At 51.7% G+C, this 69,742-nt stretch overlaps 2 protein-coding genes across 2 annotated transcripts; both read left to right on the top strand.

Annotated features, from left to right (window-relative positions):
- Positions 1 to 16,852: 16,852 nt before the first annotated feature.
- On the top strand, positions 16,853 to 20,805 carry PROK1 (prokineticin 1). Its single transcript, XM_032881262.1, has 3 exons — positions 16,853 to 16,924; positions 19,107 to 19,232; positions 20,681 to 20,805. The coding sequence occupies exons 1-3, from the start codon at positions 16,853 to 16,855 to the stop codon at positions 20,798 to 20,800; spliced, it is 318 nt and encodes a 105-aa protein (XP_032737153.1). The 3' UTR covers positions 20,801 to 20,805.
- A 20,430-nt stretch (positions 20,806 to 41,235) lies between these two features.
- Positions 41,236 to 52,518, top strand: LOC116881482 (chymosin-like). The gene is made up of 9 exons (XM_032881261.1): positions 41,236 to 41,297; positions 43,731 to 43,881; positions 44,756 to 44,873; positions 46,172 to 46,290; positions 48,372 to 48,571; positions 50,076 to 50,189; positions 50,889 to 51,033; positions 51,553 to 51,651; positions 52,381 to 52,518. Exons 1-9 carry the CDS (start codon positions 41,236 to 41,238, stop codon positions 52,516 to 52,518), a joined length of 1,146 nt encoding a protein of 381 aa, XP_032737152.1.
- Positions 52,519 to 69,742: the final 17,224 nt, after the last annotated feature.

The following is a 69,742-nucleotide window of genomic DNA, read 5'->3' as shown; positions in this document are numbered from 1 at the left end:
TGGGATGGAGCCTTGTGTCAGGCTCTGAGCTCAGGGGAAGAGTCTGCTCAAGGTTCTCTCTCCCTCCTCCTCCGCCCCTCCCCCCACTTCTGTGTACATGCACAGAAGTCAGAGCCGTGGGAAGTCAGACTGACTGAGAGAGAGCGATTTCTCTCTCTCTCTCTCTCTCAGATAAATAAACGAATAAAATCTTTAAAAAAAACCCATAACATAGGAGGTTATACCCATTTGTGTGGACATACATGATCTGACACAGACATAAAATCGCAGACATATTCTCTCTCTCCCTCTCTTTCTCTCTCTCTCTCACACACACATTCATTTTACTCAGCACTTGAAAGGATTGTGGAAATAAAGACCAAACGAGAGAAGCAAAAGCTATTTTCAGAGTTTGCTGCAGCAAGAGAGTCGGCCGTCAACAGTTTTGGCAGATACCCAAAGGCAGGCTGAGGAGTGGGCCAGCTCTCCAGTGGGGAGAACGGAGGCTTCGCTGTGCCCTGGCTGGGGGCTGTTGTGTGGGGAGACTGTGGGGGGCACTAACTAGAAGTGGGTGTCCCCTGTGATGGGCTAGGGGTGCGTCCTGAACTTCTTCTGGTTGGTCTTAGCTTTCTGTAGGGACAAAAAATGAGGGGAGCTGTCAGGTATTAGCCAAGTCCTAGCTCTCTGTTCCTGGTGGATTAGAGGAGCTACTGTCTGGCTTGCTGGGTTGTTGCTGGAGGCAGCAATCTGACTTCCCACGGCTCTGACTTCAAGCATGCTGGCTTCACCAGCTGCTCACCTAAGATAATGGGCTGGCTTCCTGGTCTGGTTGCTGCAGATCATGGGTCAGAATTGAATTCTTATATACGGTATGTTCATGGTCCATTTGTCTACTCGGTGTCATAGGGTCCTGAGAGTCGCCCGGGACAAGGATTTCCTCTGTGGCCTTGCAGCCTGAACTGCAAGCCTCGAAGAATCTAGCAACAAGCTTGTGGCTTCCCGGGCTGTCCCTTCCCTTCCCTGCTGGGGTAGTCTGTCCTGCCCTGGGGTAGGGATAGTCTTCCTTGCCCTGGGCAAAAGTCTCATTTCCTGTAAATTCCACACTTTAACCCTGCTTTTGTCTCTGAAGCAGCCCCAGAGCAAGCTTGTCCCACCTTCTTTCCAGCTGTCTTTCTCATATGTAAGTGGCAGTGCAGTGTGGTGGTTCCGAGGGGGTGCCGAAATCAGATTTGGGGTCAGATTCTAGCCGTGTCCTTCCCATCTGTTTGGTCTTGGCTGCTTATGGAGCCTCAGTAAGCTGGGGTGATGCTCTCTCGGGGGGACTGTTGTAAGAATGAAGCCAGAGGACGCACGAGGGCTGCTCAGTAATGAGTCATTACAACTGAAGATTGTCACCGTGCCTGCTTCTCCAGGCTGAGCCCCTCCAGCTCTCCTTCGCGTGCTAGGGGGCCATTTCAAGACCTGCTTGAAGACAGCCCACCTGCTCTCTGTTGCAAATGGGCCTGTGCTGAGGCAGGGGGACAGTGAGGGTTCTGGGACTCTACCATTGGGGACTGGAGAGTCTGGAAGCTGATGGGTGACAACGTGATGGGAGAGAGGATAGTTGGGGACTATCTGGGGAAGAAGGTAGTCAGATTAGCTGGCTGGCCCTCAGGGTGGGACCTGAGGAGGGGAAAGTCGAGGGGAGTGCAGGAAACTGGTCTGTTGATTTTCCAAACTGACCCCCAGACTCAACCTTGACCCTCCTCTTCCCCCCACCCCCCCAGCCCAGGTTGGTAACACAGATCAAGAGGGAAGGGAGCCCAGGCTTTCTCCAGGGCTGGGCAGTATTCAAAAAGCTCCACCAGGTCTGGACTATGGAGTATGCCTCTGGGCTCAAGGCCCTGTTTGCCCTTTCCCTCCTGTGCCCCAGATTCTGTCTGTGCAGTTCCCCACCCAGGAGCAGGGGGCTGGACTGGAGAGCAACAACAGTCTGGCTTTGGGGAGGGATGGGATATGCCCTGGAGTTGCGGGTGGGGGGGGTGGGGGGAATGATGTAGGGAGGAGGCAGTGGAGTTTATTAACATCCTCTTTTTTTCTTTTTTTAAAAGGTTTTATTTATTTATTTGTCAGAGAGAAAGCACACAAACAGGGGGAGCAACAGGCAGAGGGAGAAGCAGGCTCCCCACTGAGCAAGGAGCCCGATGCCAGACCTGATCCCAGGACCCTGGGATCATGACCTGAGCTGAAGGCAGATGCTTAACGAACTGAGCCACCCAGATGTTCCTACTAACATCCTCTTGGGGTCCCTCTTCTATCCTTATTGTCTGCTGAGCCAACCTGGTGGGTCTTGAGTGAGCCCCATCCCATGACTGTTGCCTGCCAGACCTTGAGGACGTACCAGCACGGCCCATGACGGGGTTTTGCCCGGCCATGTCTTCTTCCAGCGCTCTGCCAGATCACCACAAATTACCTTCCGCAAGAGTCCCACTCCCAAGACCTGAACAGATGATTCTGCTTTAGAGCTAAAGCATGAGGGCTTCCACAGGGCTGAGGATCCATGTCCCACTTCTGTGAAAGACATCCTAGCTCAGAGTATGTCGGCTCCTGCCTCTCCATGGGTCTTCCCCAGAACATGGGAGGGGAGGGGTAAGGGAAGCCAGCTGAGCCAGGATTAAATGTCAGCATTCTTCCTTCTATGCCTCGTTCTCTGCTTTCTCTACTACAGCTGGGTGGACTGTGGGCTCCCCCACTGTTGAGCTGTGTGACTCCAGGCAATTCCATAACCTTTCTGGGCTCAGCAACTTCTCTGAGGAGTGGGTGTATAGGGAGGGACTAACACCGGAGAGTGAAGATGGACAGTGGTCTCCTGGCAGTGGGCGCCTGGGGCAAGAAAGCCCGGTCCCACCGATGGCCGGCTTCCTGTAGACTCCCTTCGGCCAGCTCAGGCTCATCTCCCTGGGCAGTGACACAAATGTCCTTACAATGCCTGGGACTTTAAGTTCCCTAACGAGACCCTTAGGAAGCAGGATGGAGAAGCTCAGTCAAAATGACCAGATGTCGAGGCGTCTACGATGTCCACAGGGACAAGACTGTCCAAGCATTTCTTAGAAGAGGTTCAGAAGCAAACAAACAGGAGTGCCTGGTTGGCTCAGTCAGAAGAGAATGCCACTCTTGGTCTTGGGGGCATGAGTTCGAACCCCACATTGAATGTAGAGAATACTAACCACAACAAAAAATAAATGAACTTAAAAAAAGAGAAAGAAACAAATGAACATAAGTTATAAATTTCTGAGGAGTTTTCAGGAAGCAAAGATAAATAGGAGCTCATTCCCCTGCGTTGCCCTTGAGCAGTGAAGCTGGTCCCCTGGGCTGACTAGCCCTGTACCTGCTGGGGAGCCTATTCCCTTCCTGGAGTATGGGTGGTACAATGCCCCTAGTCCATCCCCACTCTTCACAGAGGTATCCTCTGTGGGGATTGTTTTTAAAGATTTTATTTATTTTTTAGAGAGAGAAAGAGAGCACGCACGCACGAGTGAGGGGAGGGGCAGGGGGAGGGGGAGAGAGAGAATCCCAAGCAGACTCTCCACTGAGCACAGAGCCCAACACGGAGCTCGATCCCACAACCTGAGATGGTGATCTGAGCTGAAACCAAGAGTCAGATGCTTAACAGACTGTGACACCCAGGTGCCCTGGTAGTGCTTGTTTTTAAAGGGGTTTGGATGTGCTGCTGGCTGGCCAGGGGCCTGGCCTCCATGGTCCCCAGGCCAGTAGCATCCCTGGTGCGGCCCCAGCTGGAAAGGATGAGGGTGGAGGGGGAGGAGGAGAGATGGCCTCGGTATGTCTGTGCTCATTCCTGTGGGTCCCCGTAAGCTGCCCCAAATTCAGTGGCTTGAAACAACAGAAATATATTCTCATAGATCTGGAAGCTGGAAGTCAGACATCAAGGTGTTGGCAGGGTTGTGCTCCCTCAAAGGCTCCAGGGAGATCTTTCCTTGCCTCTCTCTGCTCCTGGCAGCTCCTGGCATTCTGGTGGCCTCACTCCCATCTCAGTCTCCATCTTCCCACAGCCCTCCCCTCGTCTCTTCCTTTTAAGGCCATTCGCCACTGCTCATCCAGGCTGAGCTCAGGCCAAGACCCTTCCCTCCATCATGACTGCAAAGGTAATGTTCACAGGTTGGGATGGGAGGGAGACATATCTTTCGAGGGGTCACCTTCGAACCCACTGTGATGTTGAAACACTCTGCGGAGTTATGCTGTGTACTTTTCACAAAGCACCCAGGAAGAGGATTATTCTCTTCTTCCAGAAGAGAGCACCAAGGTTCAGAGAGATGCAGTAGCTTTCCAAGTTCGTACCAACAGTAAGTGGCTGGACGAGGATGGAGACCTGGGGCTTTAGCACTCGGGCCGGAGGGAAGAGGAGTGACATGTGGAAGCTGTGGGGGGATGACACAGACCGGCCCTGGGGAGGAACTGTGAGGGGTTCTGCGTGGCTGGGCAGGTGAGGGTGTGCGGCTGGGGGATGATGGCTGATGAAGCTGAAAATAGAGCAGGACGGGCCATTCCAGCCTTGGACAACAGGCTGATGGTTTGGGCTTGCTCTTGGTTGGTGAAGAGTCCTTGGGGAACTTTTGATCTCCAACAGGTGCAGAGCCGAGGTCTGGGTTGTGCGGAAGCTGGGTTGGAAAGGGGTGAGCCTGGAGGGAGCCATCAGGGAAGAGGTTCATGGACGGTGGTGGTGGAGATGGAAGTGGGGGGGTGCGTGTGTGTTCCAGGGAGGCACAAGTGATAGGAGGGGATGACTTAATGAAAGCTGAAACCTTCTGGAAACCAGGATACTCCCGGTGGGACTGCTGACTGTGTCGTGGTGCCATTAGAAGAAGGGCACACAGGAAGAAGAAGAATGGAGCAGCAGGAGACCGTGCTTTGTAGCTACCTGAGGGCTTTGAACACTTTCCGTGTCTTCAGGGACGAGTCAGCCACATCCCTGTCCCCGCTCCCATGGGGGGTGCAGGGGGAGACCGGGGCTCTGCAGTCAGAACTCAGGAACAAAATGACATGAAGAAAGAAGCTCCACATGAGGCCTGGAGGTCACCGCAGATCTGGCTTCGGGTGGCAGTCTCCTTTGTAAAGCAGCTCTGCCCTGTGGCTCTGCGACTTGTTCTTGGACGCCTGTTTCTCAGCACACCTGCGGACAGAGGCCGGTGAGTGTGGGGTGCCAGTGGGTATCACTGTGACAGCCTTGGGGCTATTGGCTGTATGGGCCTGAGGTGGGGGGGCCCAGGGTGGGGACACAGGCTGGGATCCTAAGCATTTCGGTGATGTGCATTTTGGGTGGGTGTGGAGGGATAGAAGACTATTGAGCGTGACCCCAGGGAACAGTTTCAGGGTTGGAAAGGGCAGGGGAACCTCTGAAGGTGGAGGGTGGGGATGACAGAGAAAATGATGTCAAGAAAAGTAAGAGAAGAATTTTAAAAAAGATTTTATTTATTTATTTGACAGAGAGAAAGAGATAGCATGAGTGGGGAGGAGGGGGAGAGGGAGAAGCAGGCTTCCCACTGAGCAGGGACCCCGATGCAGGGCTCACTCCTAGGACCCCAGGATCATGACCTGAGCCGAAGGCAGACGATTAACCAACTGAGCCACCCAGGCGCCCGCATGGTGTCTTCTTTTTAATGACACCTTCGACTTGTAGAACAGAGAAGTCTTGCCCTATTTGGAAACACAGCTGGACAGTTGGGATCAAAGGAACTTGAAAGTAGACTGAAGTTTGAAAGACTGATGGGAACATGGTCTTTGTTTTCATTTGTTTTGTTTTTTTGGTTTTTTGTTTGTTTAAATCCAAAGTGTTCTGAAACTAAGGTAGGTGGGGATATAAATCGTATATGGGTTTGGGAGACAGGGGAACCAGGGCTGGGGTCCACCTGGATCCCGATTAGGAGCCAGCTCAGCTCTTCTGGTGAGCCCTCAGTGTGGAGGCGGCCCCACTGTCTTGGTCCTGCTGCTCTGCCCCACCCCGGAGACCACACGGTCAGGCCAGTTTACACTCGCTGCTGTTTCTCCCCCACACCCCCACCCCGTGCCTCTCCTCCTCCTCGACAGCTTTTTTCTCAAAGGCGTCCAGTTTAAGGTTCTCTCTTTGGGCTATGACCTTCCACCTTGCTCAACCAGGTCTCCTCTCCTCTCCTCTCCTCCCCTCCCCTCCCCTCCCCTCCCCTCTTCTCTCCTTCCTTCCTTATTTATTAATTTATTTGACAGAGAAAGACACAGCGAAAGAAGGAACACAAGCGGGGGGCGTGGGAGAAGGAGAAACAGTCTCCCCACTGAGGAGGGAGCCCATTGCGGGGCTTGATCCCAGGACCCTGGGATCATGACCTGAGCTAAGGCAGATGCTTAATGACCGAGCCACACAGGCGCCCCATCTTCTCTCTTTTCTCTGTCTCCTCACTCTGTCTCAGAGGTTCTTAACTATTTTTCTACCATGGACCCCTTTGAAGTCCATAAGTCCTGCTCAGAGTGAAGTTTTATATTTTTTTCTCAAATTTTTATTTAAATTCTAGTTAGTTAACGCATAGTGTAGAGTTGGTTTCAGGGGTAGAATTTAGAGATTCATCCCTTACACGGAACACCCAGGGCTCATCATAACAAGTGCCTCCTTAATGCCCATCACCCACTTAGCCCATTCCCACCCACCTTCCTCCATCAACCCTCAGTTTGCTTTTTTCCCTTCCCCTATGTTCATATGTTTTGTTACTTAATTTCCACATATGAGTGAAATCCTGAGGTATTTCTATCTCAGACTTACTTTGTTCAGCATAATATACTCTAGCTCAAACACGTCATCGCAAACAGCAAGACTTCATTCATTTTTTCATAGATTCTTTGTAGATTTTTGGATACTAACCCCTTATCAGATATGTCATTTGCAAATATCTTCTCCCATTTCATAGGCTGCCCTTTAGTTTTGTTGATTGGTTCTTTCACTGTACAGAAGTTTGTTTTTTTTTTTAATCTTGCGGAAGTCCCAATAGTTCATTTTTGCTTTTGTTTCCCTTGACTCTGATGACACATCTAGTAAGAATTTGCTACTGTCAAAGTCAAAGAGGTTGCTGCCTGTGTTCTCCTCTAGGATTTTGATGGTTTCCTGTCTCACATTTATTATCTTTCATCTATTTTGAATTTACTTGTGTGTGTGATGTAAGAAAGGGGTCCATTTTCATTCTGCATGTGGCTGTCCAGTTTTCTCAACACGGTTTGTAGAAGAGACTGTTTCCCATCCCCCAATGGCTATTCTTCCATGCTTTGTTGAAGATTAGTCAACCATATGGCTGTGGGTTTTTCTGGGTTTTCTATTCTGTTCCATTGATCTATGTGTCTGCTTTTGTGCCAGTACCATACTGTCTAGATGACTGCAGATTTGTAATAGAGCTTGAAGTCCAGAATTGTGATACCTCCAGCTTTGTTTTTCTTTTTCAGGATTGCTTTGGTTATTTAAGGATTGCTTTTGTGGTTCCATAGAAATTTTAAGACTGTTTGTTCTAGCTCTGTGAAAAATGCTGGTGGTATTTTGATAGGGGTTGCATTAAATGTGTAGATTGCTTTGGGTAGTGTAGACATCTTAACAATGTTTGTTCTCCCAATCCATGAGCATGGAATGTCTTCCCATTTCTTTGTGTCCTCTTGGATTTCTTTTAAAAAAAAGTGTTCTATGATTTTCAGAGTACAGACCTGTTACCTCTTTGGTTAGGTTTATTCCTAGGAGCAATTGTAAATGGGATTTATTCCTTGATTTCTTTTTCTGCTGTTTCATTATTGGTGTATGGAAATGCAACAGTTTTCTGTATGTTGACTTTATATCCTGCGGGTTTGATGGCTTCATGTATTACTTCTAGCAATTTTTTTGGTGGAGTCTTTCATCTGCAAATAGTGAAAGTTTGACTTCTTCCTTGCTGATGTGGAGGCCTTTTATTTCTTTTTGTTGTCTGATTGCTGAGGTTCAGGCTTCCAGTACTACGTTAAATGGTAATGGTGAGAGTGGACATCTCTGTTTTGTTCCTGACAAAAGGAACCTGTAGAGGAACCTAGTCCTGTAGAGGAAAAGCTCTCAGCTTTTCCCCATTGAGGATGATATTAGCTGTTGGTCTTTCATATGTGGCCTTTATGATTTCGAGGTATGTTTCATCTATACCTACTTTGTTGACAGTTTTTATCAAGAACGGAAGCTGTGTTTTGTCAAATACTTTTTCTGCATCTATTGAGAGGATCATGTTGTTCTTATCCTTTCTTTTATTAATGTGGTGTATCACGTTGATTGATTTGCAAATATTGAACCACCCCTGAAGCTGAGGAATAAATTCCACTTGATCATGGTGAATAATTCTTTGAATGTGCTGTTGGCTTCGATTTGCTGGTATCATGCTGAGAATTTTAAATCCGTGTTCATCGGGGATATTGGCCTGGAATTCTCCTTTTTAGTGGGATCTCTGTCTGGTTTTAGAATCAAGGTAATGCTGGCCTTGTACAATGAGTCTGGAAGTTTTCCTTCCATTTCTATGTTTTGGAACAGTGTGAAAAGAATAAGTATTAATTCTTCTTTAAATGTCTGGTAGAATTCCCCTGGGAAGCCATCTGGCCCTGGACTTTTGTTTCTGTGGAGATTTTACTGATTCAATTTATTTGCTGGTTCAAATTTTCTATTGTTTCCTGTTTCGGTTTTGGTAGTTTGTATGTTTCTAGGAATTTGTCCATTTCTTCCAGATCGGCCCATTTGTTGACATATAATTTTTCGTAATATTCTCTTTGTTCATATTTCTGTGGTGTTGGTTGTGATCTCTCTCCTTTTATCATGATTTTATTTATTTGGGTCCTTTCTCTCTTTTTTTTTTTTTGATAAGTCTGGTTAGGTGTTTATCAATTTTATTAATTCTTTCAAAAAACCAACTCTCAGTTTTGTTGATCTCTTCTACTGAGGCTTTTTTGGGTTTGTTTCTATATCATTTATTTCTGCTTAATCTATTATTTCCTTTCTGCTGGCTTTATGCTTTATTTGGTGTTCCTTTTCTCGCTCCTTTAGGTGTAAGGTTAGGTTCTGTATTTGAGACTTTCCATGTTTCTTGAGGTAGACCTGTATTGCTATGTACTTCTTTCTTAGGACCATGTTCGCTGCATCCCAAAGGTTTTGGGTTTTTCCATGTACTTTTTTTGTTTCTTCTTTAAATTTCTGGTTAACCCATTTATTCTTTAGTAGGATGTTCTCTAACTTCCAAGTATTTGTGGTCTTTCCAAATTTTTTGTTGTGGTTGACTTCAAGTTTCATAACATTGTAGTCTGAAAATATTCATGGTATGATCTCAATTTTTTGTACTTGTGGAGGGCTGATTTGTGACCCAGTAAATAATCTATTCCAGAGAATGTTCCATGTGCCCTGGAGAAGAATGTGTATTCTGCTGCTTCAGGATGAAATGTTCTGAGTGTATCTGTTTAGTCCGTTTGGTCCAATGGGTCATTCAAAACCATTGTTTCCTTGATGATTTTCTGCTTAGATCAGTCCATGGCTGTAATGGGGTGTTAAAGTCCCCTACTATTCTTGTATAATTATCAGTGAGTTTCTTTGTTTGTTATCAATTGATTTACATTATGGGTGCTCCCAAGTTGGGGGCATCAATATTTGTAATTGTTAGATCTTGATGGATACAGGCCTTAATTATGACAGAATTCCCTTCGTCATTTCTTGTTACAGGCTTTGGTTTAGAATTTAGTTAGTCTGATGTAAGTATGGCTACTCCAGCTATTTTTTGCTGTCCATTAGTGTGACAGCTGGTTCTCCATCCCCTCACTTTCGGTCTAAACTAAGTCTCTTGTAGGCAGCATACGGATGGGTTTGTTTTCTTTATCCATTCTGATACCCTATGTCTTTTGATTGGAGCATTTACATTCAGAAAGGTTATTGTTAGATATGAATTTAATGCCATTCCTGTCTAGTTTCAGTCGCTTTTTGTCTTTCTTTCCTACTCAAAGAGTCCCCTTTAACATTTCTTGCAGGGTTGGTTTAGTAGTCACCAACTCTTAGTTTTTGTTTATCTGGGAAACTCTTTATCTCTCTTTCTATTCTGAATGACAGAATTACTGGAGAAGGTATTCTTGGCTGCATATTTTCCCCATTCAGCATATTGAATATACCATGCCATTTTCTTCTGACCTGCCAAGTTTCTGTGGACAGATCTGCTGCAAAACTGATTTGTCTTACCTTGTAAGTTAAGGACTTTTTCCCCCTTGCTGCTTTCAGGAGTCTTTCTTTGTGCATTTTGTGAATTTGACTATGATAAGTCTTGGTGTTGGTTTGTTGAAAGTTCCTTGTGCCTCCTGGATTTTGATGTCTGTTTCCTTCTCCCATATTAGGGAAGTTTTCAGCTATAATATGCTGAAATAAACCTTCTCCTCCCTTTTCTGTCTCTTCTTCTGTGACTCCTATGATATTATCTGTTATTATGCCTTAAGGAGTTGCTGAGTTCACTAAGCCTACATTCATGATCCAATGCCTTTCTTTTCCTCTTCTTTTTAACTTCATTATTTTCAATAATTTTATCTTCTATGTCATTGATTCATTCCTCTGCTTCATCCCTCCTCATTGTCATCACATTCTGTCAGTTTTGCATTCAGTTATAACATTTTTGTTTTGGCAGGACTGGTTTTTAGTTCTTCTATCTCTGCAGTAAGGAATTCTCTAATGTCTTCTATGCTTTTCTTGAGCCCAGCTAGTATCTTAATGATTGTTGTTTTAAATCTGGTTTTGGCATCTTACTTATATCTGTTTTGATTAAATCCCTGACTATGACTTCTTCCTGTTCTTTCTCTTGGGGTGAATTCCAACATTTTGTCATTTTGTCCAGGTTACTGTTTCTGTGTGTGTGTGTGTGTGTGTGTGTGTGTGTGTGTAAAGCCCGTTATATTCCTGATCCTGAGAGTAATGGCTATATTAAGAAGTTCTATGCTGTCTTGGGCTTGGTGCTTTGGGAAATGTTTCAGAGTGTACACTCTGCTGCTGTGTTTTGGCTGTTCTTTCCCTCAGGTCAGTCCTCTGCCGAGTTTCTCCTTGCCCATCAGTGGGGAGTGTCTGGACCTTGTCTACCGTGTGACAAGTTTTGACGAGGTATGTTCTGATCTGCTTGTTGAAAGATTCTAGATCCTGTTTCCCCTAGAGCTGAAGTTCTGCAGTGCTCTTATCATCAGTAGACTTGGTGTGGGCAAGGTGTTTGTGCTGGTCATCTGGAGGAGGTGCCTGCTGTGCTGGTTCTCAGGTGGACTTGCCCTAATAAAGATGCACTTTCAGGGCACAGGGGCATGGGGATTGGTGTAAGCAGCTCGTTTTGCTCACTGAAGTTGGTCTGTGCTTATGGGCGGGGGTCGGAGGGTAATGGCATCGCCCTGCTCTTTCATTCTTAGAGCAGGAAGTCTGCACCCACCACTCTTCAGGAAGCCCTCACAGAAGAGCAAACAATCTTGTGTCCCCAGCTTCCATCAGATCCCTGCCTTCACCCTGTCTGTGTCCAAGCTGTCTGCCTGCCAAGTGGCATGGCACTCCCATGTGGCTGGATTTATCTTGGGGTGTGGCTGGGTTTCAAAACTCCAAATTCTAGGGATCTGCATGGCACAATCTTGTGCTGATCTCTTGGGGGAGGATCTCGCCTCACTGTAGCTGGTGCTGGTTTGTCCCAGAAAAGCACTTGCACAACTGCACAGCAGCTCAGAGTTTATGGTGAAGTGCAGCAAAAATCAGCACCCAGGTTTGCTGTCCGCGGCAGGTGTCTCCCTCTTCCTATGCTAATAAACAGTGCAGGATAGTGGCTCCCAATAGCTTTTTTGTCCCCAGAGAGGCTGTGCCCCATCTCCCAAATGCATTCCAAGCAGGGGAATTGTTTCTCCCCATGTGATCCAGGGGATCTTTGGACCCCACTGTCTGCTCCCAGGCCTCCACCCTCCTTCCCCACAGAAGTAACCCTAAGTCCACCAGGCACAGCCTGTTGAGGACTTCAAAAACTTCAGACTTTGGTCTCTGCCACTTATAAAGACTTGCAATAGTCAGGCCCTCTCCTTTTCCTAGTCAATGATTTTTGGGGAAGAGTTTTTCTTGTGCAACCCCCTATGTGTTGTTTTCACTCTGTCTCTGCCTCTCTCTCTCTCTCTCTGTCTCATTCCTCTCTCCGTTATCAGAGCTCCCTCCCCTCTGCAGCACCCACGATTCTTTTCTCCCCCAAATCACCTCTCCGCAGCTCCTACTGCCATGGTGTGGCCATTTTTCTACCTCTAGGTGTGCAGTTGGTTCCTTAAATCCTCAGATGGATTTCCTGGGTGTTCACAATGATTTGTTATGTATTTAGCTGTGTTTGAAGGAGGCGGCAAGCCTGGGCCCCCTCCTCCTCCATCAACTTAACTCTTCTCCCAGAATAATGTTTTGAAATGTATAAAATAAAGTATGCAAGATTGCAAAGGAAATCGATTAAGTTAAAATATAATTATCAAACATATAAAAACACATTTGTGATATGGTGATAGTATGCTTTTTGTTTTGTTTAAAGACTTTATTTATTCATTTGTCAGAGAGGTAGAGAGAGAGGGAGCACAAGCAAAGAGTGTGGCAGGCAGAGGGAGAAGCAGGATCCTTGTTAAGCAAGGAGCCCAATGCAGGATTCGATCCCAGGACCCTGGGATCATGACCTGAGCTGAAGCCAGATGCTTAACTGACTGAGCCACACAGGCATCCCTAGATGTGCTTCTTTATTCACTCCTCAAGTAGCACAGTCCAGCAGTGTCCCAGTAACTCCCATGACTTCAATATCGTGATGAGCAGAAATCTTTTGAGCTGTTTGCAACAACAGTGATAGGATATGAAAACACCTGCAACTTCTCTTGGTGATCGTGAGCTAGGTTTCACGGATACTGTTGTGTTTGTGGCTATAGCTAGAATCGAAGAAAATGTTCAAACCTTGTTAGACCTTAGTGAGGATGAAGACACAATTCTTTTCTCTAGCCACGCTCATGGGTCCTCCGAATTCTGTTCACGAACTCCTTGGGAGGCTGTGACCCCAGGTTCAGAATCCCTGGTCCCTGCGCTTTGTTTTCCATCATTTGTCGATTTCTTTCTTCATTGTTCTTTTTTTTTTTTTTAAGATTTTATTTATTTACTTAGAGAGCATGAGCAGGAGGAGGGGCAGAGGGAGAGGGAGAAAAAGAACCTCAAGCAGACTCCGAGCTGAGTGTGGAGCCCTACGAAGGGCTTGATACCATGACCCCAAGATCATGACCTGAGCCCAAATCAAGAGTCAAATGCCCAACCGACTGAGTCACCCAGGCACCCCCTTCATATTGTTCCTAAATGAGCCAGAGTAATTCATGTTTAATCATTGGCAAGGAACCAATGGTAGTGACCCCATTCTGTCACACTCAAACAGGGGCAGGGAGACTCCCGATGTGCACTGTTTTGTAGCTTGTAGAACAAGGACCTCATGGTGGAGCTGGAAGGGAGCGCCAATGCCCTCACAGTCAAATTTATTCTGTGGATGAAGGTAAACCCTCTTGGAGAGGATGCCAGGCCAGTGCTGACCTGGGCCCAGAGAATGGCTCTTGTTTGCCACATGTGTGTGTGCATGAATACACACACACACACACACACACACAGCTGTATGGTCTGGAGAATGGTGACACCAAAATTAGCTAGAAGGAGAAGTAGGGCCAGGTCTCAGTCACAAGGTGTGTGGCACAGAGCCCTCTTGTATGATCACTCAGCAGTAGGCCATCTTTGTCCACATGCCTCATCCCCTTTGGCCCTGCACATCTCATTGGCTTTCGTGTCCCTGGGGGACGCAAGTTCACTGTTAGTACTTGTCATTGTGTTTTTCTTCTCACCACTCACTTCTCCTTTGTCTCCTGGGGCTCCTACCTAGGTCTAGTTCGGGGCCTCCCTACTCCTGCTTTCTCTTCTGTGCTACATCTGTCAGCCCAAAGTAACCCCTATTTGGTTAAAGTGTACCAAAAATATTGTTGAAATCCACGTGTTCACAGGAACAGGAGAGCTCCAAGTTCCAGAGAGAAATCAGACCCATAACCAGGAGCTCTCTGGCCTGACATGTAGAAGGCACCCAGCGAATATTTGCTTAGTCGAGTTATCGGGTAAAGAACCCCCAAAGCTCCCAAAAAACCTCTTTCGGGATTCCCACCAAAGTCACCAGCTATCCCTTACCTTCCTCTAATGAAGGTGGCTTTTCCTCAAATGCCAGCATTCCAGATGAATACAACGCTTTCAATCAATGTTATTAGCTTTGTTTGCAACAGTATTTCTTGCTACCATTCTTCACCAGTTGCGTGGGATAATTAGTTTTGTGTTGAAGGGAGGGGGTGAGAATGGGAGGCAGAGGGAGGACGGGGGTGGGGGGTGATCAGCCATCATTTACCACTTCTTAGGGAAGGCAGCCTGTGTGAGGTGGCATCTGTGGGGACACCCAGAGCTCAGGACTGCTTTGGTAGTTCCTCTAGCACCCAGCATGGCCCTGCTTTCTTCCTGCAGGTAAGTGTTTGACAGGCTGGATGGTCTCTCGTTTCTCTGGTTGTGTGCCTGACTCAGTGCACAGTGAAAAGTAGGCCATACATGGTCATTATTTCCATGCCCACCTCACAGGAGAATTTTATATTAAGGCAGATAGGTCCATCTTGTGTGTGTGTGTGTGTGTGTGTGTGTGTGTGATACAAATTGCTAATTATTAGCAAATCTCTGCTCTGTACCAGGCCTGGTGAAAAGCATGTCACACACATCATCTCATTTAATTCTCTGTATGCAGCCAGAGACATCCTCTCAAAGTATAAATGACATCTCCCTCTCCTTTCCCCTGCCCCAAACCATCCAAGAACTCTGGCACATTTGCCGCCAGGCCCAATATAGTGTCTTGCAACGCTGGTGGGGCATGGCTCCTGGCTCCTGCTCCAACTGTATCCCCTCCCTTCCCCTTCTCGCCAGCCTCCTTGCTGCTCCCGGAACTGGCCAAGAAGGCCCTGCCCCAGGGCCTTTACACTGGTTCTTCCCCCCAGGACTGCCCACATCATTCCTTCACCTTATCAGGCCTTCTCTAGTGTCTCTTCACAGAGAGCCTCACCCCATCCAAAGTATCACCTGTTGCTAGGCTCTATTTCTTCTGTTCCTGATAGAACTCAGCACACCTGGCTATTTTATTATAAATCTGTTTGGTTGTCTATTACTTATCTCCTCCCTAGAACCAAAGCTACCTGAGTGCAGGAACCTTGTTTTGTTCACTGATTGATTTCCAGCACCAAGAACGTTACCTCCAATGGAGTGGTCATAAATAAATAAATATGTGGCCAATGAAAACATAAATGGATGAATCCTCACAACCCCCATAATGTAAGAGGTACTCTCTCCCCCATGTTATAGATGAGAAGACTGAGGTTTAGAGAGTTTGACAGTATTCTCGGGGTCATAAAATGAATGAGCCACCTGGGACCAGAAGTTAAGATGTCTCGCCTCTGGGGTCTGGCTCTTAGCTACTGTGCCAGTTCACCTCTCTCTGCACTCGTAAACACCTGCCAGTGTTTCTGTGTAGGAACCCTATTTCCTTGAGACACTCTAAGGAAAAAGCTTCTGATGGATGGCTTGGTTTGGGAGAGCTACAAATTGCCTTTCCTGCTTGGTAGCCTAGGAAAGGCTCTGAAAAGTCCTGCAGTAAAAAACCTGGTTGAACTTGTATAATCAGTGTTTCCCAAAGTGTTGACGGTAGACACTTTTATTTATTCATCAGTGTGTGTAACATCTATTAACATATGGCAAAGCATACTTGGAAATAATAGCTTTTATTCTTGTGAAGGGAAGCAGATGTCTGGTACAGGATTCCGAGAGCTATCTCTGGGTTGGCTGGTGTGGGAGGTCTGGAACCGGGGCCTTCCTAGCCCAATGAGAGGACCCATGCCCAAATTCAAGTTCCTACCAAACTGGCACCGGGGTCCACCGTGTTTGTTCACCCCCTCTCATGCTCACCCCAAACCCAGGAAGGTAGCAGGGAGGCTCCTGGCTCCCTTTATCTGTACCCGGACCCAAGCGTGCTTCTCTGAAGAGACCTGGGCTCATCTTCTGCCCTCTGGTTCCTGTACCAAGTGACACTTGGTGTTCCTCTTGAGCCTCTTACGGAGCTATTGCTCATGTGGGCCTTTCAGAGATGTCAACCCTTTCCCCCCAAGCATGGCCTTATTCTCTCACTGTCTTATGTCTCCCTATCGGACTTTTAACCTTTTAGAGGACCAGGGACACTGCCTTCCCCATGCATGTCTTCTTGGCCACCAACTCTGGGCTGGACCAATGGTAAATGCCCAGGTAATTCTTGTTGGCTTGATGGTGAGGGGGCGGGTGATCCTACGTGTATGCTGCATGGTTTGGAGCAGAAAGGATAAACGGTGATGTTGTAAATCCCTTAATTCATTGCCAGAGCTGCCTTCCCCCCACCACCCCCCGCCCCAATCAGAATAGAAGGATGCCCCAGAGGCGCCGAAGACTATAGAGTGAAACGTATGTCACTGACTGCATCTCTGGGCTCCTTGGAGAGCTCGAGCCACTGTCAACGCCCCCGATGTGTTCATTTTTATTGGTTTTGATGATGATCTGATGTCATCAGAGATTCAGGTCTCATGTTCGTCCCTGAGATCATCTAAATAGCACTGGTGACGGGGAAGGGAAGAGCAGAGAGAGGCGCCCACGGGCAGCCGGGATCGGACTGCATAAATCTGGGAGGAGGGAGAGGGCTGGACAGCCTGGCCTTCCCAGCTGGCGCAGAAGGCTGAGTGGGACCAAGCGAGAGGCCGTGGAGCAGGCAGCATTGTACCTTCACCCCAAGTGACCATGAGAGGTGCCATGCGAGTCTCAGTCATGCTCCTTCTGCTGACTATGTCGGACTGTGCCGTGATCACTGGGGTAAGGCGTCCAACTCCCTCTATGCCTTGGGTTTTGGGCGGGTGTCAGGGTCTGCCTGGGATGGGAGCCAGCAACCATGCAGGAGGCAAACCAAACCAAACCAAAACAAAACAAAAACTAGGGAGTCAGTGGTCAGCCAGCATTTCAGAGGGACATTCCACATGATTTTCAGATTAGTCATACCTTACCCCCCTCCTAGATGGGGTCTACTTTGGAGAGGCTATGTGTACATCGAGTCTTATTTCCAAATTCATTAGAAGAACATCGAACATTTTGAAGTTTAGACCTTGGGGAAGAATAAGATTCCTAATTGTGTAGTAAGGAATTCTTTCATAAAGCTGATTAGCACCCCGTAATTTATCTTTTGTGTAAATTTGGGATTTCATATACAATCTGGTCCACATGTCAGTGTCATTTACACAGCATGTTGACTTAATTAAAGTCAGGGACCTTATTAGCTTTAATTGGGGATGTTTAACTTCTGCTTTTTTTACTCTTAAGGAAGATTGTCTTGAAATTCTTTCCTTTCTTTATTGTTTATGTATTTTAACTGTGCTCGGTTCTGATCAGAGCATTTGGCTGGGTGTACCCAAAAGCAAGCATCTGATAACAAGTAGAAATCTTGCCTCCCAGTGGAGGTTTCCCACACAGGGGCGCTGCGCTGCCTGTCTTAGAATTCGAAACCCTCAGACTGGGGCTTTCCCTGGGACCACCCTCAAATGTGTTACAGTGGTGGGACGACTCTTACTAAAAGGGAAAGTAATACCTAACAGTTTTCCAGATCAAAGCTGCTAAAAAAAAATAAAAAAAAAAAAAGAGGGAAATTAATTTTTCCCCAATGTCCTTTAACTTTTTACATAAAGAATGGAAATATAGAAAAATGCCAAACCATTCCTGAAATCTCATTAGTTTTCATGGTCACAGAAAGGAAAGGTCTTTCTTCTCCTTTTTAAAGGAAAAAGACTAAGTTTCAAAGACGAACACATATTAAAGTCAAGTCAATGCTTTTAAGACCCAGAGCATGAATAACATTGTTAGGGCAAAATTATACCTAATGAATCAGTCTCTGAATCTCCTATTGTGTAGCCTGAGACCGGGGAGGCCAAGAACAAAGGAGAGAAGCCACCAAGAGGGATGGGAGCTGCGGGTTGACCTTGACACCCAGGTGACCTCACTGGGCCTGCTCCAACATCTGGAGAGGGTGGGACCCAGTGCTGGGGAGGGGGTGTCAGGATCTCCCTCCCCACTCCATGCCCTGCTGCCACCCTGAGGCTGACTCCCAGGAAGAGGCTGGGCGGACATGGCCACACACCCCTGCTCCCTGGACTGTGACCTTCCTGGATTCAGGATGGGATATTCCCTCCTGCCAGACTGAGACCATGATGTTCCAGCTCTATGGCAGGACAGTAAGGGAGGGTCTGCTCGACCCTGACCCGGGCTTTCAGGGGCTGCTGGGTGTGTGAGATGTGCCCTCACTGGGCTGGAGACATGCACGGCCAGGTGACTGTCACTTGCACCTCCTCTGGGGAGGGGGCAAGCAGACCCCGCATCCCCACTTTCCCTCCCCGGGGCTGAGCAAGTTCACAGCTTCCAGAAACCAGGCAAAGCTGCCCAGCTCCTGTTCTGGAGCCCAGCCCAGAGGGGTCCACCCCTCTCTGGGGATTGAGGATGCCAGCAGAGAAGCACCAGGGAGACCCCTGTTCTCTGGGGTGCTGGCATCTCAGTGAGGCTGGGCTTCTGGTGAAGGCCAAGGGGAGGGCCAAGGTGGGGGCCAGGGGAAGAAAAGGCCAGGCCTTGGATCGTTAGTCCAAGGACTGACCCCCTCGGGACTAGGGCCATCAATGTCCCCACCCCACCCCCCACCTCTAGGAATTCAGATCAGTTCCATTTCCCCAGCATCCTTGGAGCATTTACTAGAGCCGAAGAGCCATGCTCCTGACTCTGGCTTGGTCCAAGGAGGAGCGTTGCCTCCCTACTGGATGGGCTCCGAGGAGCTTGGAGGGGTCCTCGGACAGAGTTGGACGCCCCGCTGAGCCCACGCATCCTGTTGTGAGTGGAGCAGAAGCATGGATGTGCTGCCTGGGGTGCCAGGCAACCGTGAGGGATTCGGATGTACCTTTCCCTTCTGGTTTCTCTTGGGTGGCACTAACGGGCTCCGAATGGCCTCTTTGTCTCCCTGCAGGCCTGTGAGAGGGATGTCCAGTGTGGGGCGGGCTCCTGCTGTGCAATCAGCCTGTGGCTGCGTGGGCTTCGGGTGTGCACCCCGCTGGGGCGGGAAGGAGAAGAGTGTCACCCCAGCAGCCATAAGGTACAGCACAGACCTGCTCAGCGCCCTGAGCCAGACAGCTGGGACTGGACCCTGATTTTCTGACTCTGACTCCAAGAGCAGCTCATGGGGGTTGGCCCGGCTCCTTGCTTCTTGGAGGCAGCCTGGGGTGGAGCAGGGGGTACTGATCACACAGCTTGTTAGATCTGCGGGCCGGAACCCCAGCTGCTCCTCAGCTGGGTGGTTTTGGGCAATTAGCATGACTGCTCTGGGCCTCAGTCACCTCATGAATATGAGGTAACCCATCTGATTACCTCAGAAGTCTCTTTCAGATCTGATGAACTCAGATTCTCAAGGGGACCTGAATGCCTTCTGTCCCTAGGAACCATCCCTCAAGAACCTGAAATAAGACTCACAAAATAGCTTCCCACCCAAGGGATGGGTCTGGTTAGGGTGCTGCAAGCCACGGGCCCAGGGCATATGCTTTAAGGAGGCACTTGTACCCTTTTGGGCCCTACGTGCCTAGTTCCCCTCCCCTGGCAGGCTGTTCCCAGACCCAGCAGCATAGAAGGGCCACTAGGCCTTTGCTTCTGAACAGCTGGGTACCGGAGCAACCCCAGGTGTGCATGGGGACCCCGGGGGCCTGCCCTTCCCCTGGGTTCCCTGCGGTTCTGGAGTACCCCCTGCTCCTCAGGGGAGCACGTCTGTACCCAGGAGCCCTGGGTTCTTCTGTCCTCCTGTGGTCATGCTCTGGATCGGGACCACTGGGGGGCTGGGGGCAGGGCCGAGTCCAGATGGGACAGTGGGACTGTCCTCGCTGCCTTGGGGTGTGTGATAGTTTGGCTGCAGATCTGCATTCCCCCAAGGGGACACCGAGGGCAATAAAAGCTAAAGCTGAATGCTTACTATGGGCCACTTTTCAGACTAAGAGCTTTTGCAATTATATAGCTTAAACCTCTTTCCAGTCGTGTGTGGGAAGTGCTATTTTTGACCCATTTTGCAGATAATCAAGTTGAGACCCACAGACTAAAGAACCTGCCAGTTGTCACGCAGCTGGGAAGTGGCAGACCTGGGAAGTGAACCCGGGCAGTCTGACCCTACCTATGATCATAACTGTTCCTGTTCACCCTCCCTGGAGGAAACCTTAATAGTTTAGTCTCTAGGTGAGTCACAGGGCAGAGATAGTGTCTGTCCGGTCCACTGCTGCATCGTCAGCACCCACTAGCGTTGAGCTAGGTTAGGCTGGTTACCTTGTCCCAGGAGACAGATTGCCTGGGTCTGTCTGAATCCCGGCTCCTCCACAAAGGAGCTGCGTGAGCTTGGCATGTGGCTCAGCTACCATGCCTCAGTTTCCCCCCTCTGTGATAACTGTTACTGTTGTGCTGGTTGGAGGGGAGACACCGGCCAGGGCTGGACCGGCCAGAAGCTCCTGCCAGAAGGCCCACCTCCCTCATGGTGAAGTTGTCCTCCTTCTTCTCCTCTTTCCCCAGGTCCCCTTCTTCAGGAAACGCCAGCACCACACCTGCCCCTGCCTGCCCAACCTGCTGTGCTCCAGGTGCCCGGACGGCAGGTACCGCTGCTCCACGGACCTGAAGAACATCAACTTCTAGGAGCCCATCTGTTGTCGGGACACACACGGGGCCTCTGCCTGAGCCCTGCCTGGGCTCGCCTCGGAGGGTGTTTCATTTCTGCTACGTGGCCCAGCCCATCGCTGCCCCGTCCCCCCTCCCCAGACGGTCCTCCTCAGTCCCTCTTCCCTACACACCTATGTGCATGCAGCACAAGGGGTCCCAGCTCTGGGCTGTGGTCCAAGAGGCGCCCTGACTGGCTCTCTTCCCCTTCTGACTGCCTGGGGGGTTGTAAGTATCAGGAAGGGGGATTCTTTCCCTTGATCCCCTGCCTCACTCACGGATGTGACTTGTCCTCCTCCCTGGGCCTGTCTCTTCTCCTTCCTGCACGTGCTCTTCTGCCTGAATCCCACATTCCCCAGCCCCTGCCCCCACTGGCCCCATCTATTGGGTGTATGTATTTGGTGTACTGCTCCAAGGGACAGGTCCTGGGCTGAGACTTTCCATGAGGCCCGTGAGGGGCAACCGGGGAGTTGCTCGTCTTCCTTTGATTGACTAAGTCCTCAGTTTTAGGCCATGGGCCCCAGGTCAGCCCTTTGGGGTGGGGTGCGGAGGTGCAGCAGGCAGTGACCTCATGGTGGGGGGAGGCCACCCACTAGGCCAGAACTGCATTGCCTCTGAGTCCCCTTCCCGCACACTTTACTCGTTCACCAATGAAGCCCCCAGTTCCCACGGCCTCCCTGTAGAATGTAAGTGAGGGCAGCTTAATCTAATTGGCCATGACAGTTTAGGAGGCAGTTAGGGGGTGACCTCAAACAGCTCCTTTCTGAGGATCAGACCCTGGGAGCAAGTCTGTGACCTTGAGGACACAGGGCTTCTGCCCAGCTGGGGGAGGGTGGGAGGTGGGAAGAGAGGCAGCAGGCAAGCCCATTGACTTGGGAGGCAACTGTCCCCTAAGGACCAGGCTGCACAGGCCTCACACCCAGAGAAGTCAGCTTCTCTGGACATCAAGGGCTTCCCCAAGTTCAGAGCCATCTGTCTGGGAGTTGTGTCACGGGCCTCCACTGTCCGCCAAAACACCAGCCCCATCAAGCTCCTCCCATCTGGACTCTCCCCTGGATTCACCAGGACAGCAGGGGACACCTGACGCTGTGTGTGCTTGCTGACCTGACCCTGCAGAATAAAGGCATGAACAGGGGTGAGTGGCCTTGCTATTCCCGCTCCGCCCGTGTGGGGACTCGGGGGCCATGAGTGGGAGGGCAGAACAGGGCCTTTTCCAGGTGGAAGAGGGATGCCGTCCTGTTGCTCTTCCTGTTTCGGGCAGTTTTTTTGCAAAAGTGGATTCAGGGTCTCTTTGAATGGAGTGTGACAGGCCTTGGGCTCTGGGCCCAGAGGGTGCTACTCAGGTGTGTGGCTCAGGTATGTTGGTGGGTTGGACACAGGAAGGGAGCCCTGAACTGGCAGCCTAGCGAGGACTCCAATGGCAAGATCTGGATGGGTTGCAACTCCCATTTCTGCAACTCAGTCCTTTCTGCTTAGTGTCCAGGATCTGAGGCCCCCAGACCACCACGTGTGGGGTGAGGAAGTTCTATATCAGGATGGCTGTGAGCCTATGTGAAAACCCAGGGGCTGGGAGCATTCCCTGTCAGGTTACTGTCCCCATGGCCCCTCCTCATCCCAATTCCTGGCCTAGAAAAATGCAAAATGTAAGATAAAAGGACATTGTATCCTGTGTTTCTCAGAAGCCTCCAAGCTCATTGTAGTTAAGGAGGCCTGAGGGCTCCTGCCTCCCCTGTTTGCCCTGGATCTGCTGGAGCCTTGCTCAGGGGGTGCTCAGGACAGGCTTTACTGTAGGACCCACTTGAGTCGGACCTGAGCCCCACTCAGGGCTCCTTCTCTTTGTTTTTGGCTCCTCTGATAGACCTCCTTGCCTGCTCTGCTGGCTCTTGCCCTTTCTTGCAGCCCTTGGATCTCTCCCCCCTGCACTCAGGCTCAGGTGCCAGACAGAGAGCTACTGTCCATGTCCAGGGTTCCAATCTGCCCACCCTTATCCTTTGGGTCTCCAGGTACCACTGATCACTACCATGTCATACTGGTGTGTGGAGCCCTCCCCAGTCAGGCTGTGCCCTCTGCAGGCAGAGCCCTCCTGGATGAGACATGGCCATGTGCCTGAGCACAGCAGAGACACGGGGTGATGGCTGGAGGCACAGGAGTGCCCCTGATGAGGCACACACTGACTCGCTACCTGCAGCCCCCATCTCCATCCCCATCTGGAGCTGGCCAGACTGTAGACCCCTTTTAGTCTAACTGGAACAGTTCTCATATTTTATACCAGTATGCCAAGGAATGTATAATTGACCTCCACCCCAGTTTCTCACTGCCTTTTCCCCTGAAGCCCTAAGAGCAGAGATGGGGAGGTTGGAGGGGCGGGGAGGTAAGAAAAGTGTATTTGTGAGAAGTTTTTATACTCAATATAAATTAATTCTTCATCAATATAATTATAAAAAGAATCTACTTATAAGAATAACATATATTAAGATAAGAATGTATTCCCAAGGAGTTCAGTTAAATCGGGGTTAGATAAAACGGACATCCCTCCCGGATGCTGCCCTTTCAGTTGACAGCCCTACCTCCCCTTGGACCTAACCCCTTCCTGTTCGACAGGTGGAGTCTGGTGCCATCTAGTGACCAACCCTGGGGATGGCATGGAGGAGTCAAAGATGCGCCCTTCTCAAAGCAGATGGGGACCATTCCTCAGATGTCCCCAAAGGATAGATTCAACCAGAGGGTTAGAGGGACAGTACTTCCACCTGTGGAAAGAAATCTGTCACCCTAAGAAGTACAGGAGAAATACTTAGTTGTGGGGTCTTTTGGGTCCGGTTCCACCTACACACTTCTTTCCTAGAAGCTGCTGTCATCTTCTGGCAAGACATCGTCCAGCTTCTCCAGGAGTGGGACGGTGGAGGTGGGTGGGGCCAGGAGGGATGCCCCTCCCCCAACCTGTGCCCCCGAGTCCCCATCTTCTTGGCTAGTCATCTGGGTCATGTCTACCATCACCCCCAGGATCCAAGTTGGAAGCTCAAGAGCAGTCTAGATGTCTTCTCTCTTCTACTCTTTTCCCACGGCAGCCCTGGCCAAATTTAAGCAGTCATCCTGCCGAGCATGGCCTGTGGCAACTGCTTCTGATCTATTCTCTCTGCCTCCAGTTTGCCCCTTAAAAATCCACCCTGGCGTGTCTACCAGCGTCTTTCTAGGCAGCACATTTACCTGGTTTGTGGCCCCTGACAGCCCTTCTCAGCTCCAAAGGAGAAAACCCAGCCCATAGCGGGGCCCAGCAAGCCCCTGCCCGCCCTCTCTCTGTCTCTCCCAAGCTCCCCACCAGGCTTCTCGGCCTCAGGACTGCCTATGGTCCTTGGGAGATGTCATGAGTGTCTTTGCTGGGGCTGTTCCTCCATGGGGAATGTTCTGTGTCTCCTCTGTGGTCTGGTGACCTCAACACTTCCTTCAAGAGCCCCTCAAATGCGTCCCCCTGCCCTATCCGCATCCATCCACATGGAAACACCTGGGATAGACCTCAGGCACGAGTTGGCACCCGCTCTTAGAGAACATCCGTGCCCATGTCGGTCTTCACCCATGAGAGAAGGAAGGGCAGTGTCTGCATCCTGCCTGTGTCCCCAGGTTGAATAATGGGGGCCGGGAGGAGGAGCTGCACAGCCAGAGGACGGAGGCCTCCCCGGGGAGCAGCCCCACCCCCAGCCTCTCCTCTCGGTGGCCTCTCTTCCCAGGAACTGGGCTCCCCTTTCAGGCCCAGTACACAGCAGAGTGCATCCCTAGGGGCAAGTTGCCAAGGGACTGAGAACACCCAGTCTTGTGGTAAAGGTGGGGGGTGGGGAGGGGCTTCTGGACCCAGCTCCCTGCCAAGTGCCTGCACCACCCTGTCGGCCTCAGATCCCTTCATTTACTGAGGCCAGCGTCTGCCCTCTGCCGGGGCTGGCTTCAGGGTCTGGGGTCATCACAGACCAAGCCCAGCAATAGCCGTACCAAGCCCAAGAACCAGGTGTACGAGTACTTGACAGAGGGTGTTGGTGGGCAGCCCCTCTCCAGACCCCAAGCTACGCAGGGCCGTGCCCTCCTGCTGTCTGCACTGTGTTCTGTCACTGCTGGCAGAAGGGAGGTGGGGGGAGGAGGCAGGTGTGTCCTGGGCTGGCCTGCCTGGCCCAGACCCCTCCCTCCAGTGTTTGGGGTAGAGACGCGGGACTTGGTGGAGTGCTGGCTTTCAGGACCTGGGTCACACCATGGATGGGGAGGGTGATGGGACACTTTGGCAGATCTGAAGGGAGGGCCCACAGAGGACTGAGAAGTTTCTGGTCATCTGAAGTCAAACCCAGTTAATTCATGTATTAACTAATTTGTTTATTACTCATTTATGAGCTAAGGGGTCCCTTTCTTGCACAGTAAACAGAGGACCTGCTGGAGGATGGAGACCATGGTTTTCTCCCGGGTCTGGTGCCTGGCATGGAGCTGTGCTCAGGACATTTACGGAATGAATGAATGAATGAATGAAACAGCAGTAACATTTCCTAAGAGGAGACAGACTGGCAAGGGTCTCAGGGGCCTCTGGAATGTGGGGTTCGTAGCTGCTGCCCATCACAGACCTTCTGCTCCCAGAGTCCCCATATCTCCGTGCTCACCTCCTGGCCCCCTTGCAGTTTCTCACTCACCAGAGGGAGGCCCTCTGAGATCCTGGCAATTGAGAGAGCCGTACACAAAGGCTACAGTAGCCCTGAGAGACCAGGATGGGTCCCGGGGCGGGGGCGGGGGGGCAGGTCGGTCGGGAGTGGGAAAGTACGGGATTGCTGTCTGTGAGAGAGAACATCTTAAGTTATACAAGTTCCATTTACTTTTGTTGGATGGACTTAGTCGTCTCGGAAACAAAGACAAAAAAGGACCATCCCCTCCAAGAAAATGGTAGCAGAAAGTAGGGCAGAAGCCGCTGGCACCAGGGAGGGGAGATGTCACCTGTAGGGGACCGAGGAAGGGTAGGGCCTGAGGGAAGCTGGGTGTGGGGGGTGCTCCTCATGGAGGACTAAGGGCTAGACACAGGCAGAGCGGAGGGCAGAGGCCACAGCCGAGCGTCTGCCTGGAACTCTCCCAAGGGCCTAAAATTCTAGAGCATTCAGTGGAAGTCTGCCACTAAGCCCTGCTCCCCCTGAATATTTGAGGATGAACTCTAGAAAGGATTCCAACTGGCCGGCACCAAGCAGGCACATGAGTGCTTTTTGGTCAGTGTTTTTCCTCGGCCCTTCTCCCATCTCACAGACTCTGGCCACAAGGCTCCAGAGGGGCAAGGAGCAGAGGGAAGACCCAAGGAGGAAGCAGGAAGACTCCCTCAGCCAAAGAAAAGTTTGGGCTTTTGAAAGAGGCCCCCAGGAGTGGGGGCTTGCCTCAGAGCTAAGTCTGCACAGCAAACATACTGTTTTACTTCGACTGCATGTTTACCCAGGTTGGCTTTGGTTGGGTGTGGGTTGAGGTGGGGCCAAGGCCTCAGGCCCCAAGAGCAACACTTGGCATTCTTACTTTTTCAGAGCTTTGACAGCGATAAGCGCCGGGATTGAGGAATTGCTATTTGAAAATTTGGCTGGTGTCTGATCTGAGACCAGCCCAAGAGTCCACCTGGAGAATTCTCCTGGAGTGTACCAAAAACTCGGATCCCACCAGATGGGGAGGGAGGCATAGGGAGGTCTGGGGCCCCCTCTCCATCGGGACACCTTTCCAGGGGGGAGTCAGAAAGAAAAGCGAAGGGCCCTCTAGACACAAACAGCTTGCTTCCATCAACGGCGCAATGAACAAAGGAGGCTGTGCCCTACCATGGAATGTCACTGAGTCCTAAACTGGAACAAAATGCTGCTAGTGCCACAGCAGGGGCCGACTTCGAGAATGCTGTGTGGAACGAAAGAAACCAGGAACGCCCAGCGAAAGAAGCCAGGGGCACCTGCGCGGCGCAGTCGGGCTCAGCCTGGGATCTCAGGGTCGTGAGATGGAGCCCCGTGCCAGGCTCTGCGCTCAGTGCTTGGTGTTCCTCTCTTCTCCGCCACCCCCACCAACTCTTGCGCTCTCTCTAAAATAAATAAATAAATCTTAAAAAAAAAAAAAAAGAAACTTGAAAGAAAGAAGCCAGACCCAAAACACCACGTTTCATATGATCCTCTTTATGTGAAATGCCCACAGTAGGTAGATCTCCAGAGACAGACAGCAGCTCGGTCATTGCCTAGAGCCGAGTGTAGGGAAATAGAGAGTGACTGTTGGTGGGTACAGGGTTTCCTTTTGGGGTGGTGAGAATGTTCTAGAATTAGGTTGTACCTACCGATGGTTGCCTAACTCTGTGAATATCTGAGGAATATGTGCTAAATGGATGAATTCTCGTGGGGTGTGAATTATGTCACAATGAAGCTGTTTAAAAAAAACATTATTAAAATCCATAAAGTAAAAAAAAAAAAAAAAGCTTTCCAGCTTCAGTCGGCAGGAGGTTGGTCTGGCCCATGTGTCCAGGCTGAAGAGAACAAGGCCAGGGCTTGTCTCAGCGCTGCTCATGGCTGCAGGAAATGGCCCATGTTTCGTGGAACCAGGCTTCAGCTTCTGAGGTTTGAGGCCTGTAGGCACCTGGGAGGTCCTCAGGGTCTCGAGCACAGGAGGACTGGAACATTCCAGGCTGGTGAACGATTTGGTATCCCTTAATGTTCACTTGACGTTTATCTTGTGGGCGGGGGAGAAAGATGCCCCCAATAAGGCATTTGTCATGAGTGGTTTTCTGTACAAGACAGCTCCTCAAATGGTATTCTCAACTGTTTACAATTTGGATAACAGGGGCACCTGGGTGGCTCAGTGGGTTAAGCCTCTGCCTTCGGCTCAGGTCATGATCTCAGGGTCCAGGGATCGAGCCCCACATTGGGCTCTCTGCTGGGCGGGGAGCCTGCTCCTGCCCGCCCTGCTGCGGCCCACCTACTTGTGATCTCTCTCTCTGTGTCAAATAAATAAATAAGATAAAAAAAAAAAAACAACCCAGTTTGGATAATGGAGGAAATCCCTCATTAGCAGGACAAAAGCGTTATATGGTGCAAGGTACAAGTTTGGGCTCTCAGTTCCTCCTCATCTCTGCATCTTAAAATGAATGGCAGCGACCACACCTGGAGCTTGCGGAGCCCAGAGTGACACTGGCCTAGAGCTGCCCTTCTGGCCTCCATGTGCCAGCTGCAAAGATGTTCCCTGGAGGCAGGGTGTCTCCTGCAAAGGATTTTTGTTGTTGTTGTTGTTGTTGTTTTTGTTTTACCACCGTTGGGCACTGCCCACCTTGGCTGGAGTGGACAAGTCCCTATGTAGCCACTGAGTTAACTGCAACCAAGTCCTTCTTGCAGGGATGTTTGTGCCTCTTTAAGAACAGTACCCTGGGGTGCCTGGGTGGCGTCTGCCTTTGGCTTAGGTCAGGATCTCAGGGTCCTGGGATCGAGCCCCCGCATCAGGCTCTCTGCTCAGCAGGGAGTCAGCTTCTCCCTCTCACTCTCCCTCTGTGCTCTCTCTCCCCATCAAATAAATAAATAAAATCTTAAAAAAAAAAAAAAAAAAAAGGAGGCTTACCCTGAACAGCTGACCCTGGGTGGGAATAAGGTGGAAATATGGCCCGTTCCCTGTTCCAGTCATGGTCAGGGCCATACCTAGCCCCAGAAGCCCAAAGCTGTAGAGTCACCCTGAGAACAAATTTTAGGTGGTGTCTGCCTTAAAAATGAAACAACCCGGGGGTGCCTGGGTGGCTCAGTGCGTTAAAGCCTCTGCCTCCGGCTCAGGTCATGATCCCAGGGTCCTGGGATCGAGCCCCACATCAGGCTCTCTGCTCAGCAGGGATCCTGTTTCCTCCTCGCTCTCTCTGCCTGCCTCTCTGCCTACTTGTGATCTCTCTGTCAAATAAATAAATAAGATCTTAAAAAAAAAAAAAAAGAAACAGCCCAAGTTATCCTGCAGCAAACGAGTATATTCAGGACCAGCAGAGGAATTGCAATTCAGGATAAGCCAACTTAGGTAAAGCTGAGGCAAGCCTGGAGGACACAGCGGGAGAGCCTCCTTTTATAGAAGAAAGGGGGGAAGTGGGGAGCGATGTGTGGCGGCTTCTCATTGACTGCAGGCAGGGCAGGAGCTGTTGGCTGGCTGAGGTCCTCTTCCTTCTTCCTGCTGGTCCATGAGAGCTTCCATGATGTTCCTGACACCTCTCCCTGCCTGGCTTCCCGACTTCATTTTGAATGAGCTTTCTTTTATTCATTTTCATGGTTTCTCCCTCAGCTCTCCTGAGGCCCCTTTTGACTGCCACAGAGGCTTTCCTCTCAAAGTTTACGAAGGGCCTCGTGGAGCCTGCAGCCGGCTACAGGCCTGAGAGCCCAGTGCCTGGGCCTCAAGGAGATCACGGGGCCCAGGCCATGGGAGGGACACAGTTTATGGCCCTCTGTCCAGAATATTCTTTCTTATCTTCGCCTCTGCCCTATTGGAAGTCCCTACCCATGGGTTCTAGGGACATTTGTTTCGTTTAAATATGGGTGTGCCTTGGAAGAAAAACCTGGGTGTTGTTCTCAGAAGAGATCAGAGCCACCCCCCCAGCCCCTCCCCTGGCCTACTGAGGACAGGGGAGCCTTTACTTGGGGGCCAAAGATTCGCGAAAGGATGAAGTGGGTCTACACAGAGAGAAACGCTGACGAGTAAAAAGCCGTGGGCACAGCTCTGACAGAGACAGGCGGAGAGGATCCTGTGAAATCCTGTCACAAAACTAAGCCCCAAACACTAAGTAAACAAATATGTCGAATGACAGCTTGACATTTTCTTGTCATTTTGCATTTCACTCTGTTGGCATTGCTTGGCAGATATGCAGCAAATTATCCTAATTCTGCTTCCCAACAGGGGGTGCGGCACGATGGTGGATGGCGCAGACTGCGCGGGTCTAAGCCCTGGTCAAGTCACTTCCTGACTGGGGACTTTGGGCAAGTTGCCGAACTTCTCTGCCTCAGTGTCCCCATCTGTAAAATGGCACAAACAATAGTAGTACCCGCCTCTTAGGGCCGCCGGGCAAGGGTGTGCAAAGTGCTTAGGACAGGCTGTGTACGAGGAAGCACGTTAGGCATGCTTTATGCTTTTTTGTTTCTTTATGAACACATTTTGGAAAGTCCCTGCTGGGAGCCTTCTGCCCAGGGCCTGGTCCTCCAGGAACTGCCTTACCAAGCCCATGTTACCTGGAAGCATCTCCTAGACATGCTTCTGCTCCCCAGGGCTGGAGTGTGGTAGGAAGAAATTACAGTTTGTCCAGACCTGGTTCTGTTGATATTATGAAGTTTAGAAGCACAGGTTTATATAGGCAAAGCTCAGTAACAACCCGTTTAGGAACATAGATACGCAAATCTTATCTAAATGCCTCTTAATCCCTTGCTTAAACATATGAGTCACTATTTTAAAGTAATGTTTGTTCAATATGGGCTGTGATCTTAATACTGCACCATGCAATTTTTTTTTTTTTCTAGAAAAAGCATAAGGAGAGTGGGCTCTGAATTCTCTCCTGAATGTTCTCAAACTGGGTTAAATTAAACCAGCCAAAGCGTGTATGACCCCTGAGACAGGTGTCACTTCTGGTGGCTGCCCCCCAGGAGCCGGTGGTCCTAGGAAATGTCATTTGCCCCATAAACCCGCAGCTCCCAAGCTTCAGGGTTCATAGCCCACCAAAGGGAAATGTCAAAATGCTGAGTCCCGGAGACTTGGATTCGAGGGGCCTCTAACAAGCTCTTCTCCAGTGGGGGGGCTGCGGGTCCTCCCCAGGCCTCCGCCCCCAGGGAGACACTGTCCTACCTGGGCACCCTAACCTTTGGAGGAAATCAGTTAGGCCTATAATGAAAATTCTAATTATCTTTCCAGGGGGGGCAGAGAGGCTAGTTTCCATTAGGAAAACTCCATTCAGCTAGAACTGATCTTCATGTTAAAACAAGGACTAAGAAGACAGGAGGTGGGGAGGAAATTGTGTGTGTGTGTGACTATGCCTGGGTCTGCAACCGTCCAGAATTAGGTTTCAAAGGGGGCATAATTGTCCCCGAGGAAACCTCCATCATCAGAGTGGTGAAGCAGGAAGAGGAGTACAGAGAGTGGTGACACTGGGGCCGAGAGAGGAGGCCCCTCTAAGGGGCTGTAATTTCCATTCGCTTCAAGGCCAACAGCTGGACCCACACCTGGATGCTGCAAAGCACAGGTGAGGAGGCGTGCTGGATGGCCCGAGGCCCCAACCAGGAGGCAACCACATGTCCTGCATACGTCCTGCATGTACTCCCCAGTCTCTAGCTGGGAGTCAGCTGGGAGCGGGAGCTACGGGGATTTGACCGGCCCAATGGGATACTCCATGTTTAGAGGGAGCGTTAGGGAGTCAGGCAACAGAAAAATGGGTCTGAGACCTCAGGGAGGGGTCCCCTGCTCTGGAGCCTGCTGGGGGCAGGTATCTCAGTAAGAACCCCATGGGCGGGCAGCCACACTTGGTCCCAAGTGAGGGGAAAGGATCACAGGCTTCCTCTGCCAGGTGTGCATACCTGGTCGCGTCAGCCTCGGAGGAGGGACACTGAGAAGAGGCCCAGGGGCAGGCGCAGTGAGGTGGGGTCGGAGGGAAGACCTGAGAGTGTTCTCAGGGGGACTAAGCACTGGAGAGGATGGGGTAGCGGCTGGAGAAAGATGGGAGAGAAGGTTCTTGCTCCCTGTTGCAGCTTTGTTGGTTAAGATGGTCCCCCAGGGCCCTGACTGGCAAGGGACAGCTGTGAAATGACTAAGTGGTATAGTATAAGAGGTCTGCTCTGAGGATATCTATTTCCTCCCTCCCCTTAGGCTCTGTGGGTGCCTGGGATCATGTGAAAGCCAGCCAATGGCCACCACGTCCCCAGACAGCATGCACCCTCCCAGAGCTCTGGCCTGGGATGGCAGAGCCCTGTGGAGGCAGCCTCATCGAAAAGCTTGTGGGCCAAGAGGGGCTTTGCTGCTTGACCCCAGAGATGTCCTGAGCCACTGGGGAGCTGGAGACAATCAGAAATGGGGCCCCCAGCATCTCCTGCCCTCCTTCCCAGACACTGACCTCCCCAACTCCCGCCTGTGTTCTCCCCTCCATGAGGTGCTCTGTCCCTCCCTGTCCTCTGTCTTGTGGTCCCATCCTTCCTGGTGGCACTGGAACCAAAGCTTCAGATTCTCCGCTCAGTTGTCTGAGGGGTCAGGCAGCTCCCAGTGTCTGTTTCCACATCTGTGCGTGGGGAGATTAATTCCTGCTGCTCCCAGAGTTGTCACGAAGAGATGTGAATTGCTGGAGAGGGGGCCTGGGAAGAGGGAGCTTTTGCAGCTCAGGAGACCCTGGAAAGGGAGAGCAAGCAAGGAGACCCCCTGGGACCTACCTTTCCTAGTTTGAATCCTGACTCTGCCCACCACTTGCTAGCTGGATGACCTCAGGAAAGCAACTTCTCCAGCCTCAATCTCCTGGGTGAAGCAGCATTCCCACTAGGACTTAATTCACAGGGTTGCTGCGGGGACCGGGTGAGATGGAGCCAGCCTGGGCCTGGCACATAGTGAAGGCACGGGAAGTGTGAACTTGGCTACTATACCAGCCTGCGGATGGAGAGTGCTCTGTTCGCTGGGATGAACTTTTCTTCTGTTTGCACCAAGTGGGTGCTGCCCCCTTCAGTAGAAGATGGTGTCTGAACTTTAGTAGCAACATGGATGGGACTGGAAGAGATTATGCTGAGTGAAATAAGTCAAGCAGAGAGAGTCAATTATCATAAGGTTTCACTTATTTGTGGAACATAACAAATAGCATGGAGGACAAGGGGAGTTAGAGAGGAGAAGGGAGTTGGGGGAAATTGGAAGGGGAGGTGAACCATGAGAGACTATGGACTCTGAAAAACAATCTGAGGGTTTTGAAGGGGCGGGGGGTGGGAGGTTGGGAGAACCAGGTGGTGAGTATTAGAGAGGGCACGGATGGGCATGGAGCACTGGGTGTGGTGTAAAAACAATGAATACTGTTACGCTGAAAATAAAAAAAAAAATTAAAAAAATAAATTATAAAAAAAAAAAAAGAAGATGGTGTCTGCACTGATCAATCCCCAGAGGGCAAGTGTGGAAACTGGATGGAGAGTGGAAAGAAACAGCTGACCCCATGCCTGCCCCCATACCTGCCTCTGACCGATCATGAAATGGGCTGGTGGGGAGTGGGAGGGGTCGGGGAGTGAAGCCAGCCCTGCCCACGGCAAGGAAGCAGCCCAGAGCCCCACCTTGTCCATGCCCCTCCATCACCCTGCCTCCCACTTCATGACTGCTGGCTTTAAAAAACAATTTTAAACACCACCCCAAACAGACCCGCCCAGGACTTCGCTGTGCCCTGCGGCCGGCTTCATTCTGTAAACCACCCCATGGAGCCCGTCTGTTCGGTTCAAGGTGAAGATTTTAACTCAAGCTATTTATAATTACCGCGATGGAGCAGGTGTCAGTTTCAAAGCAGTCAGGCCAGATGTCGCCGTGGAAGTTGAGAGGGAGACAAGCATTATTATAAATTAATGTTGCTAGTGATTAACATTTGATATTTTTAACAAGCATTCACCTCAGAGGAAAGAAATCCTCTTTAATTAATGTGGCCGGATGGTGTGCGCCTTCCTATCTGGAGCAGGGGTTGCAGAAAATCTCTGGGTGTAGCTTCAGGCAAAGATCTGATGGAAGAAAATTAGCGAACCCTGAAAATAAGTGAAAGTGAACCCTACAAAGATTAGTTTGTCGTCCTGCCTCTGTAGGCTGAGACTGTCAGGTTTGGGCATCCTGCTCTTCCTTGTCTCTGTCCATCCTCTCTGTGCTTCCTGCTCCAGCTCGGGCTCGACTAGAAAAACCATCGGAGGGCTTTATTGGAAGCTGCGAGTCCCAGGCTTCTCTTTTTGTCAGAGCTCTGCTTATAAAACACGTGACTTCCTATCGGAGCCCACCGCTGAAGGGCTTGTCTGCACACTTGACTTATTTTGTCTGCATGGTATCAGAATAAAGGGTCACCTTTATTTGAAAGTCGGTACATTTCCCCCAGAGGCAGCATTTTCTGCATCTCTCGGAAAATGGAAAGTTCTGGCATCCCTGCATTGGGTTCGCACAGTGGCATGGATGAACTGGTGGTTGGGGTAGCCAGTCGCTGGCGGGAGTGTAGACATTCCCTGAACCCGCCACTCGTGGGGGCCTCTGCCACACCTGCCTCTGGGTTTGCCTGGGATCTTCAGATAATGTGTTGGGTTTACAGAGTGTTGGCCTGCATTGTACTGAACAATTTTTTTTTTTGGAAGAGAATGAAATTAATGGAAAATTTCTATTTTTTGAAGTTTACTTTAAAAATTAGGATCTGAAACACAATCATCAGAATCATGGAGGCTCCTATTATGTTATGTCCATTTCCCTCATTTGTAGAATATAGGTAATAATATACTCTGAATACTTTTGGTGATGGTTGGAGAAGAGCATAATAAAAGGAGCTGGTGATTTTTGAGTGCCTGCTGTCTACCAGGCCCTTTACAGGGCCTCATTGATCATCACAAAAACCCCATGAGGTGGAAGATGCTTGTGGTTGAGCATCATGAGGCTGGCCGAACCCCTAACAAAGGGCCAAGCTGGGGTGGCTGTCACACAATAGGGCACAGGGTCTGAAGGCCATGGAGTAGACATGGCCAAGCTCTCCAGTTCTGAAAATGCTGTGACTCAGGCCCGGGTCCTTCCTTTTCTAAAGTGATGCAGGTCCTTGGGGGAAGCATGCTAGGAAGGGGCAAGTTTTCCCGACGTTCAAAGAGAGGCCGTGACATGCGAAGTCATCCATCTCTCAGAGGGTGAGTTGCAAAGAGATGCATATTATATTTTCTATTTGGTTCACCAGAGGGCATTTCTTTTTGTTTATAAGTAAACTTTAATGGTTTCATGGTCAAATAGATGCAACAGAAGAGTTACCTCTTTAAGCCATTCTTCCCCCCCCCACCGCTGTGAAACAGGAAGTCTCCATTTCCCACTCCTTGCCAGCCCCTGTCGACCATCACTCTGCTTTGGGTCTCTTTGAATGTGATGACTCTGAGGACTCCATAGAATGGGAAATCATATAGGATTTGTGCTTTTGAGATGGGCCTCTTTCACTTGGTATAATGTTCTTTAAAAAAAAAAAATTTAATTATTTATTTTGGAGAGCGCACGCACGAGCTGGGGGAGGGGTGGAGGGAGCCAGAGAATCTCGGCAAACTCCCAGCTGAGCAACCAGGGAAGGGGGTGGTGCCAGGTCCCACGATCCTGAGAGCACGACCTGAGCCAAATTCAAGAGCTGGACACTCAACTGACTGAGCCACCCAGGAGCCCCTCACTTGGTATAATTCTTAAGGTTCATCCGAATCGTAGCATGTGTCAGAATCTCTTTCCTTTTTCTGGCTGAATGATATTCCATTGTGTGTGTATGCCACAGACTGTTCATCCAGCCGTCCAAGTGTGGGCGGAGGCTTGGGGTGCTTACGCCTTTTGGCTAGCGTAGAATGCTGCCATCAACGTGGGTGTATGAATATCTTTTTCGGGATTTCGCTTTCAGTGCTTCTGGGTATACATCCAGAAGGAGAACTGCTGGATCATGTGGTAATTTCGTTTAATTTTTTTGAGGAACTGCCACACTGCTTTCCATCATGGCTGCAAGCAGCAATGTACAATATTGTATGTATGTATATACAATATACATTGTATTGTATATTATATAGGTGTGCATGTATATACAATGTATATACAATATTCATTCTCAGCAACAATATACAACGGTTGCAATTTCTCCACATTGTTGCCAACATTTGTTATTTTCTGGATTTTTTGATAGCAGCCATCCTAATGAGTGTGAGCTGATAACTGCTCATGGTTTGAACCTCATTTCCCTAGCGATGAGCGACTTTGAGCATCTTCTCACGTGCTTGTTGGCCATTGGTACATCTTCTTGGAAGAAATGTCTGTGTAAGTCCTTTGCCCCTTTTGTAACTGAGTTATTTGTTTTTTTGTGTGTGTGTCTGTTGTTCAGTTGTAGGAATTCTTGACATATTCTGGCTAACCCCTTATCAGATATTTGATTTGCAAATATTTTCTCCCATCCCATGAGTTGCATTATCACTCTGCCGGGAGTGTCCTTTGATGCACAAGTCTTTAGTTTTGGTGTAGTCTAATATATCTATTTTCTTTATTTTGTTGCCTATGCTTTTGGCGTCCTATATAAGCAATCATAGTTGAATCCCATGTCATGAAGCTTTTGAAGCCGAAATTTTGGATCAGGTCCTCTTCTCCAACTGTTTAATGATTCCTTAAAACTGTATTTATAAAGCAAAACATTCATGATCTCAAGATGTGTGACACTGGTTCTGTTTCATTGTCCTGCAGGGATGCTAGTTCCCCAGGTCCACCTTTAGTGTCCCATTTGGGCACTGCCTTGCTTGGTCATGACGGGCGGTGGGGCGGGGGCTTGTGCAGGCTCCATTGGGAGAGGACTGATTTCTACCAGAGCACCTTCCCACGCCATTTTTCCTCCCCCTCATTCTACTTTCTTCCTCTTTTCATGCCCCCACCTGAAAAAGTGTCCGGAATGGGATTTAGGGCCAGCTGCATGCCCCCTTCCCCGAGGCCTCTGCTGAAGGTCTTTCCCTGGAGCAGGGCCCTGGCTGCTCTGATGTGGTTGGGTTTGTATCTTCCTCCTTCTGGAAGTGCTGGACACCAAGTGTCAGACTGATAAACACAAAATTTCTCTGGAGACATGTTTGAGCTATCTCAGTTTTTAAAATCCTTCTATTTAACAATAGTTCTTAATGCACAGAAGCAGTACAAAGAGTTCCTGCATACCTTCCCCAGACACCATAAATGTTGGCACCTCTCCACATTTGCTTTATTTTCTTTTCTCTCCCTGTCCATTTTCTGATCTATGAGAAATGCTGCTAGAACTTACAGACACGATATTCCTTTACTTCGGTATGTCCCCCAAATCAAGAACATTTTCTTGTAATTATTAAAATAAGAACCAGTACAAATATCAAAGCTGGGAAATTGACATCAATACAATATTATTACTTACAATTTTGGCCAAGTCCTCCTCCCCAACTATCTAGTGATTCCTTAAAACTGTGTTTATAAAGCAGAACGTAGTCTCAAGATGTGTGACACTGTGATCTAGAGACCGGATTTGGCCGAGGGCCCACAGTCCTGCATCCACGATGTGGGGACTGCCTTGACTCTTTCCCTCCTTCTTCCCATTCCTTTCAAGAAGCTGGATGGGCTTCTCCACTGCTGTTTCCCATAACTAATAATGTGATTTCCTGTGTGTAGGGCGGGATCCCCACCCTACCGGTCTCCCAAGAGGACCTGGAAATTTCATGATGCATTGGACTGAGGTTTCCAGGGCTCAGGGTGCTTACTGTTGAACAAATAGAAGTGCATTTTTGGAGGCTGGGAGCTATCCTCTCCCCAAAGTTCTGCTGACCATGGATGGCGGACAGGCCAGTATATCACTCAGAGATCACTGGGGTGCATGAAGGGAGAAGGGTGGTGTGCAGGTCAGACCTCTGATGCATTTTCCAGGTCTCTACCCTCCCCAGGTCTTTCACAGTTGAGCCTCTGTTGTTCCTGGGTCCTGCATTAAAGACCCCCAGGACCCCTTCACCTTCAACCTGAGACTCGTCAAGTGTGGACACAGTGTGGCCCTCTTTGCCGACATGCGGAACTTGGATGCTGTGAGCGTCACATGGTGTAGCTGAAAGGATGGGTGGTCAAGGATCAAACAGACCCAACTTTGCATCCAGACCCATTTGCCATTAGCTGAGTGACTCGGAAGATCCGTCAAGCTGTCCAAGCTCCTGCTTGCTCGTCTGTGGCATGGTATTTCAAAGGGCTGGTGCACGGTTACTAGGTAAGCACATGAGACATGTTATAGTTGTACAACTAGGCAATATTTAGAGATACTGATTTATGCTTTTTTTGTATTTTATTTTATTTATTTGTCAGAGAGAGAGAGCACAGACAGGCAGAGTGGCAGGCAGAGGCTGAGGGAGAAGCAGCTCCCTGCTGAGCAAGGAGCCAAATGTGGGACTTAATCCCAGGATGCTGGGATCATGACCCGAACTGAAGGCAGATGCTTAACCAACCGAGCCACCCAGGTGTCCCTGATTTATGCTTTAAAAAACAAAACAAAACAAAACAAAACACCCTCTCATTTTCTCCTTTCTCTTTTCCTCAGGAAAGGAAAAGACAATGCTGCCAGACGATTTCAGCAGGGCAGAAAGCAGAGGTGACGTGCAGGACTTCTGGCTGGGATGTTGTGGTCTGAAGCCTAAGCCCTCGGGGAACTCAGGGCTCCTCAGAGGGTGTAGAAAGAAGAGGTGGGGGGAGGGCAGGGACACAGGCATGTCCTAAGTGGCAGGGACCTGGAGTCTGCTTCCTGGTGGTGGCCCAGAGGGGTGGCAAGACCAGAGAGGAGGGAATATGTGGCCTGTCCCTGGGAGTATGACCAAGGCAGCTTCCAGAAGGCTGGGTTGGCCCGGGAGAGGCATGGAGGCAACAGGGGCCCAGACAAGGGTGAAAAAAAACTACTGAGCACTACCCTCCCCGCCGCAACCAAAAACTACTGAGCACTACCCTCCCCCCCGCAACCAAAATTTGGCATGTTGGAGAGTCAAGGGTGCCAAAGCTCATCTGTGGGGCACTGTGTAAAAATGGCTAAGATTAATTTGCGCCCAACCTGCAGGGACAATACAGAAATTCAGTTGATTTCTAGAACAGGAAAAGAACCAATGCTTTGTACATACCTGAGGTTCAGACCAGCTCCATGCGCTTGGGAATCCCACATTTCGAGTCTGGGAACTGACCTGGAACATTCAAGGTCACACAAGGACAGTCACTTATGACTCAGATTTGTAGAAGTCCTAACCCAGAGCAGCACTGGACTGTCCTTTCTTTGATCGTCCCATGAGCATGTCAGGGTCAGAAAAGGAAATTGAGATGCCAGTATGTAAAGGGACTTGCTCAAGGCCACATCCCATGGGGCAGACCCAGCATTGAAACCCAAGACAGTCACACGTGCACATTCCAGAAACCATGCTCCCTTGTCACCTGGCTCCTTGCCATGGAAGATGTTTGTTCCTTTGGATTTCCCCCCATAATGCTTGTCACAACAGGGTCACACATATGGGATCAGAGCTGCCCTCCCCCAGCTGCAACCTTCCCAGGCATGGAAAGGTGAGCACATAGAAGATGCTCGAGGAGTTGCATTGAAGCGGCTTTGCGGCTGCTTATGCCTGAGTGGAGATCATGGGCGCTGGGGGGGGGGGGGGGGAATGTGTCCAGGATAGGTCGTCCCCAGGCCCGGATTGTTCTTTAGCCACTTTTGTGGGCCATCCCCCAGGCACAAAGAATCTAGACCAAGGGAAGTCGTCCCCACCTGGTGCTGGGTAGCCGGTGATGAAATCTTATCATGGTTTTCCTAAAAGCTTTTTGCAGTTCTTGCCCTGCCCCTGTGGATAAGCAGTTCTGACGTTCTGTGCAGTTTGGGCAGCATTCCTGATAGGGCACACTTGAATGCTATTAGAATGATCTCAATCTCGTGAGTAAACACAGAACAACCAGTGCTAAAGGATCTTTAGTTTTTGGCTACGAGGCTCCCCTTCCAGTGGGAGGGATGGCCAAGCCTGGCTTACCAGGCTCACTGTCAGGAGTGTTTGCTGCTGGGTTAGGCTGGGTCCCCGGGGAAGCAAAGCAGAATGCTCCCACGTGGTAGTGTTGACCCCAGAGGGGCCCGGCCCCAGGTGCTGCATGCAGACAAGCCTGTCCCAAAGGGTACCCGGAGCTCAGCAGGGGTGAGCTAGAAGCAAAACCGCCCCAGATTTGAAATTGCAAACTCATGAGATTCCTATAGCCAGCTGGGCCCCGGGGGGCAGTATGGGGTGTCAGACCATCGCTCTGTGACAGTTCAAGGTCTTTTTCCTCAAGGGCAAGTCCATCAACCTCTCTGAGTCTCTGTCTCCTCACCTGCAGCTCGTCATAAAGACAGGGCCCTGCTGGGCCTCCAGAGCAAGACTGTTCATTCACTCATTTGCTTAACCAAACGTTTAGTGAGCGTCTACTATGTGGCGTGCTCTGTGCTGGCAAGAAAGACCATTCTGTTGCAGGGTTGCTGGGATGGGACACACAGGCCTTCTGAGGAGGGACGAGGCTGGCTGGGTAGGGCATTGCCATGGGAGGGAAACCCGTCTGGTGGTCTTCCTAGCTCCCGCCATAAAACTCTCAGTTCCCCTGTTGTTGGATCTCATCAAATACAGGAAACTTCTGGGTCTGTCCCTCTCTGTGTGCCCCTGTGTCCAGGGCCCACCGCACGCCTGCCTCTTTGGCTACCCAGCCTGCCCTCTCTGTTCCACTTCCTCGCTACCCAGATATCTGTCCCGCAGGGTGCTTGTGGCCGGCACCACTCTTGCCATCACACCTGTGGCCCCAAAGCCCCTGCCTGAATCCTGATTTGATCCTGACTTTCCAGTTTATGGCCTCCCCTCACCCTGGGATGTGGTTTTCTCTACCCCATCTGTGGCTGAGCCTTTGTTTCCCTTTCTGCCCTGTCTCTCTCTCGGGGGGCTGCCTACTTATCATGAAGCCTTGCATATATGCTTCTGAGAGGCTCAGACCAGGGGACTGACTCCTGGTCTCAACTGTTGCTGAAATCTAACCATGGCGCCCTAACTTCCTCCTTCCCCTCTGTGTATGGCACACGTCCGCCTTTCCTGTTCACTTCTACCAGGCCCCCTCCCCCGCAGTGCTCATGGGGAGCTGGCATCTACCCCTCACCTTCCCAACACCCATCTAACATGGAACCGGGGGGCATAGCCCAGACAGTGCAGGAGTCTTGAGCCTGCCGTCTTTCTTAGCCAGGGTGACAGGTTGAAGAAGCATTCTCTGCCGCAGGGGTAGACGGAGTGCTCCCTGGAAGGTGAGTCCGGGAGCACCAAGCTGGAGATGCCTGGACAGGACAGGCTGCGGGCTCCCTGTGAAGTCAGGCCCAAGGCGGAGAGGCAGTGAGAGCAGGAGAGGGGTCTGCTGCCAAGGTGGAACATGAGACGGGATTCTGGTGGTGGCCCCACCTGTGTTAGCTCAAGAAGTCCCATCTGGAAGGGGAAATCAGGTCACGGGGGCTGCTGTGACCCTTGCCAGACTAAAGATCAAGCATGTGTGTCCTTTGGCTTTGAAGTCCCGTGGGGGTGGAGTCTGGGGCCCTTATCGCAGTGGGTATTGTGTACTTAATGTGTTTGTGGAGCAGCCTGAAGTCAAGAGGTCATCTCTGCAGCCCAGGCTTGCAGCCAGAGAGGACCCAGGACCCTCTATAAAGGCTGTGGGAAGGAGGACTGGCTCCAGCAGTGGCCAGCCCGCAGTCCAGGATGAGGTGCCTCGTGGTGCTCCTTGCAGTCCTTGCCCTTTCCCAGGGCAGTGGGATCTCCAGGTGGGTATCAGGCCCCCAGGGAGGGGAAGGGGGTCACATGCACCTGCTCTGGGTGGGTGTCTCCTGGTCTTCCACCTCTCTCTGCAGCTGTGGGTTCCCAGGAGAGTCTTGCCTTTGTGTTTGGGACCTTTCCCTCAAAGTCTGCCCTGCCACTGCAAGGGTGATGAGAGCAGCAACGCAGGGTCAGGCGGGCAGCCTGGGAAATGAAGGGGGTGGCTTCTGGGGTCAAACTGCCTGTGATCTGATCCCTAGCTCCATCACTAACCTGACTCCCTGTGCCCTGTTTCCTCTTCCACTGTAAAATCAGGATAACAGAAAGCATCTATCTCTCTCGGGGTTGTCGTGAGGAGTGTATGAGTTGGTATTTGTCAAATGCTTTGAGCAGTGCCTAGCACATGATAAAAAAGCTATGTATGCATTTCTTAGACAAAATAAAGTTCTCTCTGTGGGCGAAATTCCCAAGTTCTCCTCCAAAACTAATAACTGATAATTTTTTATTTGATACTTTTTTTGGGAAATAATTAAAAAAGAAATAATCTCTCTACCCAACCTGGGGCTCGAACTCATGATGCCAAGATCAAGAGTCACCTGCTCTATGGACTGAGCCAGCCAGGTGCCCCATAACTAATATTTCTTGAGCTGCTTTTTGCTGGGTGCACTATGCTTCCTGGATTTGGTAGATATTATTATTTGTATGTTACAGATGAGGTAGCTGTTGTTTGAAGAGGGTCCTTGAGCTACCCAAGGACACATGGTTCATAGTGGAGGAGCTAGGACTTGGTCCCAAGTGGACTTACATTTTTGCCACAAAATCACCCTATCTCCAGTTCCTAGCCTGGAGCTCCATCAAGCCATGAGCCTGGGGAGACCTGAATCCACCCCTGGGAAGCTGGATCCCTGAAAAGGGGCAGGGGACCTTTGACAAGTCAGAGCTCCTTGTGTCTTGAAAGGGAAGTTTTTTCTAACCAGGCTTCGGGTGGTTTCAGTGCAGGAACTGGACAGCACTGGAAGTGGAGGTTTCCATGGTGGTTGGAACCTCCCCGTTCTTGGCGTGGGGCAGTGGGCTGCCGGCGTCCCTCTGAGGGAGGTTCTCTGGGGCTTCATGCTAGACACAGCAGCTCAGTAGAGAGGCAGCTGCCCCTGTGGGAGTCACCAGGCCTTCCACGAATGGATCCTGAGCTGAGTGGGAACAGGAGCTCAGCAAGCAGAACTCTTTGGGGACCAGGACATGGGGACACAGGAAATGGCAACTGTAGGATTGGGCCCAGGAGCCTCTTTCCTTTTGGGCTTATGTCCTTTTTTATCATCAGAGACAAAAGCTGAGAAATGTCTTAGGGCCTTTTATTTCTGTTGGGTCCTGGCTGAAGTCACACTTGAGGGCTGGGGAAGGAGGCACCAGAAAGAGAGACCATAAGTCCCGTACAGGGCTGTTCCATCTGGGATCTGTTTGGATTGTGAACAACATGAGAAAACCCATTTTCTCTGAGAGTCTTAGATCTCCTGCCATTTTCTTACTCTCCAAGCCCTTTTACAGCTGTGGTCTCCACTTGTCCTCTTTTCCTTAAATCAGCTCCGAAGAGGAGGACCACATAGCCCTTAGAACTGGAGGGACACCAGGGTCATCAGCCTGCATTACTTCAACCTATAGGAGGGGAAACTAGGAGCCAGAGAAGTGAAAGCCAGAAGTTGGTCAGAGGCGGGGCTGGAAAATGGCTGGAAAGGAAGGAGGTCACCTGTTTTGCAGAGACGGAGGTGAAGCTCAGAGGACCTTGGGGGGCTACCGAAGGTGCCACAGACTGCAAAGCAGGGTCTAGAACCCTTCCACTGTTCTCCCTCTCAATTCTCTTCTACGATTTGCTTCCATCATCCAACACCTAAACTCTATAAGAAGGTCCTCTATCCTGAGGACCACACTCTGTGCTGAAACCCTCTGAAGAATTTCTACACACATTAGGTTACCCAAAGCGCCAATCACAGGGGTCGCAAAGGAGGAAGCATTTTCAGAGTGTGGGGGACATCGTTTCCTCTCCAGAGAGCGTGCTTCCAGATGGCAGAGACTGTACCCGTGGGCCCCACGCAATGTCTGGCCCATAGTAGGGAAGCAGCGAGAATTTGGAGACTGAATGAATGACATTATGTCTCTCAAACCTTGGAGTTGGGGAACTCATGAGCAGGCTATAAAATCCATCCACCGAGTCTCCATCAGCATTGAGAAAAGAGGAAGGACTAGGGAACACCAGAGTGTATTACGTTTGGTAAGGGTAGGCACGGAATTGTGAACTGATGTAAAATTTAATTTTTCCTTTGAGTTACGATTAAAAAAAAATGTGGGAAAGTAGCTTACAGAACCTAGAGCCTCTGGGCACTTCTCTGAGGCCGGTTAGCCCTGAGGAGAAGCCCACTGGCATCACTAATTCTTCCCTGTCTCCTCAGGGTCCCTCTATACAAAGGCAAGTCGCTGAGAAAGGCCCTGAAGGAGAATGGGCTCCTGGAGGACTTTCTGAAGAAGCACCCATATTCCATCAGCAAGAAGTACTCCAGCCTAGCAAAGGTGGCCAGCGAGCCCTTGACCAACTACCTGGACGTGAGTGGCTCTCCCCTCCCCTTCCAATAATGGTTCTCGCACAGAGTGTGCTGGACGCCTTCTCCTGGCCCCCTCCTCTTTCCCCTTCTAGAAATCAGGAAGTCCTGTGGGCTGCGGAGGCCGTCCCCCTGCCTCTCAGTCAGCTCCACACAGGGCCAGCAGCCCGGGCAAAGGCGAGGCTCTGAAGGTCACTGCCGGAAGGGTCTGAGCTCAGGCGACCTGCAGACATCCCTCGGGGGCACATGATCTGCTCCCAGGTGTACCCCCATGCCTGTCTTTCCCAGCCCCGGTGACCCATGTCTTAGTCCAGGCTCAGCAGGGATGGGGTTCTGGTGCCCATCTGCAGCCGCCCAGGACATGACAGGAACGCCCCTTGCGTGCTCTTCCTTCCTGGAGTCTGTCTCCCCCTCATCTGTCACTCTTGGCAGTAAACAGCCAGCCTTTTCTCTCCTGTGAGCTTGTTGCCTTATCTAGGTCATGCTCAGCCCTGTCCCGACCCTAAGTTCTGACACCTGGGGAGGCTGGCAAAGAGGAGTGTCAGGGACAGTTTGGGTCGGGACCCGGGGTCTGTACTTCCCGGTGTCCCTTCTCTATGTCCCTGCTCCTGGCAGGCGGGGCCCAGTCTTCCTACCAGGGAGGGGTGATGTTCTGATCTAACGTCTGCTTCTGGGGCTGATTCCCACAGGAGTTGTAGGGCTTATAGGAGGGACAGGCCAGCGCAGCTGGCGGAGAGGAGCCCAGTGTGGCGGTTGGAGATGAAGAACCCTCCCCAGTAACCCTCACTCCCCTCTCTTCCCTTGTACTTCATGCCAAGCATTGACCCGTATCCCTATGCTCTACTCCCCGCCCCTAACCCTGTGCTGTCTGTCCCCAGTGTCAGTATTTTGGGAAGATCTACATCGGGACCCCACCCCAGGAATTCACTGTGGTGTTTGACACTGGCTCCTCTGACCTCTGGGTGCCTTCTGTCTACTGCAAGAGTTATGCCTGCCGTGAGTGACCTCCCTTTCCAACCCCGCCCTCCAGGCTCTGACCCCAGGGCTGCTCTGCCTGCCCTGCGTAGTGAAAGGAGAAGGCTGGCCTCCTTTGGAGCCTACTCTGGAAGTCTGTGAATTTCAGTGACATCCACAGATGATTACGGGGGCCTGGCCACTTTGGACAAAAGATGTTAAACGCCCCAGGCAGAGATGGGGTCAGGCTTCATGTTTTAAATGCCAGAAATCAAGGTCAGGTGTTGGTCCTGTGGATTCTGGCTGCATCGGAGGCTACATTGGGGGATTTTGGACGAGAGGTTGGGTCAGCCTGGAAACAAGGAGCGGGCTTGCTTGGATTCTGGCCACTGCTCTTGAGTTGCAGGGTGCTGGGGGAGAACGTGCATGCAGGAGAGCTCGCTTGGACATTCCCAGCCTCCCAGTTGTGCCCCATATCCTTGCTCAGCCCCTCCAACTGCCCGCAGATTGAGAAGATGTGCAAATCACGGGTCAAATGTATAAAGCACCAGCTGGAAATTAGGGGAACTTAAGCTCTTTATTTTTTTAATAAATTTTATTTATTTGAAAGAGAACAGAGAGCACAAGCTGGGGGAGCAGCAGGCAGAGGGAGAAGCAGGCTCCCCACTGAGCAGAGAGCCCGATGCGGGGCTTGATCCCAGGACCCTGGGACCATGACCCGCGCCAAAGGCAGACGCTTAACTGACTGAACCACCCAGGTGCCCAGTATTTACTTACTTACTTAGCCTCTGTCAGGAGCCAAGGCACGCTGCTGACCCTCCTTGGGTCTTTGGTTCTCCTTCCTATCAAATGGGTCTGGGATATGCCAGGAGGTTCTGGGAGAATGAAGTCACCGGGCCTATCATTAGTGATGAATAAACGTTTACTACGTGGTACAAACTGATTTCTCCAACAATCCTGGGAAACTGGTGCTCTTGTTACCCCCTTTACCAGAGAAGGAAGCAAAGTTCAGAGCACAAAAGAGTCTTGCCTAAGGTTACAAAGCTGGAGAAAGTAACAAGTCTATGGAAACCCCAGGAATGGCTTTTTTCTTTCTTGTTTGGTTTGGAAGATACACAGGTCGCTCTGGGGTTCCGAGAGGTGGGTAGAGCAGCAAAGGATAATTTTTCTTATTAAACCCTGGGGGATCAAGAGAGGGGGTCTGCTTATTTTCTGCAGTGAGAATGATTGGTATGTAGACCACATTTCTTACAAGGCCTAGTGAGGATCTCAGCCCTGGCTGTTACTGTCAAGGGCAAGAAGATTCTACAGGCCTCACTAACCCTGGGTCTGTGTTTCAGAAAGCCACCACCGCTTCGACCCGGCCAAGTCCTCCACCTTCCAGAACCTGAACGAGCCTCTGTCTATCCAATACGGCACCGGCAGCATGCAAGGCTTCCTGGGCCTTGATACCGTCACTGTGAGTGGGGCTTGGGGCCAGTCGGGGCTCACTTTTCTTTCCCCGGTGCCTGCTCTGCCTCCCATCCACCCAGGCCCTGGCAGGCTGCACCTCCAGCGGGGGTGGAGAGGCCCTTTGCGTCCTGTCCATGCACCCCACCCCACCCCGACCCCTGGTGGGGGGCTTGGTGGGTAGGAATTCTGAGAGCGGTCTTAACTGGCTGGGACTGTGGCTCATCCCTCCCTCCTCTCCTTCCCAGGCCAGCCCCTGGAGTTCCCCCTGAGAGGCTTCTCCGTGCCCCGTTTCCACCTTCCCCATCCTCTTTCATCTGTCCTTGCCATAGTTGGTTCCGAACCCTGAGCCTGTGCCAGCTCCCCAGTGTCGCCTGTGGGTCTCACTGTAAACTGAGTTCTTAGGAGGGAACTATTATCCCCATCATGCAGACGAGGAAACTGAAGCTCCCAGGAGCTGGTGACTTGCCTGAAGTCGCACAGCTGGTGGCTGGGAGCTGAGTGTCAGAGCTGAACTTAGTACATAGTACTAAGTACTACGTAAATAGTACTAAGTATTCTGTAAGTAGTACATAGTACTAATTAGTACATAGAAGGGCTCAGAACTAGGTTCCTGCTTTCCTTCCTCACCCACTATCTAAGGTTCAAAGTCAAGCAGCATCCCCTGGGGCTTATTACCTCCATCTTCCTTGAGCTCTTCCTGGGCCTGGCTGAAGGCTCTTTTGCTTTAAGCCCAAAGGGACCCATTTCTTCTCTGCTGACGGCCCTCTCCTCAGGCTTGTCCATTGGCAGGGCAAGTGCCCACCCAGCTCAGGCCTCCCCAGGGGTCGTTGCCAGACAGTGGAGGCCCCAGAGCTGCTGGCTGAGGTGGCCCCAGCAGACAGGGCCCCAGGGAAGGGGAATCTTCTGCCCATGTCCTACTTCTTCTGAGGCCTGGAGCCGCTGGTTTTCTTTTCTGCTGTTCTCGGTTCAGGGGGAAATCCCACGTCTTCATGGAGGGGCTGGCCCAAGCCTGCTGGCCTCAGCCGTGGGGCATCAGATGGCCTTCATTTGCCCCCCTGGGACGGGGGTAGGAGAGAAAACCATGGGGGTCAGGCCCCATGGAAATGAGGACAAGTTGGGGTATTGGAGGAGGAGAAAGAAAACAGGCTTGGGCAGAGAAGTGCGGGTCAAGGGCTCAGAGGTATGAGATCAGGTGTGAAAAGCAGGGTGAGCACGAAGGGACTCTCAGACAAAGGCCAACTCCCGAGTGCCATTGGGGGGTCTCTGGAGGGTCCTCACAAGGGGTGACATGACTGGACGTCCGTTTTCAAAGCTCACTTGGGCTGCGTGTGTGGCGGGTGGTTTGGCTATAAAGGGACAGAGTGGAAGCTGGAGGCCCTGTGAGCTCAGAATGGGTGGGTGGGCTCAGCAGCCTTCCAGGGAAGTGGGCAGATTAACAGGAGAGCTGGAGGGAGAGATACCCTAGCACAGCACCATTAATGTCCAAAGGCCAATCATTTCCTAAATGCTCAATACAGGTTCTGCGTTTGTATTATATGGGCCTAAGCATTGCCTTGAGATGCAGATGTTATTATTCCATTTAACAGATGAGGGGAGGGAGGCTCGGGGAGGGGCTTGTACAAGGTCACACCGTCAGCATGCAACAGAGCAAGGGTGCACAGCTAGGTCCATTGGATGCTAAGGGGGTGCATGTTCTCTCTGCCCTTCGTGCTGTCTCCAGCTGTTCCCTGGCACCCCAGGTGTCACTGATGTAGGGCTGTAGGTTGGCACAGGGCCTTGGAGCATCCCTCACCCCATCCCCTTCTGCGGGCTCACCCCCCAACTTCTGCACGTGAGCACTGCTGTCTGCACCCTTCACCATGTCCTCTCTTCCTCCGTCCCTGGCCTTGTTAGGGTCGTTCCTTCACGACCACGGTGCAGAGCTGGGAAACGAGGGTTTTTCCTCTCTTAAGCTCACATGACTGCATTGCCCGTAGGAGGGAAGGTGAGCCCCCTTGCTCCAAGGCTGATCCCGATACAGGCCTGCCCTGGAATCTTCCTGCCTCTGGCCAAAGGCCCCTGGTGGAGGTCTCTCGGCTTCTCTTGCAGGTCTCCAATATCGTGGACCCCCAGCAGACCGTGGGCCTGAGCACCAAGGAGCCTGGCAACGTCTTTACCTATTCCGAGTTCGACGGGATCCTGGGGCTGGCCTACCCCACTCTGGCCTCTGAGTACTCGGTGCCCGTGTTCGACAACATGATGCAGAAGCACCTGGTGGCCCGAGACCTGTTCTCTGTGTATTTGTCCAGGTAGGAGCTGCCCCCAGCCAGGGCCAGACTCCCAGGGCCTGGCAAGGTCTCTTGGCCGAGGAGTGGCTATCCATTTGGGACACTGCAATTCAAGAATGGTGGCTAGAATCCAAGCAAACCCTCTCCTTGTTTCCAGGCTGACCCAACCCCCTTTGGACCCAACCAAAAGCCTCCAATGTAGCCTCCGATGCAGCCAGAATCCACAGGACCAACACTTGACCTTGGTTTCTGGCATTTAAAACATGAAGCCTGACCCCATCTCTGCCTGGGGCGTTTAACATCTTTTGTCCAAAGTGGCCAGGCCTCCGTAATCATCTGTGGATGTCACTGAAATTCACAGACTTCCAGAGTAGGCTCCAAAGGAGGCCAGCCTTCTCCTTTTTCTATCCAGGAAACTGAGGTGTGGGAGGGACGGTCATACTGGGAACTGGTGGCTGAGTCACATCTGGAGCCCAGGGCTCCTGACTTCCAGTCTGGTGCTCCCTGCTCTGTCTTCCTGCAGCTCAGCTGGACAGAAGGGTGGGTGGCGGAATGGGGAGAAGAGCGCCACACTCAGGAGAAGGAAGGTATTGGACAACCGAGGTCAAGGGCACCCAGGCGAGGGGTACATTGGTGCATTCATTTGCTCAACCAATATTTATAGGCTGCTACTATGTGCAAGTGCTCTGGCAGAAGAAGGGGATACATTAGCAAAACAGACAAACTGGGAGTTAACTTTCTAGCGGGGGAGCAGACAACACACAATTACACAATTTTGCTTACAGTTGTGAGAAGGGCGCTCACTGCAGGCAGATCTGGGTGCCGGGAAAGCTTAGCGATGAGGGAAGCCCTGTCTGGTGGAGGTGTGTGTGCAGGGCAGTCAGGGGAAGCTTCTCTGAGGCACACGTGGGAGCTCCCCAGGTGAGACAGAAGATAGCACTCTGCAGGCAGTGGCGACAGCACGTGCTAAGGCCCGGGGGCAAGACAGAGCTTGCTGCGGGGTCTTGAAACTAAAAGCAGCTGGTTGGGAGCAGGTGACACTCGTGTGCCTGTGCTTCCTGGCTTCAAGGAAAGCCCCAGAAGGAAGAGAGGGGTAGGGGGTGGCAATTTTAATCCAAAGTCTGTAGGACTTGGTTGAAGACCCTTTCCCCTATTGTAGCTGAAGGGTGGGGACGGGGGCTGGGCACAGGACGACAGTTACGGGTTGCCCCAGCCAAGCCTAGTGGTCATATGAACTCCGTGGTTAGTTCCCACCTCCCCTGCACTCTGCAAGCTGCAGATGCTGCCTCAGTCTGGGGGCGGAGGAGCTCAGAGAGTGGATGCTCTTATCAGGGAAAAGCCCCAAAGATCAGGGAGGTGGGAGAGCTCACTTAGAGCTTGCAGGGAGGAAGTGGGGGTCAAGGGCAGGGAGGATGGTGGGACTGGTCTCAGCTGCCTCTGCCTCCCTCCTACCATGTGGGGCTGCGGCTCCTCCTCTCCAAGCCAGGGTGTCCGAGGGCCACCATATGCCTTTCCCTGGTTTCAGGAATGGCCAGGGGAGCATGCTCACGCTGGGAGCCATTGACCCATCCTACTACACAGGCTCCCTGCACTGGGTGCCCGTGACTGTGCAGGAGTACTGGCAGTTCACCGTGGACAGGTGAGTGAGTAGCTGCCCTAGCTCCAGGGGAGGGGGACGCCAGGGCCTGGGGATCAGCTTGCAAGGCTCCGAGAAGGACCGCAGCCCAGGCGCTTGTAAGCCAGGCCCATCAGATTCTGAGTTGGACCCTTGCAAGGCCAGTGAGCTCAGTCAGCGAGAACGCTGACATTCCCCATGGCTTTATTAGTAAGAGTAAGAGTGCTACACTTTCTGAGCCCTTACTACCTGTAGACATTGGGCTGAGTGACAACAGGATGGTCTTGTTCACGCCTTGCTGAAACCCTAGGAGGTGGGGGCCACACTAGTATCCTCATGTTATAATTCACTAATGTGAACCTCATGACGGTCCATCGGTGAGGTCAGGGAAGGGGTTGTTAATGTACCCATTTTGTGGATGAGAAGCCTAAGGTCAGGAAGGATGATAATTTGCACAAGGCCTGCAGCAAGTGAATGGCGGGGAAAAAGCTTGACACTGGCGCTTTAGGCATCCAGTGCTGGACTTATTCCACCCATAGTGCATGTGACTTCCATGGTTTTGAAAAAAGATTGATTTGTGTATTTGAGGGTTGGGGAGTGGCCGAGTGTCTGAAGCGTGGGCTTCCCCCTTCCTGAGGATCCTGGCAGGGGAGGATGGGAGGGGCCAGGGACAGGGGCTAGATGCTGGACTCACCATGAGGCTGTCCTCTCTGCACTCTGCAGGGTTACTGTCAATGGCGTGGTGGTGGCCTGTGATGGTGGCTGTCAGGCCATCCTGGACACAGGTACCTCCATGCTGGTTGGGCCCAGCAGTGACATTCTCAACATCCAGACAGCCATCGGAGCGACACAGGACCAGTACGGTGTGGTAAGGCCAGGCCCATTTCCCCAGAGGGGCTGGGGTGTCTCAGGAGGCCTTCCCCGTGGGCTTCCAGCCTGGCCCACTGTGGCTGTCGGGACTCTCCCATCTCACCAGAGGCCGACGTCTGGCCTCCTGTCTTCCAGGAGGATCGTGCATCCCTGACTCACTGAGCTCTGCTCTACCCCATTTTTCCTCACCCACACATGGGTCTCCTTGCTTCCCTGACTGCTAAGTGCTCCTGGGGTCCTGGAGGGGGCACTGGCTGAGCCTGGAGGGGAAACACGGAGGCCAATCCCCCTTTGTCTCAAGCTGGGGCTGTTCCTGCCTTGGCTGACAGGAGGTCCCACTCCTGTCAGGAGGCCCTGAGGGCCTCCCTAGAGTCCTCTGAGTGGGGAGGATTTGGTGGGGAGGCCCCTCCGCACCAATTCCAGTGCAGAGGAAGGGGTCCTGCCTTGGCCTTTCTCTGCCTCATCGAGCCTGATCAGATCTATTGCCCATCTGAGATGACTTTCCTCTGGCCTTCAGTTTGACATCAACTGCGGGAGCCTGAACAGCATGCCTGATGTGGTCTTTGAGATCCACGGCCAAAAGTACCCTCTGCCCCCCTCCGCCTACACCAACACGGTAGGACCTCTTGGGAGAGGAAGCCTGGGTTCACCTAGCCCCCCAGCTCTCCTGGCAAGTCAGTTGGAAAGTGGTGTGCAGGAGGGGCAGTTAGACAAACTGGCCTTTCTGGGTGGGGCCCTGCTGTTCTCGGGCCTCCCCTATGGCCGCTGGAGACTCATGATGGGAGAAATGGGTCAGACAGAAAGGACAGAGCCCGGGCAGCCTGTGGGAGGGTTGGGTAGGCTGGACCACAGCCCCTGGGGAACCTCCATGCACTGGTCTTGCTTCTAAGCCCAGGGGCCTGGAGCTTTCTCTAGGACTTTCGTAGGTAGCCTGGGCTTTGTGGGGACCCAGCCCTTATCCCCCCCGACCCACTGGCCTCAGCTTTGACCTAGCCCTGAGCACACACAACTGGCAAGGCCTTGGGTCCCCAGGCCTGGGCTGGCTGGTCAGCAGGGCAGTAGATGCTGAATGAAGGGGGGTGACAGAAAGGACAAGTGAGGGGGACTGGGGTAAGGGGACCCCACTGAGTGAGCTTGCATGAAGTTGCTTGATTTTCTGAATATCAATTTCTTCATCTATTGAGTGGGATGAATCTGATACTCGTCTGCCTCCCTCAGAAGGTGATTTCAAGGATGAGAGGAAGTGCTAGCTGGGAGAGGGACTACGGGGGGTGGGAGGCTGGGCCACCCACAGACATGGTGACCCGGCTTGGGCCCAGTTTCATCTCAGCCTTGCCTCCCCCAGGACATGGGCTTCTGCTCTAGCGGCTTCCAAGGTGAAAGTGATTCCCAGCTGTGGATCCTGGGGGATGTCTTCATCCGCGAGTACTACAGCGTCTTTGACAGGGTCAACAACCGCCTGGGGCTGGCCAAGGCCATCTGATGGCACCGCTGAGCACGGACCAGGGATTCGTGCCCCAAACACGCATGCACACGCCCACACACACACGCACCTGCACACATACAGATCAGGTTTTCAGGTGCATGTTTCAATAAATACCATATCTCTGCAAAGCATGGCTTCTGTTGGGCCAAAGCCCTACGCCGCTATGGGGGTGGGGACGTGGCATCACGTGATGTCCGGCAGCACTGGGGCTACATGGGTAGGAGAGGGTTGGGGACACTGTTGTTGGGCGGAGACTTTCACAAAGGATTTGGCCACTTCAAGCTTAGGTCAGGTAAAAGCAAGACGTGTTTTGCCTTTGAGTTCTTCCACTCTCGATCTTTCTGGGGAAACGGTGCAGTAGGAGGGAACTTTGCAGGAGGAGGCATGGTACCTGGAGAGGGTACCTGGAGAAGGATTAAGGGCTTGGCGTAGGGGCCTGGATAGAGAACATTGGCCCAAGGAGAGAAAAGCTCTAAGTCTGTTAAGAAAAGGGCTTCAGGGCATTTGGAGAACACAGTACACGGTGGAATAGGCAGAAGGTAGCTGGGAAGGTCTAAGGGTCCTGAGATTGTCATTAACCTTGAGAATGAGCCACGGTTGAGAGCCCATCCTTAGTCTTATGCTCTCTGAACCCGACTCACCTGCTCACGGAGACTGGCTCCATCACTGGGACAGACCTGCCTGTAAGGGCTCTGGGAAGCTGAGAGTCAAAGCCAACACCAGTGCTCCGTGATGACTCCGAGGTCTCAGAGAGGACCCCTAGCGCTCAATGAAGACCCTCTAGTGCTCGGCCAGGACCCCAAGTTCTCAGAGAGGACCCTAGTGTTCAGTGAAGACTTCCTAGTGCTCAGTGAGGACCCCCTAGTCCACAGCTGTCAGAGGACAGACCACTCCTGCTCCCAGGTTCCAGCAGCTCCTTTCAGGAGGGGAGAGGCCACATAGGAAATGCAGACCAGAGGGTTATAACAGAGGGATCCAGGTGAATTTAAGGGGCTTTCCCAGTTATGCTACCTTGAAACCCCATGGGGATCAGGCAGACAAGCTTCTTGGGGGGGTTTGAGCCCCCTTTTAGGCTCCCTGGACAGTGCTCAGCTGAGCTGCACACATTTGCTCCCTTGACCCGCCTTCCTTTTTCTTTGTGCCCCTTCTCTTGGCAGTCTCTGACAGGCTTCTGTTTTCTAAATCACAGCCAGTCTGGCGCCCAATTTTGTGACTGGGCTCCAAGTCACACCTTTAGAGTGGCTGAACTCTGAGATGGCTTGGAAAGGGGGCTGGGGCCAGGTTCGCATCTGGTCTACGCCCCACCTTATCCTGACCACACTTGCCCTGCAAACAGCTGGGGAGCGAGGGCGTCATGCAGGCAGCTGTCTCAGAGATTGAGAGCAAAGCTAAGGATCCAGATCCGTGGCACTTAACAAAGGAGACTGTCCTTTAGGAAGAGGGATGGGGGAGGGGCTTCCAGTGGGAGCGGCTGCTGGGGTCCTGTTAATAGTCTGGCCTGGGGGCCGGGGTGGGGGGGAATCTCCTGGGGTCTTTCTCAGCTGTATGCAAAGACAGACAAGATGAGGGACACACGGCAGTGGAGATGCTGTCCTCAGCACCCACCTGGGTCTGTGGCTGGGCACCCAGTGGCCTCTGGCCAGGAAGGAGCGGGGGTTGGGCTGTGGGGGTGGTGGGAGGATGTGGGGGAGGAAGAGCTCAGGCTGTAGTCCCAGGTGACCTGAGGAGCTGCGGGTGGGTTGGGGCAGAGACTACAGGAGAATGTTCCAGGACTTTAAGAATAGAGGGTGGGCCTTGGTGCCTGGGTCTTACAGGATTGGGGAGGACAGCATGTGCCAAGGAGTAAGTTCTGGCTTTGGACAACTTCTCTAAGCCTCACTTCTCTTATCCAAGACCAATACTGCCTGTTTGCCAAGAATGAGACAGAACTGGGCCACTCTCATTATTTTTAGGCTTCTTGTAGATTAAAAAAAAAAATGCCAAACAAGCTCACAAAAATTGTGTCATATTTCAATGGTCTACACTTAGTAAATTGCATTTTAAACATCCAAACTTCCAGAAAGCCCATACAGGATGACTTTCATAAATGGGAAGCTAGGACCGAATGGTCCCCCACTGCAGCACCCCCGGCCCACCTGACCCCAGTTGTAGTCCCTGTCCTGAGCAAGTAGTGAGACGGCCCCTCCTGGGATTTCTCCTAGCTTCAGAGGATGCCCTGTCTGCCATGTTCTCCATACCCAGATCCCTTTGTCCAGCTTCTGTTTGCCCTTTGAACTTCAGCTGGTGCAAATCTCTCCAGGATGCTTCTGACCAGGCTGGGTTTGGGGCTCCCCAAGACCTCTCTGCCCAGCGCTCCCCTTAGCATAGTGCAGAGCGTTCTAACATTTGTTTCCTGTCTTTCTCCCTCACTGACTGTGGGCTCCCTGAGGACACACACTGCAGCTCTCATTTTGATATCCTGAGCCCCTAATTCACAGAATGCCTTCTTCGAGTATGACTGAATGAATGAGTGAATGAACCAATGATTTGATCAGTGAGGTCTTCAAGAGGGGAGCTGCTTGCAACTGGTTTCCCCCTTCCTCTTTGATCATTCCAACCATGCACCCATCCGCCACATTCAGGCCCCCTCTGCATCTTCTCCCTCCTGGTTGGAAGCCCAGAACACTCCCCATTCTTTGCTGTTCCTGGGGAAAAACTCAGCGGGTGTGGGAGGACAATGATAGGGAGAGAAGGTGGGGGTGGGGAGCAGGCTCCAGGGATTTAAGGTTCTGGGGGAGGGCACGCAGGGCTCTGCACCAGGCTGGGTTCACTGTGGCGGGGCGGGGGCGGGGTAGTGGTGGTGGTGGTGGTCTGCCAGGTGAGGACGCAGACTTGGAAGGGCTGTCAGCACATCTGCCATTTGCTTGTAAAGAGGGGCAAGCTGGAGGCCAGTGGGGAGACGTGATGCTGGGCACAGGTTCCTGCAGGGCCGGGCGGCTCACTCCTGCTCTCCCACCTGCACTATCTGCCTGTGAGAACTGGGGCAGGGAGCACGTGGTTGAAGAAGCCTCTGTGGCTGCTCCTGGCCCTACCTGACCGTGACCATGACCATGACCATGACCTTGACCATGACTGGCCCCTAGGCCTTTGTACCTGCTGCTCCTTTCGGTAGTTGTTCTTTCCACTCTCCCTGACCTGTGAATTGCTCCTCATCCTTCAAGATCAGCTCAAGTGTCCCCTGAGGTGACACCCCACTCCACCAGACTTCTCTTCTGGCTTCTCAATTGCTCAGTAGGGATCTTTACAACCCACTTCTCCTGTTGTTTTTATTCACTTACACATGGGGGCTCTGCCAGAGTCTCTGATGAACAGGCATCTCACATCTCTGACTCCTCAGCACCCTGGGGGATTCCTGGCATGCCGTGGAGGCTGAGCAGACACCCAAGGGTGGCTTGTGCTTTGTTACATGAGCGGGCAAATCTATGGCTGGGTAGCAGGAATCATGAGTGCTGAGAAACACAAGTTCACAAAGACACGAGCATGCGCATGTGCACACACACACACAGGCACGCATGCCAGCCCTGCACCCCTCCTTGCCCCTGTACTCACGCAGGCAGAGGCCTCACCTCTGAGTCCAGCCCCATTTCCTGTCCCTCTCTCCCACCCCTGTCACTCAATTGCCAGCCAGATCCTCTCATGCTAATGAGAGGAAGCTTTGGCCAGAGAGAAGCTTGGAAAGGAAGTATTTGAAATGGAAATGTTATGACAAAATGATGGATTGTTTTCTGAGCTGTGCAGTTGGTTTCTTGCTGGCAGCCTCAGAAGGGAGGATATAACTGAACCCGGAGTGGTAGAGGGTGCCCCTTGTCAGGAAGCCCGAGGCAGCAAGACAGGCAAGCGGGACCCACTCCGAGAGCTGGAAGTGGGCCATGGGAATGTGGGCTGAGGGACGACAGCAGGGCACGCAGAGGGAAGGGCCTGGCCACTGCTCAGGAGCCCTGGCTGTGGCTGCTCCCCCTCACCTGTGTACCACCCCCTCCCTCCCCTTGCCCCCCCACCCTTGGCCCCTGGCATATAGCAGGAGGTCTGACCTTCGTTAGGCCTGGCCATACCTAGCGCCCTGCAGGCCTGGCCTCTGGGCCTTTGCACAAGCCGTTCCCTTTGCTGTAAGCCCTGTCCACCATCTCCAACCTATGAACTGCTCTTCCTCCTTCAAGACTGGCTTAACTGTTACCACCTCTGAGAAGACGCCAACCACACACAATGCCCACCTCACCCAGAGCCTCCAAACCTCATCGAGACTGGCTGGCTGACCACTGGCCTCTTGGTTTACTGGGGCCTAATTAGAATTTTCACCTGTCTTATTTATATTAAAAAATAGTTTTTGAGTATGTACCGTGTGTGAAGCATTGTCCTCTGCATTGTCTCTCAATAAACATGACAGATAGAACCTTCCACCATCACGGAGCTCTGCGGGGACACGGATGATGGAGACAACACGTGTGTTCACTGTGAAGGTTGTGGGTGATTTTGGACTACCATGGGAGAAAGCAGAGAGGGCTCATGAATGTCAGAGGCTTCACAATGAGGTGGGTGAGACAGGCTCCAAGAGAAGGTGACGTTTGAGCAAAGACACGCAAGAGGGGGTAAGGTGTGCGGATATGAAAGAGGGACAAGCATTATAGGTAGAAGGAACAGCGTGTGAAAATTAACACTCAAATGAGTTACCAGTAGATACATAAGGATACATTATTATTTGTTTACACTTCTTACCTTTCTGAGATGACCCTTTGAGGGCAGGGGTCACTTCTCGAGCCTTCTGAATACTTCACAGCACTTGATACAGTGTAATTGTTCAGTGGATGTGTATTGAATGAGTAAACAAACTCCAAGTTTGTCTTTATTCTAAACTCCTACGCTGGACAAGGGCTGCCCAGACTCAGCTGTTGTCCTGGAGCGCCCTCTAGTGGCCCAATTTCAAATGCCCGGTTTGTACATCTTTCTATGTTCTTTCCACCCTAGAAGGGTGGGGGGGGGGCAGTTCGGGTTGGGGTGGGGCCCGTTGTGGCCAACCAAATCATAGAATTTACTACTAAGTGTGGGGCACAGTGTCAATTTCTGCAGGAGGCACAGGGGGCATGGTCCCTGCGCCCCTGTTCTCAAAACCCCTCACTGGACTTCTCACTGGCTAACCTTTCCCTTCTCTGTTTTCTGGTATCCTCCCTCTCTGATCTTTCTGGATCATCTGTAATCCCAGGATTACATTTGAGCTGGAGCTGGCCAGGCAAGGATGTGGCTGCTGTGTGTGCTGTGGGGCTTGGGAATGGCATTGGCCCTTCTGGGTTGTTCTGAGGCCTTCAACCTGAGGAGTTAGATCTCCAGGGAGCCTGGGCATCAGTTAGACACTCCCTGGAGCCTTGGGGCTGGGGTTAGGGCTAGATGAGATCCAGTCCAAAGTTGTCTCCCTGCTCTGGCTGGTGGAATCATGCCTCGTCTCGGAGGACTGCTCATGCATGGCCCTGACCCCTCTCTGGGCTGGTGGTCTTGGCCTCCTCTGCATGACTCTGAAGTTCCACCTGTGGGTGCTGAGCTCCGCCACCTTTGTCCTTGCCCTGTCCTCTGGCCCCAGCCATGAAACCTGAGAGCCCCTTTCTTTCCCAGGGCTCTGCTTCGCATTGAGACCAGAATAACTCTGTCTTTAGAACTTTATTTTTAGGACCTCTGAGAAGGAACAAGGAGCCTCCAGAGAGACGAGTCCTATGTTGGGGAAGGTCTGGGCAGGGACCAGTCATACCTTCAATACCTTCTGCAGCTTTGAACTGTTGCCTGGGAAGTTCTGTAAGCCAGAACCTCCCATGGGAATGCTGGATCTCAGCCACAGTCCCTGCATCAGCTCCCTGGGGGGCGTTTCTCATCCGAGAGCATCATTCATTAACCATGAAGTACCCCTGGGACTCCCGGAGTCGCCTTGGGGGCCAGTCTCTTGGCCTTGCTCCTGAGACAGTGAAGCAGGCCGCCCCAACCTGAGGCGATGCTGGGGCCAGAGTTCTGGCACCTGGGCCCATGGCCTGTTGGGTTTGGATAACAGCAAAAAGTGGAGAATCCCCGGCCATTTTCCTGAGTCCACACATGCCCAGGGTATGGCCACAGGCCACTCTGGGGAGACATAGGCCAGTCGAGGGAAGCATGCGTTGGAACGCGAGAAACTTGAGAAACCATAGTCTTTGGCCTGAGAGTCAGTAAGATGGAACGATAAGCAGGGGGGTGCAGGCGCCCCGAGGATGTTTTGGTCACCTGGGGGCAGCTGGGCTAGGAGTTTGGACTGGACCCCAAGGACTGATGTGGACCCATGTTGCCCATGGGGGCTCCCTGGCAAAGGTCACTGGGCACTTGAGCCCGTGCCTCCCTGACCCCTCGCACTCTCTGAGCACCTTGTCACCTCGGGTGGTGTCTTAGAGCAGATCACCACCAGCCGGGCAGCTTAAACAATGGACATTTGTTTCTCATGGTTCTGGAGGCTGGATATCCCGAGATCAAGGTGCTGGTAGGGCTGGTTTTTCCTGAGGCCTCGCTCCTGGCTTCAGAGAGCTACTTTCTGTGCACAACTCCTCCCATGTCTCTTCCTCTTCTCCTAAGGACACCAGTCCTATTGGGTCAGGGCCCCACTCATATGACCTCACTTTACCTTAATGGCCTCTTTAAAGGCCCATCTCATGAGGATCCTGGCTGGCTCAGTCGGTTAAGCGTCTGCCTTCAGCTCAGATCATGATCCCAGGGTCCTATAATCGACCCCCACATTGGGTTCCCTGCTCAGTGGGAGGCCTGCTTCTCCCTCTCCCTGTGCTCCGCCTGCTTGTGCACTCTTTCTCTCTCTCTCTCTCTCTGTGTGTTAAATAAATAAATAAAATCTTAAAACCTTTAAAAATAATAAAGGCCTATCTTCAAATACAGTCCCACTGGCGACCGGGCTTCATCAGCATATCGAGTTTGGAGGGACAGTTCTGTCCATTACAAGTGGCATCCTGGGAGGGTGTCCTCCCCTTCCCCACTGTTCCTGTCACCTCCACGCTGCCCTGCAGCTCCTGCTCCATCCGACCCCCAAAGAAGCCCCTTCCCCAGGGCTGCAGCTGCCTTAGTTGCTCAGAAACCTCCAGCTCCTTCTGGGACTGGCTGGCCCTGAGGGGTACGGTTCCAGTGGGACTCAGCATGCGTCCCCAAGCAAGGGCAGAGAGAGGAACCCTGGAGAGTGAGTCACTTGTCTAACCTAGAGGGATGCAAGAGGGTGACATGCGGGACTCCAGTCTTTCCCATACAGCTGGGGGTGTGGTGGTCAGGCCTGAGGTCTGAGACTGCTCCCCCAGGCATGGGCCTGGGTCTTGTCCAAGTGCACTCTTTCCCCCTCTCCCATCACAGATTTACAAAATGTCTAGCATAAGATCTTCGCAGCCCAGTGGCATCCCAGTGGTGAGTTAACATGATCTTTGCCCTCAGGGAGTTTTGCAGGGGTGAGAGTTATTGGGAGCTTCATCATGGTGAGATTTATGGTGAGGGACCATATTTTACATTTTAAATATTTTGTCCTATTGTTCTCGCCATTGATTGCAGTGTCCTAAAAAAGGCTGGTAATTCTGAAATCAGACTCCATCTGCCAGATTGTTTCTTACGCCAATGTGTGTCCCAGTTTCGAGTCTAGAAGGTATGGCCCCCGTTCAGCCTGTGCTTCTGAGCGCCTGATGTGGGGCAGGGATCTGAGTGGAGGAGAGGGAGGCAGATCTGGCACCTGGAAACCATCCCCAGTTGGGGGGCCCCCAGGCCTGCTCTGTGTTGGCTCACGGAAGCCTGTCCCTTTCTCAGGCAGCCCTTAGACCCTCTCCCCCTGCTCTGCCTCTCTAGACCGGCCACCTGGACTTTGACAGCTTCTGGACAACCTCCAGAGGGCCCCCAGATGAGATGTGACCTTTATAATCCTGGCAGGGTTTGTTGGAGAGTCTGAGAGCTGAAGCCAGAGGGCAGCCGTGAGCTGTGACCTATGGGGACAAGCGAGGAAGGGGAGTTGCTGTGGGCTTGGCCAAAGCTGGGCTGGGCAGAGTGGAGAGAAGCAGCCTCCCCATGACTTGCCCTTGAGGCTTTTGGCAACTTGGACGATCTCCTTAGGTCTCCTGGTGGGCAGCCCCCTGTGTGTAGAGCCCTGGAACTGAGGACTCTGGCGGCAGTCTTCGCCAGAGGGGATGGCAGGGAGGGGGGACGCTGAAAGATTTCCTAGATGAAATAAGACTGATCCTCCAAGGTGGGCATTTCCAGAGGCTCTCTCACCAGACAGCAGAGACTGGCCCTCCCAGGCGAGTCACCTCCTCTTCAGGGGGAGGGGTCTGGTAATCACCTATGCCATAGCCACCTGACCCCCATAGAGACTGTCCCTTGAGCTCTCTGGCCCTAGTGTGGGTACATGACTGTAGCGCATGGGCTCTGGGTGACCCAGAGGGGAGTAAACCAGAGCAACATGTCCTAGACAGCTGGGTTTCAGAGCTGTGCTGTGGGCCCACTCTGTCTCCTGGCCGATTTCCTCATAATGGATACGAGCTGTATGAGTTTTCTATTGCCATGGCATTGAATTAGCACAAACTTAGTGGATTGAAACAGCGCAAATGTATGATCTCATAGTTCTGGATTTTGGAAGTCAGTGGGCTAAAATTAAAGTGTCAGTAGGACTGCCTTCTTTTGGGGAGTTCTAGGGGGCAATTTATGTTGTTGCCTTTTCCAGCATCCACGGGCTGCCAGCATTCCTTGGCTGGCGGTCTCATCACTCTGACCTCGGCTTCCATTGGCTCATCTCCTGACCTTGGCCTCTGCCTCCCTCTTGGAAGAGACTGTGATTACATTGTGATTACACTGGGTCCATCCACATAATCCAGGATCATCTCACCACCTTGCGATCCTTGATCACATCCACAAAGCCCTTTTTGCCATGTGAAGGTAATGTATTCAAAGGTTTCAGGGATGGGGGTGTGGACATCTTTGGGGAGCAGATATTCTGTCTCCCACATCATCCTGTTGCTCTGATTTTGAAGTACATATTGAGTTCCCCTCCATGAGGCCCAGATCCAAGAGAGGAAGTGTCTAGTAGATGTGGGGGCTCCCCTCCTACCTGCCCAAGACCATCCCCCTTGGATAACTGATCAAGAGTCCATTTCCTTCAGAGCACGCCTTGCCCTTGTCCTCTGGGGATGGTTTTCTCTATGGTTTTCTCAGGACAAGCTCATTGAACACCATCCCATCGCCCTAATATTGGCACCCCAAACCACAGCAGGATGACCTTCCTACGAAACCTCAGAGAGCTGAGAGCTAAGATGTCACAGCTAGATACTTGTCCCCGCAAATCCCAAATCCAGCCCAGCATACCAAGCCTCGCTGTCTTCTTGACTGAGAATTGTTTCTATGAAGGGATTCTGGGGAGAATATAATATTTTGGATATTCAGAATATAATATTCTGGGGAGAGGGCACCGGTGTGGAGGAAGGGAAGGAAGGAGCCATCTCCAAAACTTGGAACTCCTGATGCCCGGAGGTCCCTTTGAGGTCCCCAGGGCTGGTGCTGGGGCCCCTCCGGGGGTTGGACTTGATTTCAGGTGGCGAGGGAGCATGTGGTCACTGAAGCTGAGTCTGGGGAAGACGACTCTGCCTTGACCTTAAGTTTTGAAGAAATGAATAGAAGAGCCCTGTTCTCATGGTAAGCTAAAATTGTGTAGAACTTCTTGCACTTAAAGGTGGGACTGTCTTGATACAGAAGTAAGTTTTTAAAAGTCGAGATAAACTTGAGGCTGTCAGACAGGGTTCAACTCTGACTCTGCCATTCATTAGGCTCTATGATCTTGACTTTTGTTGCGGGCCTCAGTTACTTCAGCTGTAAAATGGGAATACCAGAACTACCTGCTGAGGACGGGAAGAAGGAAAGTGAAGAAATGAACCTGAAAGTGCCTTGTACAAAGGGGTATGCTATGTGGGAATGTTATTGTATTAAGGGAAGGTGAGCAGGCCGGCAAGCATTCAACAGCGGGCATTCAGGGACCAGGAGCACGTCTGTACCTTGAGACACCCGTACCAGTGGCAGCTGGTCACCAGCCAGCTGGTCACCCACTGTGGTCCAGGAACTGAGCCAACATGGAAGACCTTATATTTTCACGCAGTGGAAAGACTCACAGCCCTCCCCCCATGTGTTCCCTTCATTCTGACCATCCCCTCCTCTGGACCAGCTCCGCTTTGGCAAATAATGTCCTACGAAATGCTTTTCCCTTTGGGATTGACAGCCTGCTAGAAGGGCTCCCAGTAATCGCAGCCTCCAAGGGGTCTCATGCTTGGGTAAACCCTCCCCCCTGGGTTTGGGCGGGGCTTAGTCTTGCAAACAATACCCCAAGCATTGGAGTGTTCCTTCCAGGGTTGTTTTGCAAAGACAAGCAACCCTCTCACTTGCTCACTGGGAGGAAGCAAGCTGCCCTGTCATGACCTGCCCCATGAGAAGATTCAGAAAGCAAGGAAGGGAAGGTAGCTTCTAGCCAACCGCCAGAGAGGGCTCCTGCTGAGGGTCATGTGAGGGAGCTGGAAGCAGATTCAACCCCTTTTGAGCCTTTAAGTTGTGCAGCCCCAACTGATACCTTATTCAGCTGCATGACTGACCGAAAGCCAGTGGACCCGACCAAGCTGAGCCTGGGTTCTGGACCCACAGAAACCGTGAGACAATCAGTGTGTGTTTGAAACTGCTAACTTTGGTGGAATTTGTTACCCAGCAATGGAGAGCTAATGCTCACTATAAAGCGGCATCACACTTTTAGTTTAGTAACTACACCTGAACACTGACTCTGTGCCAGACACATGGTGTCAGGGTCCTGGGGCTCTGGAGATGAGCCAGACAAGACCCCACCCTCCAGGAGCTCCCAGTTGCGGGCAACAGGTACACATGGGATAGGCAAGGTGAGATCAGAGCAAGCCTTGTGGACGCATGAGTGTTTGGAATGTCTTGAGGGATAGGTAGGATTTGGGTGGCTCAGTTGATTAAACATCCAACTCTTGGTTCTGCTTAGTTCATGATCTTAGGGTCGTGAGATCGAACCCCATGTCGAGCCCTGCGCTCCGCCTGGAGTCTGCTTGGAGTTCTCCCTTCCCCGCTCCCCCTCTCCCTCCCCCTGCTCTCTCTCTCTGTTTCTAAAATAAATGAATGGAATCTTAAAAAAAAAAAAAAAGAGGGTAAAGGGGCATCTCACAGGGGAAGGAACAGAGGTGGTTCAAAGTGTTTTCAAGCAGGTGACACTGAGCTGACCAGGGAGGAGAAAAAGCTAGGCAGATTTGGCCCCTCTTTTTTGGATGGGGTTAGCACGAGGCAAAATCGGAGGGAGGCTGTCTCTTCCCACAGCTTTCTAGCGATGGTGACGGCACAGACCGGTCAGGCTAACGCAGGAGCTGTCCTATATGGGGGGTGGGGTGATGGTTCTGTCTGCCTCCTGGGCGCAGTCATCCTGGCTCTCCTGAGACACGGCTGTGTGAGGAGAGGTGGTTTGGGGGCACAGGAGAAGCCTTAATACCTACCGCTGAGCCCCTGGCTTCCAGTCCTGCTTGGCCACCTGCCAGCTGGAGCATCTCGGGCAAGTGATGTGATTGCTCTGTGACTGGTCCTCCTCATATATAAGGTGGGCTCGTGACACGTCCTACCTCACAGCATGTCATGAGCCTTAAGCTGACTCATTTACACGAAGCATCTTGGAATAGCGTCTGGCACGCAATGAATATAAGTTACTGTTTTTTTTTTCAAGGGACATGACCTGCTCTTTGCAACATGGTTCTTTCTTTTTCTTACTCTTTTCCTTCTTTCATTTGCAGAGCATCTGTTGTGCACCAGAGCTGTGTGGGGATGGTAACATTAAGAGGGCACAGCCGTGGCTCTGGAAAGATTTGCGGCTTGCTGGTGAGTTTTCGTTCTAGATCTCACCCTTTCTTTCACACGTCCGTTGAGCACGAACCTGTCACCGTCCACCTGTGAACACTACTTTGCACAGCACCTTTCATGTTGGCTGAGCACCTTCCTGTGTTATCTAGTGAATTCTTTTTTTTTTTTTTTTAAAGATTTTATTTACTTGACACAGAGAGAGAGATCACAAGCAGGCAGAGAGACAGGCAGAGAGAGGAGGGGAGGAAGCAGGCTCCCTGCGGAGCAAAGAGCCCACGCGGGGCTTGATCCCAGGACCCTGGGATCATGACCTGAGCCGAAGGCAGAGGCTTTAACCCATTGAGCCACCTAGGCGCCCTATCTGGTGAATTCTTATGATAACTTGGCTCTTGGATGACTGCCCAGCTGGGCCCTGTGGGGGAGTGCAGAGCATAGGGTCTCCCCACGCTCTGGGGGCACAACCCAGACAAAGGAATACAGTGATGCCTAACAGGACCTGTCTGCTCTTGCAGTGTTTCTGGGGAGTTCTGTTGCCTGGGTGAGTGGGGCAGACGTAGAGGGGCAGTCTGCAGAGCGTGGGGTGGAACAACAGGCGGATGTCATCATGCTGGAAAATGCCTTTGGTGCTCGGCTGCCTCTGTCCCACGGCCCTTCTTACAGCCCCCACAGGGCTCTTGCCTCTCTCCTCCCTTCCTGCCCCCAGCTCCTCTGTCCTGGGAAAGGACTTCAGGGACAGCGTGTGTGAGTGAGGGCAGTGGCGTGTATAGCGGAGTTCATTCTTGACTTCGGGGGTCCTTTTCTGGGACTGCAAGGCAGGAACCAGGCCATTAAGAAACTGGGAAACAGGACTCAGGAGTCTGAGTAAAAACAACTTCATGTTACAAGTCACAAGTGGGAGCCGTTTCCAGCACCTGCTCAGGCTCTGCACTGAGAATGTGGCACAGGAGCCAGCCTCGGGGAGCCAGGGAAGGGGGGTGGGCCCCCACCCTCTGGGAACTTGCCTGGTACCCCCAGCCCGGCCCTGTGAGCTGGCTGCCTCCCTTCCTCTCCTCCCCTTCCCATTCACTCCTTGCTTGTCACTCTTCCCCTCTCCTGTTCACTCCCCCCAACCTGTGGAGGCAGCAGCAGGGAGGGAGGGGACCCCTTCTCCCTTTCCCTTCTCTAATCCTTGACCCAGCCTCGAGGGGCAACTCTGCAGCTCTGTGCCCTTGGTGCCCATGGCAGGTGGTGGGCTCCACGGAGGCCTGGCCATATCAGTGCTGGTGGCCGTCTCTTTTCCTAGCTGTGTGACTTTGGCCATGGGACTTCACCTCTCCGAACTGGTTTCCTCATTTGCAAAAGGGAGGTGATAGTTTTTCTGGATTGAAAATTGTCTCCCTCCCCAAAAAAAGATATGTTGGGGGGTCCTAACTCTCAGTATCTCAGAATGTGATCTTATTTGGAGACAGGGTCCTTACAGAGGTAATCAAGTTAAAATGAAGTCATTAGGGGGCACCTGGCTGGCTCAGCCGATTAAGCGTCTGCCATCCGTCTGGTGGTGATCCCAGGGTTCTGGGATCAAGCCCCACACTGGTATCCCCGCTCAGCAGGGAGCCTGCTTCTTCCTCTCCCTCTGCTCCTCCCCTGCTTGTGTGCTCGTTCTCTCTATCTCTCTTGCATTCTCTCTTTCTCTCTCTCAAATAAATAAATAAAATCTTTAAAAATAAAATAAAATGAAGTCATTAGGGTGAGGCTACCCCGATATGACTGGTGTCCTTATAAAAAGGGGGAAATGTGGACACAGAAGCAGACATGAAGGGGAGATGATGGGAAGAAATGAGAAGAAAGGCATCTGTACACCAAGGAACCAACCTGCCGCCCCGTGACCTTGGACTTCCAGGCTCCAGAGCTAGGAGACAATCCGGTTCTGGCACCATAGTTTGAGCCACAGGGCCCAGCCCTGTGGCCCTTCCTTAGGGCAGCCTAGCATTGTAATGCAAAAACACTCTCCAGAAGATGCAGAGTAAACCTCTGACCACTGGGGAAGGTCAATTCCCCTTGGCCTAGAAGGGAGAGGCCCCATTTTCTCTCAGAGCAGATACTCAGTTACTGGTAAGCTGTGCTGGCCAGACCTGCTCATGGGAGACAGCTGTGGTGTCGGGGAGAGGCCTCAGGCTCGGGGCTCTGCTCCACCAACGACCAGATGGTGAGACCGGGAAAGTCCCTGAATTTGTCAGAATCTGTTTTATCACCTCCAAAGTGGAACAAATGCCAAAACTCTCCTCAATACCCCACAGGGTTCTCGTGAGGTTCAAATTAGATAAAAACACATGCAGGAGAAAAACAAAAAAACCCCACAAAAAACAAAAACCGAAGAATGGTTTTAAAACCCCACGGCATTAATTACTGCTGTAGTTAATCCTGGGATTGGAGGGGTTTCTGAGAACACAGAGGAGTGTTCAGGGATGCTTGGAGGTAGACATTCCTACTTTGCGGGAAAAATTTGAGACTATCTTAGGGGCCCACAGTGAGTCCTGGTTCTTACTGTCCCATCCTGAATTCAGGTATGCTGCAACCAAGTGGCAACAGAGGGCCTTGCTTACATTTAGAACAGTTTTTGGAGAGCCCACACTAGGGGACACATCTATTTATTTAGTACCTATTCTATGAAAGGCTATGTAGAGATGATGTCTTATTTGATTTTCTTGACATCTCTAGCAGATAGGCACAATGAGCTCCAACTTATCCCATTTGAAAGGATTGGGTCTCAGAGAGTTTGAGCAAGTTGGTCACAGTCACACAGCAAAACTGGGATCTGAACCCAATGTTGTAGAACCAGGGCTCCTTCCACATATGGACTCCCCAGATGCAACCCTGTGGTATCTGCTTGTGTTTCCCTAGCAAGTAAACCGATCCACATCTCATTTCCTTTAAAAAAAAAAAAAGCAGCCACCTCTTATTAAAACGTTGAACTTGAGCATTTCACTTACAGATGATGCTTCAGAGAAAATCATTAATAAGCCTCAAGACATCTGAACACCTCTTTCCTCTCCAAGTAACTATTTTTAATCTTTAGTCCTTCCCCTCTTTTTCCTCCTTTATCCAGCTTCAAAGAGAAGGCTGCAGCCCCTTGCTTTGCTCTTCCTACTCACTTACTGAAGCTTTAAAAAAAAAAAAAAAGCTGCTTCTGTTTCCAACATGCTGGACTTCCGCACCCCTCACCTCCCCGCCTCCAGACTCTTAGCTCCCAGGCCACAAACCTTCTCTTTCCATCTGTGCTCCTCTGTTGTCTCATAGAAGAGAGAGAGAGAGCGAGCGAGAGCGAGCGAGAGCACTGCAGGCCTGTCTCCTTCTCTACCCCTTGCAGTGAGATCCTGTTTCCAAGATGAGGCAGAGGGGACAGGGCGCTGTCCCGAGAGATGGAAACCCTGTTTTCCCTTTCCCCATCCAAAGGGAAGCAACATTGTGGTACTTTGTTCTTCAGGACCAGAAGGGACCACCTTCCTCCCTCTGTTCTCTCTAGCCAGAGCCGCCCCCCACCCCGCGCAGACCAGGATTTGTGTCCGGCACTCAGAGGACACCCTCCCGCCCCACCCTGGGCTTCATATTCTTTCCCAGTTGAATGTGGTAACACGCCTCCCAGTGGGGCTGAGCACAGTGCAGAAACTGAGCATAAATTACTCCCTCCCTTCTGTGGTCCCAGGACCAGCCAGAGGGTGGGCCACACGGGGCCACTTTCCCTCCAGTGTGAAAGAGCCGGGGAGCAGGAGGGACCCCTCGCTCCCCATTCATAGAGAAAGCTCTAATTCATAGAGAGGCCATTTCTCTTCCCCAAGGGCACACACCCCTCTCGGTCAGTTCTGTAACCCCAAGGGCCCGTTTCGGCATCTGGCCCACAGTTGGAACTTGATTTTCTTTCTTTTCAAGAAAGTAAATCGGATACACGGTGACGACTCCTTACCTTCTGCTGCTTGGGATCTCAGGAAAAAAACAAACAAACAGAGAAATCAGAAAATTCTGTGCCAGGAATTTACTTCAGCCTTGAGTCTCCAGGTAACTGGGTCACAAGTATTAACATTCTGGGACATGTAGGGGAAGTCAGGGGCCTCCTACCTGGCCCTGCTAGGACCTCGCCTCTGCCTTGTTGTTTCCTTGTTTGTCTTCCTCCTTCCCTCCCTTCATTTGTTGAGCACCTACTATGTCCCAGACCCTGTGCTGGGCTCCTCACATTAAAAAGGCACAGCCCTGGCCCTTGCAGGAGAGTGTTTTTATCCTCGGCTCTGTCTACCTCCATCCAGCCATCGGCATATTAAGGGATTTAATGTATTATCTTACGAAATTCTCACAATAACCTTGGGAGCCTGGTATTATTTATTATGTATGTTATTTGTTTCTGCTCTATTTGTTATTTCTGTTAACGATAGAACAGGAGGGTGGTGGCAGGGAGGAGGGGGCTTGGCCACAGCCTCTCAGGCTCAGAAGAGCAGGAGATCCACCCCAAATCCCGTATGAGGATCGCTGCCGTTCTCTCCCCGTGCGTCTGACTGGCATCTCCGGGAGGGAGTGAAATAGCACTCGTTATCCAGTGACATTTCACAGACAGCTTTTTACCTCTGCTCCCCCTGAGAGGCAATAACGAAAGTTTGTCTGATCTTCCTTTTACTCACCACCCCAGGTCCCTGCCAACCCTGGTGCCTTTTCATCTGCGCTGTTTCTAGGCTGTGGCCAGGCAGACTCTGTGGTCTCTGGGGGAGACCAGGATGCCTTTATTCCTTTCACTTCAAAGGGCCTTTGGAGGCTCCACTCCACAGGGGAATGCATTTTATTGTTTAGGAGGCTGGAATCAGCTGTTGAGAGGGGCAAGGGGCACCTTGGGCTCCCCTTCCCTCCTGTCCTTCCCACCGCTGGGACCTAACAGAAAAGGAGGGGGAGGAAAGGGGGCCTTGTCACTGGTGGGCAGGCCACGTTTCCTCAGCAGCTGCTGTGAGGTGATCTGAGCAGGAGTTTCATGGAGAGGTGCTCCCCCCGGTGAGGGCCTAGGCAGGGGGAGGGTGAGGGGAGCAGTTCAAACTGACCTGGGAGGTCGGACTGCCAGGATGCTTGAGAAAGGTGGCCTTCTGGAGGCTCAGGGGTTGCCCTGGAAAGCTGCAAAGGGGTCTGCAAACTTCAGAGCAGGGCCTTCAGAGAGAGAGGAGTCCTGGATCCCCTTGGCCGCCTCTAATCCTATCTAGGGGTGGGGCTGGGCAGGAAGGGGGGCAGGGAGTTTTCTCACCACTGGCTGGGAGCATGTTCCAGGCCAGGCTGCCTCAGTGTCCCTTTCTAGCCACCC

The sequence above is a fragment of the Lontra canadensis genome, unplaced genomic scaffold (genome assembly GCF_010015895.1).
Source record: "Lontra canadensis isolate GAN:19392208 unplaced genomic scaffold, GSC_riverotter_1.0 scaffold75, whole genome shotgun sequence".
Taxonomy (NCBI): Eukaryota; Metazoa; Chordata; class Mammalia; order Carnivora; family Mustelidae; genus Lontra; species Lontra canadensis.
The sequence above is the reverse complement of the archived record's forward strand: the minus strand, read 5'-3'. Positions and strand labels throughout refer to the sequence as shown.

Excerpts from the sequence above, each read along its gene's own strand:
- PROK1 (XM_032881262.1), top strand. The coding sequence starts at position 16,853 with ATGAGAGGTGCCATGCGAGTCTCAGTCATGCTCCTTCTGCTGACTATG. Across the intron at positions 16,925-19,106 it reads ACTGTGCCGTGATCACTGGG|GCCTGTGAGAGGGATGTCCA; the intron begins GTAAGGCGTCCA and ends GTCTCCCTGCAG. Across the intron at positions 19,233-20,680 it reads GTCACCCCAGCAGCCATAAG|GTCCCCTTCTTCAGGAAACG; the intron begins GTACAGCACAGA and ends CTCTTTCCCCAG.
- LOC116881482 (XM_032881261.1), top strand. The coding sequence starts at position 41,236 with ATGAGGTGCCTCGTGGTGCTCCTTGCAGTCCTTGCCCTTTCCCAGGGC. Across the intron at positions 46,291-48,371 it reads TGGGCCTTGATACCGTCACT|GTCTCCAATATCGTGGACCC; the intron begins GTGAGTGGGGCT and ends CTTCTCTTGCAG. Across the intron at positions 51,652-52,380 it reads CCTCCGCCTACACCAACACG|GACATGGGCTTCTGCTCTAG; the intron begins GTAGGACCTCTT and ends TGCCTCCCCCAG.